Source organism: Muscardinus avellanarius (genome assembly GCF_963383645.1).
Source record: "Muscardinus avellanarius genome assembly, chromosome: 4".
Lineage (NCBI taxonomy): Eukaryota > Metazoa > Chordata > Mammalia > Rodentia > Gliridae > Muscardinus > Muscardinus avellanarius.
This window is the reverse complement of record NC_137789.1, coordinates 46491330-46563418: the sequence shown is the minus strand read 5'-3', so window position 1 is coordinate 46563418 and position 72089 is coordinate 46491330.

Genomic DNA, 72089 nt, shown 5'->3' with positions numbered 1-72089 from the left:
TAAAGTCAGGAATTCTGATGCCTCCTGTGTGGTTCTTATTGCTGATAATTGCTTTGGCTATTCTGGGTCTTTTGTTCCTCCATATGAAATTCATGACTGATTTTTCTAGGTCTATAAAGAATGTTGTTAGTACTTTGATAGAGATTACATTGATTCTGTAGATCATTTTTGGCAGAATGGCCATTTTGATGATATTTATTCTGCCTATCATGAGCAAAGGAGATCTTTCCATCTTCCAAGGTCTTCTTCAATTTTTTAATGTTTTATAATTTTTATTGTAGAGGTCTTTTACATTTGATTAGGTTTATTTCTAAGTATTTTATTAGTTTTGAGGTTATTGTAAATGGAATTGTTTTCTGTACTTCTTGCTTTGTAGGTTTATTGTTGGCATATAGAAAACCTACTGATTTCTTTAGGTTGATTTTATATCCTTCTACTTTGCTGAGTTGGTTAATTAGCTCCAATAGTCTATTGGTTGAATTTCTTGGGTCTTCTAGGTGTAGGATCATGTCATCTGCAAACAAAGATAATTGTAATTCTTCTTTTCCTATTTAAATTTCTTTGCTATCCTTACTCTTGTCTTATTGTTTTGGCAAGAGTCTCAAGGATTATATTGAAAAGGAGTGGTGATAGCGGGCATCCTTGTCTTGTTCCTGATTTTAGAGGGCACTCTTGCAGTTTTTCCCCATTCAGTATGATGTTGGCTTTGCATTTATTTTATATTGCTTTAATGATGTTGAAATACGTTCCTTCTATTCCAATTTTCTGCAGTGTTTTTAACATGAGTGGGTGTTGGATTTTGTCAAATGCTTTTTCAGCATCTATTTATATGATCACGTGATTTCTGTTCTCAGTTATATTTATGTGGTGAATAACATGTATTGATTTTCATATGTTGAACCAGCCTTGCTTTCCTGGAATGAAACCTACTTGGTCACGGTATATACTTCTCTTGATATGGTTTTGTTTAAAAGTTTTTCATCTATGTTCATCAAAGACATCAGTCTGTAATTTTCTTTTCTTCAGGTATCTTTATTTGGTTTTGGTATTAATGTGACACTGACCTCATAGAAGGAGTTTGAAAGAATTTCATCTCTTTCAATTTCTTGGAACAAGTTGTGGAGTCTTGGGTTTAGTTTTTCTCTGTGCTTTGTGCTTAGATGTCAGTGTGGCTGGTGTCACTGTAAATGGGTCCTGTGTTAAGTGCAGGGTTCTGTGTTTTCCATCCCTGGGCTCTGTTTCTGGCACTTGGCCCGAGCCTCTCTACCTGCACTGGCGGAGGGTGTTCAGTGAAATCTCAGAGCAACCCCCTGTTACCTTCTGTAGGTGCTGCGCCCTGGGCACCTTTTCTATGTCTCCATAGGTTATAACCTGACCACAAATCTTATATCACCAGGGTCATCTGCTGAGAAACTCAGTTGTCTTACAGTCCTCTGAGTCTCTGGAGGGCACAGTACACTGTTGCAGGTGCAGGATTCTGGTGAGCACATGGGCTTTTAGATCTTTTTTATTTTAAATTGTACATATTAATAGAGAATATGTGATATACTGGTACATATTATTTAGTCTTTAGAACCATTTAAACATATCTGTCTCTTCAAATATTTATCATATCTTTGTGGTAATTTTTTTTGAAGTCCTTTCTTCTAGCTTTTAAAAATTCCCTGTTCGTGATTGCCTCTTATAGCCAAACTACTATGCAACAGCACAACAGAACTTCTTAGTATCCACTCATCAGCTCTCCCCTCTCCCCTCTGCTCCCAAGCCTCTGCTAACTACCACTCTGCTCTCAGCTTCTGTGAGTGAGAACATGCAATACTTACCTTTCAGTGCCTGGTATAGCTCACTTGACATTATGTCCTTCAGACCATCCACCTTGTCACAAGTGGAAAGATTTCCTTCTCTTTATGGTTGAATAGTATTCCACTGTATCACATTTTCTTCACTCATTCATCAGTTAATGGGGAATTAGGTGAATTCCATCTCTCTGCTATTCTGAATAGTGCCTACAGTGAACATGGGAGTGCAGCCATCTCTTTGATATACCAACTCTATTTCCTCCAGATAGATACACAGTACTCAGATTCATACATCATACCCAATTCCAGTGTTTAAGTTTTACCCAGTCATTTAATAGATCTCACAAAGTTCCAGACACTCACCCTTCTGGATACTAAGAATAAACCAAACAAAAATATTTGCTCTCTAAAAACTAATAGGCCACATAAGAATGTTGGAAGTTACTTCAGTGAACTATGGATCAGAGAAGGCTTGAAGGAGATGGATTATCAGAGCAAAGAAAATTTTGATCCACAGCCTATAGTTTTAAAAGAGCTTGCTTATGGTATGTCCTCATCACTAAATTTTCCCTAATTAATTTGAATGGGAGACAGGAATAGAAATCTCAATTTTCCCTCAAGTTAGACAATATAGAAAATAGTTCTCATTGTTAAACTAGTTATAGGAAATGTTTCCTAAAAAAATAGCTTCCAAATTATGATCATTATCCTTCTGAGACTTCTAACCAGAAGCCAAATTGGAATGAATGGCTTTTTTCTATGACTGAGGAATCCTAGTTAGCATAGGTACTACAGACATAGCCACCCAAATATTAAACACATGAAACAGTGTTAATCCTGCAGGTCCTGAAACACAAATAGAGACCTTAACACACAGAAGCAATTTGTTGTGTGGAATATATTTCTATCACTTTTATTATTTAATGATGTATGTATATATGTATATTTGAGTATAATATATATATATATATATATGTATACTATACATATTAAGAAAATACTTTATTTAAATAGATACTTCACGAAAGAAGAAATTTAAATTGCCAATAAATATATGAAAAATGCACATCATTAGCAATCAGAGAGATGCAAATCAAAACTACCCTCAGATTTTACCTAACTCCAACTAGAATGGCAAACATTCAAAACACAAACAACCACAAATGCTGGCAAGGATGTAGAGAAGTGGGAACTCTAAAACACTGTTGGTTGGATTGCAAATTAGTGCAACCACTTTAGAAAACAGTATGGAGAATCCTCTGAAAAATGGGAACAAATCTACCATTTGATCCAGCAATACCACTTTTGGGTATCTACCCAAAAGAATGGAAACCAAACTACAAAACTAATACATGTGTATCTATACTCATAGCTGCACAATTCACAATTGCCAAACTATGGAACCAGCCAAGATATCTATCAACAGATAAATGGATTATAAAACTATGGGATATGTACACAATGAAATTTTACTCAGCCATAAAGAACAAAATTAAGTCATTTGTGCGAAAATGGATAGAACTGAAGAACATTATGCTACGTGAGATTAGCCAGTCACAAAAAGTAAAAAATCGGATACTTTCCCTAATATGCAGAAGCTAGGGAGAAAAAGGTCGTAGGAGGAACTCTAGACGAGGAAAGAGAAACTATAGATGATCGTAAAGGTAACCTAACTGAGGAGGATGGGAAGAAGGAAGGGAGCACTTCATTAATGTACAGGAAGCACATTCATAAACACTTCAATGTTAATCAGTAAGCCAAATATGAGAAGGAGAGAGATGGTAGGGAATGGGGTCCGAACTGAGGAAAGGCTAAATGAGTGATGTGTGCATGCATGCCATCTACCATCTAGTACTCCATTAAGATGCATGCACCAATAAGAAATTTAAAAAATATTTAAAATATTTTAACTGCTGAGAAATGTTAAGTACCTCACTACTCATGTAGATTCTTGCTTAACCAAACTTTAGATGGACTCCTGAAACTTCTATGCCTGTCTCTCTACTTTTTTACAAAGTTTAAGAAATTTCTCACAAGGCATGGTGACCCATGCCTGTAATTTCAGTACCTCAGAGGCTGAGACAGGAGGCTCACAGGTTTGAGGCCAGCCCTAGGAATTTATCTTATTGAGATCCTCAGCAACTGAGCAAGACCCTATTTCCAATAAAACATAGAATAGAGCTGGGAGTGTGTCTTGAAGGCAGAATGCTCCTGAGTTTAATTTCTAAAGCCACAAAAACAAGAAAAACGTCTCATCTTCTATATTTGATCACAATTCTCTTTCATTTGGTTTCTTTTTTCCTACTATCCCCGAGGTGATACCAGATCACCCCAACATGTCTTCCACAAGAATCCTGTTATTTTGGTTTAACCAGAGTTACTCCTCATTACTAACATGTTTCCTCTTACTAATTTTCTCTCCACTGACCCCTGCCCTTGTCCATGTTGTATTTAGAACTGAGTCTAGTTCTAGGCTGACATTTTGTTTTCCCTATTGCAATAATCCCGAATAAAATCCATTTTTACCACTGTCCTGTCTAGCTCTTGTGTTTTCATAGACAGTGCATTTTGTATTATAGCTAAAGCTCTATACAACACAAATCAACAATTGATTTCAAAGTTATATTTATTCTTGGGCACATTCAGAGTGTTCCTGTGTTTAATTACCAGATCAGTCCCAGTTAATCCCAAAACAAAACAAAAATTCTCTTTAATGCGGTGAAGAAGCACAGATAAATGAGCGGAGAGTTCTATGTTTTGTACTATATCTTAATCCAGGGAGGAACCATCTGTTCAAATGAAGCATCAGTGAGGAAATCCAGACCACTCACTAACCTGACAAAATGTACAAGTACTAGCTGTGCCCTGAGATTAATATAGGAATTCAGGCTTGGTATTTAAAAATGAAAGTAACAATTCAGCATCAACCATTAACAGCACGCACGCACGCGCGCACGCACACACACACACACGCACACGCACACACATGCACACACACACACACACACACACACACAAAGGCCTAATTTTCCTGGGTCTCTAGAACCTGAAAACAAGAAAGCTGCTTGAATATCTTTCCAGAGATAGTCAAGTGTGATGCGAAAAACAGAGCTAAAAACCCAACAAAGAAATTTCCCTCATTACCTGCTCTTCGGAATGACTCTTAGATGATGTATAGTTACACTCTCAGGAATAATCTACAAAATCAGCTCCAGGGGATATGCTATGATCTTTGTTCTGTTAATTATTTTTCAAAGTATAATTTTTTTTGACTGAGTCTTACTGTCTCCTAGAAATTTTATCATTTCCCCATAATAACTTTATCTCAGATTTGTGAACAAAAACGGATGGTGTTTCAATATATAGGTTAACATTGGTGGAGAAAACCTCACTTCTGATTTTCTTTTATTCTCCCTTTATTTTTATTCCTTCTTATTATTTTCATTATTCTTCCTCATAATAAAATGCTTGTGTAGAAAACATTTAAAAATACAAAACATATAAAGATGATAATTAAAATCTCTAAGAATCTTACAACCCCATTATAAAGATGCCTAAATGTTGGCATGCTTTCTCTTTGTGTTTTCATGGTGATTTTTTTATACCATCAGTACTATTTCAGAAACCTTGATAAATGAAAAAGAATGAGTTTGTTATGGTCCGTGGCAGATAATATTTTCGTTTTGTTTTGCATTTGGGTTTTTTTTTTTTTCTTTTCAGGTCTGGGGATGGAACCCAGGGTCATTCAACCTCCAAGCTACACCCCCTGCCCTAGTTTTTATTCTTTATTTTGAAATCAGGTCTCACTGAGTTGCAGTCTGCGAACCGCAATCCTCTGGTCTCAGCCTCCCAGATGCTGGGATTACAAGCGTGTGCCACCACACCCAGCTGTTTTTTGTTTCTTGATAGAGACACTAGCTCACACTTGTATTCTGTATAATACTGCCCATCTCCTTGCAGCCTTGCCAGCAGGGCATGCTTTTAAGCTTTCTTCTGTATGTGAAGTTATTTTAAAAGTTATATTTTTATTATGAGGAATTTAGTTTTTTCATATGGATAGTTGAGCAGTTATATATTATACTGAATATTTTTCTCATAATTTGTATGTTCTTTATAGTTAATGTCATTTATTTTCATAATGACTGTGAATATTTCACATAGGTTTATAATATACTTTAATTGGTGCACTGCAATTATGCCTCATAGTGAGGTTCTAAGTGATACAAAATATGCACACGACACTTGGTGCCTTTCCCTTTGAATTCCCTTCCTCTATACTTAGTAGTGAGATTGGTAGTGATACCTTCATATTTGGACAGAGCATAATTTGAACTATTTCTTTCATCAAGCTTCCTTTTTTCCCTCTCCACCTGTCCCCCACCCCTCTTCCACTCTGCTGGTCTCTCTCCTCATTGATCTGAAGTCCCTTTTGTTTCCTATTTTCGATCTCCCACCTATGAAATTTCTTGTTTAGTGGAGGGAAGCTATTAATGCTTATAAACTTCAATGTGTAGACCATTTTATTTGGGGATTTAAATTTTACTTTTATAAAGATATTATGCATTCAGATGTCAAAGGAATGTTTCCCTTCATTTTATAGATATTCTTTTATAATGTTTTTATTTACAAAATTTAATTCCTTAATTCTTCTGAAACTAATTTTAGTTTCCTGAAATGAAGTTTGTCATTAATTTATTGCTTTAACACAGTTTATTTTTCCTCATCTGCTTATCACTGGCTATTATTATACAATTTTTTTACTATCCCAGAATGTTTAATGCTGGAGGTAGAGTCCTAGTTATTTTGTAAATAACTAAATCTCTAGTGACTAGTATAGTACTCAGTCATGTACTTATTTCTGGATGAGTATTTGTGAGATTTTCAGGGTCTTTTGTTTTATCTTTTCCCCAGATTTATTCAAGTATAATTGAAAAATTATATACAAAATATACATGATGTTTTCATACACATTGTGAAATGATTTCCACAAACAAGCTAATTAACTTACCCATCACTTCACATAGTTATCACACAATTTTATTTTTGGTGTGGTAAGAATACTTACAATCTCCTCTCAGAAAATTTCAAGTATACAGTGCATTATTATGTACCATAGCACTGTACAAAATGTGAGACTATGGAATTTATTTGTCTTATAGCTGAAAGTTTGTGCTCTTTGATAAAAATCTCTCCATCTACTCCCTCCACCCAACTCCTGGAAACCACAATTCCATTCTCTGTTTTATGAGTTCAACATTTTTAGATTCTACACATGAGTGAATTTGCCACAAGAAATGAATTTTAATCATGTGTAGTTATCATAGTCATTTTCAATTTTATGAAAGCAATTGTTCTATGTCATCACTCAGATCATCAGAATTGATAACAATCCCATTTTGTGCATGAAGTTAGCAAGTCAGAATATGAGGATCATACAGCCCAGAGTTGACATTAAAACAGACAGTAGGTTTACCTGGAGACTTCAGTCATTTATAGTTACAGAAAAAAGAGTATCTTGTGCAGAAAAATACAAACCCACTCACCCTTACTTTTCCCCTTAAGTCTCTAGTGAGAGTGATATTTTTTATAGTCCAAGTGTTATCCCCACTAGGGTCTTTCAAAGCAACACTTAAAAAAATATTTTGATGCCTCATAAAAGAAATTTCAAATTTATGTAAAAATTACTTAATTATACCAATTAAAACTTAATTATATGATTAAAGCTTAATTATGCCAATTTTATTATTACTACTGCATGTAAACTCAATACATTTGTGGACTCTTTTTCTCCTTAGAGGAATGAAATGTTACACATCTCTTTCAAAGTAATTTTCCTGACAATAATCTCTTTTTTATGTTATGTATAAAATATCACTAAAACTTGACAAAATGAGGTAAAATGAATATTTCTTGACCAAATTGCTAAAGGATCCTGCCAACATGGCAATATTAATCTACTTCTGTAAGTAATATTAGGCATCTCTTATTAAAAATGAACAGAAATTATATTCACATTCCAGAAGAAAACTAAACAAACTCTGGGTTTTTAAATCTACCAAAAATGACTCTTCCCCAATCTCAAATCTTTCCAGAATCTTTTTTTTTCATTTTCTATTGGTGCATTGTAATCATGAATCTTAATGGGGTACAAGGTGGTAGAGGCATACACGTATACCCTCATTTAACCCTTCCCCAGTCTCCCCCATACCCTCTCCTCTCCCTCCTTCTCATGCTTGGCTTAGTGATTGACTTTGATATGGTTGTGAATGTACGTTGGAATCTTGATTCATTCTCATCAAATGTTAAGGAAAGCTCCCATCCTGTAGGAGGAATGCATGTTGGTCAACTAACTGTATGGAATCACTTAAAAACTAAGTGAAATACAAGTCAAAACGCTCTATGATTTTTTATTCATTGTTTATGAGTTTTGTTTTATTCAATGTAAACATATTTTCCTGGACACCCAAATATAAGCTCTTCTTAATAGAAAAATTAACATTGCTTTATTCTCTAGTAAATTCTTACAGGCTTTCTGAGTAATGCATTAATATTTCTCACCCATGTCTGTGTGTTACCCGAAGACATTTGCTGTCCTTAAAAAGGTCACATATTTCTCAACTGCCACGTTCTCTTGTTCCTTATTTTAAGGTACACAGCATATCTCAAGAAGAAAATGAAAACCACCATTTCCCCTGAAATAGACCTCTTCACATTACCATTTCTTTGGATAATTCATAATGCAGAGAGTGTTTGTTGGTTTTCTTGTTGAGGCACACAGAAACAAAATTGGGTGCAGAGTAAAAATATCTAGGTTCTACCTAAACTTCTGCTATTACTGCCACTGCCATATATATGTAAATATATGTAAAATGTGTGTATTATATATTACACATATTAGATGTATTATGTATCTATGTATATATTGTATGTGTGTTTTTCTTTGTTATTGCCTTGAATAAAACTCATTATGTATATTTGAGGTTTATACTGTGATACTCTGGTATACATTTTTAAATAGAATTGTTACTATAGTAAAACTTAAAATACCTATCATTTCACATGGTTACTTTGTGACAAGAACAGCTAAAATCTATTCATTGAACAAAAATCCCAAACACAATACAATTTTATTCATCCTCTATATGCCAGTCACTGAAGTAAAGGTTTTAGTTACTTCATCTAATTATTTTATGCACCTACTGTGCATAAAAGGGACCTGAAGCTCCCAGAAGGTAAGTAACATATTTCGCTACCTGCTAGGTTCTATGATCTGAAGGCATTCCTATGCTAAAATCAATCCCCAAAGTCATGCCCTTAGATGGTGGGACCTTTGGGAAGCGATTAGATAGACTATGAGGGTGATGATTTTCAGAGAGATGATTGTTGTTATAAAACAGGGCCCCAACAGCACCTCACCCCTTCCACCTCCTGAAGACAGCAAAAGCGTGCTAATGCAGAATGAGAAAGGACCCCTCACCACACACCAAGCCTTCCAATGCCTTGATTTCAAGCTTTCCAGCCTCCAGAACTGTAAGGAATAGGTCTGTTGTTTATAAGTCCCCCAGGTTATGGTATTTTGGTACAGAAGTCCAAATGGACTAAGACACTTAACCAGCTGTAGTACCAGGATTTGAATTCAGATTTCTCTGCTCTAGACTCTTAATATAATACTCAACTGTGGTACCCTGTCTGGACCTCAGTATTCTCATAGATAAAAGAGAGTGTCGGTTTCCATTTAGGTCTAGGGATTTTTTTTTAGTCATCAAATTCTTTTTTTCTAAAGGAACAAAAACATAAGATAAATATTGAATACTCTAGTTAAAGCAGAAGTGGGAGTCCCAAGATGGTCCACATCAACTGCAGTCCCACCTTCTGCTGGAGACTCAGAAGGTAATTCTCTTGATCTTGCAGGACTCCAAGGGACATTATTGGAAATGCCAGATACTTTTGGCCACTATTAAAGTATTTTCCAGCTCTGCAAGTTACTGGTCAAGTGATGAAACATGGGCATTTTTATTAAAGCTGGCAACAGGTTAAGTCACGGACGTAGCACTCTGCTGGGTTACTTTGCCTTTCTCTGATCTCCTCTGTTAAACAGATAAAATGCTTTCATGAATTCACACACATATGAACAGAGTAAGCCATCACTTTAAGTAGCAGCTTCTGGAAACAGAAGAAACATAAATACCAAACCTGACTCTTGAACAGTAAATAATATAAATTTCAATTTTTTATCACTGGAAAATAATTTATGTCTCTCATTTCTTTTATTCACCTAGGTTCATGTTTGTCAGTAGCATCACTTTTCAAAAATATAAGAAATTAGCCAGACACAGTGGCACACATCTGTAATCCCAATACTTGGGAGGTTGAGCCAGGAGGATCACAGGTTTACAGCCAGCCTCAGCAACTTAGTAAGGTCCTTTCATAACTTAATAAGAACATATTTGAAATTAAAAATAAAATAGGACTGATGGTATATTTTGGAAGAAGAAATCCCCTGTGTTCAATTCTCAGTACCACAAAAATTATATATATATATATATATATATATATATATATGTGTGTGTGTGTGTGTGTGTATTATATTTGATGTTATATTATTAATTCATGTACATATAAAATTAAATTTCAGTGGGTGGATGAAGTGCCTTAATGTCGTGCGCAGTGACGACTCTTACACGATCTTCCTCAAGCAGTTTTATTACCCCAGGTTCTTGTACAGTTCCCGTAGATCTTCTCCCCCATTACTCCACCAACCCTCTTAGCTCCCTTAGCTCCCTTAGCTCTCGCCCGCTAGGGCATGCGCGCTTTTTAACCTTCTCCTGGGCGGGCAGGTGGTAGCACTAGGCGCTGCGTTACTAATCATCCGTAAGGCGCCTGATAGGGCTCACTGCGCAGGCTCAGGGCACCGCCAGCCTCGTGAGCCTCGTGACTTGGCTGCAAGCCCAGGCGCCATCTTGAGTCCACGCTGGCAACAAGCCTGGGTGCCACCTCGGTCCTGCCGAGTGGGCCCCGACATATCTCCCTTTTTGTTTTATTAAAATAAGGCTCGGGATCGTGCCTGTCTTAGGTTGCCGACCCTCAAGGACCATTCTTACCCGTCATTGGGAGAACAATAGCATGATTGTTTCCCTGTCTTAGGTTGAAAGGTCCCGGGGACGATCTTACCCGTCACTGACTACCGATCCAGCATATTGAGCCATACATGGGGAGATAAGCCAGCTTCTAGGGCTGCCAGAGCTTGCACCAATATGCGCTGTTGTTGCAGTGCGCGTTGTCGAGTTCGCCTGATATATCCAACCATGAAACATCATGCTACCACCAGCAAGAATGCCCAGAACGCCATGCCACCCCAGTCTTTTAAAAAAAAACCCAATGTTCCGTGTATTAAGTCCATTCATTGTTGTACTGCGGCGATTTCCACGCGGGTAGAATTAATTGCAGCGATGGATGCTCATAGCTCAATCATGGTGTGTTCAAATTCACGGCTCCAAGTTCCTAGAAGCGTCTTGCTTAATTGACGAAACAAATTGCCTGCATGGGAGAAATTCTGATACTGCACATACGTTATATATATATTCCAGATAATTGAGCTTGCTGAGCCATGCCAGCAGCCACATGTGAGGATAGAGCATTCATAGTGGCTGCAGTAACTGCCACGGCCACAGAGGCCACAATTACAGCAATAAGAGCAGAAATTCCAAAGTCTCCAAGGGTGCATAGAAGCATAGCAGAAAGTCAGAAAACAGGTATCAACAAAACAACCTAAACTATCATTAACCAAGGTAAAGGAAGAGGGAAAGTAGAAATAATTCCCCAAAGATCTTAAAGAAAACAACTCATCTCTACGGTACCGAGCAGCAGTTTCTTCCTTAGGAAACTTAACACAGAGCATATCTTCTAACATATATGCAAAAAACAAAAAACTTATTTTTTGACCCATTGTATATTTTTACAACTCTTACGTTAGGAACTAATCGTCTGACCTATCCTTTATTACTATTTACATATTAGGCGCCTTCATTTTCTATCTTAGTTTCTTTCTTCATTTTCTAAGTTTTTTTTTTTTTTTTCCAACTAACCTCAGGTGTCTTCCATCTATGGTGGCGGATTAGGAGAGGGAGGGGGAGGAGCGGAAGGTTTAGGGCGTTTCGTTTTTTCTATGAATTCTAACAGAGCTTCTTCCTTCTTATCTCTTTCTAGTGAAACAGGCCATATCTCCTCCTTAGGGGAGTTAGAGGAGTCGCTTTCAAAGGACTCCTTATCACTCTGAGAGACTGCCTGTTGACCATTCCCTGAAATCTCCTTTTTCGCTTTTAAATTTTCTAAAATGGCTGCTTTCACTTTAGCAACCTTAGACCTTTTCGTCGCAACACCTGCGAACCTTCACAGCGCTGTCCCTCGCTTTTCCGCGAGCCTCGCTTATCCGCGAGCCTTATTTACTCCTATCTTGTCGAATCAGGACCAGCCCGATTCTCTAACTTGCTTACACTAAAAAATATCCTCCTTAATGGAGCCCCCTTTGATCGGGGAAAATTCCTCCTTAATGGAGCCCCCTTTGATCGGGGAAAATAACCCTCCTTAATGGAGCTCCCTTTGATCGGGGAAAATAACCCTCCGTAAACGGAGCCTCCTCCTCCCTTTTCGGAGTCAAAGGAGTACTTACCAGCCAGCTGCCCTGGACTGCCGAGGTTCTGATCAAAGCGAAGGTCCCCGTACGGGCCACCACTTGTCGTGCGCAGTGACGACTCTTACACGATCTTCCTCAAGCAGTTTTATTACCCCAGGTTCTTGTACAGTTCCCGTAGATCTTCTCCCCCATTACTCCACCAACCCTCTTAGCTCCCTTAGCTCCCTTAGCTCTCGCCCGCTAGGGCATGCGCGCTTTTTAACCTTCTCCTGGGCGGGCAGGTGGTAGCACTAGGCGCTGCGTTACTAATCATCCGTAAGGCGCCTGATAGGGCTCACTGCGCAGGCTCAGGGCACCGCCAGCCTCGTGAGCCTCGTGACTTGGCTGCAAGCCCAGGCGCCATCTTGAGTCCACGCTGGCAACAAGCCTGGGTGCCACCTCGGTCCTGCCGAGTGGGCCCCGACACCTTAATTCACCATACTTCAGGTACTGTCTTAGATAACATCTATCACAATTCTGATATTTAGTTCTGTGCTTGCTAGCCTCTGGGTTTTGAAAAAAAGACAACGAGCAAGCTGCCTCGGAAGCAGCTGTGGAAACATGTGGTCTAAAGGAACGTGAAAAAATCAATTGAGAGAACATATCCTGAGCATCTATTATGTGCAAGTCACCATGCTAGGGGTTTGCTAGGAGATGTAAAGACAGATGAACTGTCAGGGGATTTCTCAGTCTGGTAGGAAATACACACATGGCACACTAGCCAAATTAAATGTAAATAAATAATCGAAGTGCATGATGAAAATTATTAGGCATGAGTCTGAGAAAATTATCAGCTTGGAATGGCAAAATCCAGAATGGCATCTGAGCTGTGCCTGAAGGTAATGTGAAAATGTGGGGAGGATCCTGGGGGTTTGGAGGTGATGAGGAATTTTAGCCTGAGTGAGTTTGACCGGTCTTGCTTTTCATTGCAGGTATCTTCTAATTTTAAATCTTGCTTCTGATGAACCTTTCTTTCTTTCTTTCTTTCTTTCTTTCTTTCTTTCTTTCTTTCTTTCTTTTTTTTTTTTTTTGTGGTACTGGGGTTCCTGAAAGCCCTTCTACGTCCGGGCTACACTCCCAGACCTATTTTATATTTTTATTTGGAAACAGGGTCTCTTAAGCCAGCGCAGCTGACTTCGAACCTGCGCGATCCTCCTGTCTCCGCCTTCCAAGCGCGGGGATTGCAAGCGTGCGCCACCACGCCCAGCTCTGATGAACCTTTCAACAGCTTCCAAATATCATTCAATCCTCAAGAGATGTGTAAGTAGCGATATTTCTGGAGTAGCAATAAGGCACTACGACTCAGAATCTTCCTTTTCTCCCATTGCCTCATGTACCAACCCAATCATTCTTTCAAATGCGGACCCCTCCAGATGGTTCAAACCTGCCTTCTCTTCTTTTGGCCATACCACTCCCACTCTGTGTCCACATCCCTTCCCACTTTAATTATTAGAAAGCAATTCACAATAGCCAAAGTGAATCTATCCAGGCTAAGCATCCATCAACAGATGAATGGATTACAAAACTGTGGCTGTATACATGCAATGGAATTTTACTCAGTCATGAAGAACAAAATTGTGGCATTTGCAGAACAGTGGGTAGAACTAGAGAATGTTATGTTAAGTGAGGTTAGGCAGTCTGAGAAAGCAAATAGTCATATATTTTATCTTTTATGTGGAAGCTAGAGAGAAATTGGGTAACAAAAGAGACCTCTGATAAAGGAGGAGAGACTCCAGTAGAATGATAGAGGAGGGGTTTAGGAGAGGGAGGAAGGAGGAAAGAGACGTTATGAAAGTAACAGTTTAAATAATGCTATGCATATGTACAGAATTATCAGTACTAATCTCAGTGGCATGTATGGAGAAGGGGAAGGAGTAGGGTGGGCTCTGGAGAGAAACACACCAAGTGTTGGGCATTCCTATCATGCTATAACTCGTTCTGATGTTCAAGTACAATGAAACAACAAAAGTATATTGAAAAGACATGATGACATCCTAGTCATCCTCACCACTTGCAGATCTTGTTACTTATTTCCTAAACTGTTCCACACCCAGGAAATTTGCAAATTTTATTATTGTCTAGATTAAAACTTCTCAGTGGCTTTCAATTATTTTAGTAAGTAACCCAAACTCTGGATGGCATGGTTTGTCTGTTTTTTTACCCAATTTACAGGTAGCTCTCTGACAGTAGCCTTTATAATTCCACCATTTACACCCTATGTACTGTCTTCTTTGTGGGTCTCTCTCTCGAGTCACGTTTTCTTGACTCTGTTACTTTGAATGAATCTTTGTCTAGACTCTTCCCATTTCCCATCTCCTTTGACTGGCTAACTCAGTTGTCTCTTGGATTGCTGTTTAGATGTTGTTTTTTCCCAGAGACCTTCTCTGACCTCAAAATACACATTAAATTCCTCTCTTAAAGGTTTCCATGGGCCGAGCTTAGTGCCACACACTTGTAATCCCAGCATTCAGGAGCCTGAGACAGGAGGATCAAGGTTCGTGGACAGCCTCAGCTACATTGTGAGGCCCTTTGCAACTCAGTGAGACCCTGTTTCAAAATAAATAATAAAAATATGGCTGAGGGTGTAGATCAGAGGTAAAATCCCCCCGGGTTCCATCCCCAGTACAGAGAAAAAAAAAAAGTTTTCATGGTTCCTTGTAATTAGCCCTATTACAGCCCCATATCACTCTACTTTGTATTTGCTAATTTACATGTTGATAAATCTATAAAATTAATATTGTGTTTTGGAAAGGAGAGACAGACAGAGGGAGGAAAGGAAGGACTGACAATAGTTAGTTAATTCAGTAGAAACAAGACTCATACCTCCTGGTCCAGAGACAATGCTGGAATAATATGGCAGTTTAAGACTGAAAGAATGCAAAACTATAAAGAAACTAGTAGATTAGCCTTCTCTATATTCAAAGATGGAGATTGAAATGAGAATAAGTAATCTCATTACTTTAATTTTATCTCTCTTTAATTTCATATGTTGTAACACAGAAAAATGGATAAACATTTTTGGTCCTAAATATTGCACAAGTTAAAAAAAATCTTCATTTTTGGCATGTGCTATTAGAGTTGATAGAAAAAAATGGATGTTTACACTACAGAAAGAAACTTGAAACTTAAACTAAGACTTCTCTTCAAAAAGATTCACATTCCTCATTGGGCTATGTGGTATTTTGTCTGACAGGATTATATTTTAGGAAGATTTTGAGAAATGTTCTCTCATTGATTTTTTTATTCATTGAAAAGGACTGAATTTAGTAGAGTTTATAATCAGCCATCAAGCAGATATTATTTTTAAAAGTAACCCTCTTATATAACATGTGAAGCATCATTTTGTCTCTTTTTACATGGAATTTGCCTAAATTCTATGACTCTTTCATTGGTATCTTTTAGCATCTTGGATTATAGTTCTACATTAACAAGACTTTCATGCTACTCTAGGCATATTTTATTATGCAATTTTTCTTTACAAAGAAGCTTCAATTTGACTAGAATCTCCACAACCTTTCACTGTCTTATTCGGCATAAGGACATTAAGGGAGAAAAAAAAAAAAAGACAAAAAATGAAACATGTGTTTTAAGGGATTTGAATAAGATATTTTAGTAAGTCAATTTCATGTCACCATCTTGAAAATTTACAGCAGTCAGCAATGTAAACATGTACTTGACAAACACCAGCAGCTTGCAGACTGCAAAGTTCATCTACTCATTCAGTGAGGCAGATGTTTCATTTAATACTCTTCATACTATAGATTAGGATTATTTTTTTTTTCGATTTCTCCCTCTTTCTTTTTTTTTTTTTAAAGAGAAGGGGAAATTTTCCCTGACATGCTACTAATATCATCTCACACTGTGGGCCAGATGGTAAAAAATGCAAGGGCTGCAGCTTGGTTTATGTACTATATTATGGGGGGAAAGGAATTTTGTTTCAGAATGAGTTTCAGCTTGATCATTTGTTTCTGTAATCTAAACATGAGTCAGTGAGTAAAGTAGTACCAAGCAGAACTTCAAAAAGTTTTTGAGAGTAAGTGTTTTAAAATGTAATGCATCTGGAGGACGTGTCTTACAGCATTCTGGCCTACCACGTCTAGAATAAATTGAATGAGACTCTTCGGTAGCTGCTTTAATAAAAGACCTTTAATATAGCCAGTTGAAAGAAAAACTTACATATTATAATTCTGTCATTTTGGGAAGGATGATGATCTTTGGAATGCTTTTCCAATTCTGCTTTTTATATAATTATATAAAATTCAGGATTATGACCAATTCAACTATATCTATTTATATGCAGCATTGTAACTCAAAATTTTAGAGAATAAAAAAAACTAGCCATTAAGTTTCTAGTCATTAAACAATGGTAGTATTTGAAAGGATCTCAGAAATCACTCAGCCCTATGTCCTCATCTGGGTACGAGGCAACAGAAGCCAAGGAGGTATGACAATTTTGGTGTATGTGTCATTATGTTGGACTGGGAAACAAAAGAAACCGAAGACAATCCCTGTCCTATATTTATGTTCTGTTATATCCATACAACTTCATGGCTTTCTGGTATTTTTTAATGAAGCCATGAGCCCAATGAGCTTGAAAATCAACAAGAATCTACCTATCTCAATGATTTATTAATTGTGTCCTATAGCTTGTCATGGATGCTTTAATCACCTGTAGAATAAGAAGCAAACAGGAGCCAGTCAAAGAGATTCAACATGATTTTCCTAACTGAAGGTTTGATGTAATCATTGTGTATAATGGGGTCTATTGTGGTTCTGTTCTTTAAATACAAAGGGATACATCTTTATTTGAGGAATAAGCTTATTTACTGGGCCATGGCTCTGGCTATCTTTACCCATCCATGTCTCAGAGGAGCTCTAGGACCACCTTCCTGATAGGAAGATGATCCACCTTGATAACCATGCACCCTAAGATACCAGTGCCTGTATCATTTTTCTTTCTTTTATCATTCTATTCTGCTTAATGATCTGAACAACTTTTACTCACATGCTACCAGCTTTCCCCAGTTTTTACCCACCTCCCTTATCCTAATTATAAAAAATGTATCATCTGTTACTCAATGTCTCTCTTCCCTCTTTCTTCTAAAGAGAATCTCAGATTTTGCTGGCCTTATTCATATGCATTTTGTGATGCTGAATCATGAGAATGGGGAGAGAGATTTAAAAAAAAAATAGGAGAATAGGAAAAAAGGGTAAGGACTGATGAATCTAGTCTCCAGGCCATCATCTAGTGAAAAGGATCTACATCATTGGAAATTTTAAAGAACTCAGAGTGTCTAAGATGCTGTATTTATGAAAGAGGTAAAGGAGAAAGAAAGAGAATACTATATCAAGGTGAGAGAAATAAGCAAGAGATTCCTAGCTGAAAGGTTAAGAAGGCATTGTTAAATGTAGCGCTGAGGATGAAAGAAAGGTAGCTAGAAAGGTAATTGGTGTGATTTTTGAAGTATATTATATGTGATTTTAATTGAAAATTGGTAAAGATTGAAATCATTTATTTGTGTTGTTGTTTTTAAAGTTTCTTCTGGTTCCTGGATGCTGAGTACATCTTAGTGTAGATATTAGTACGTGAGGAATTCCAAGACTTAGAAGGATTCCACTCATTTTGTCCTCCTGGGCATGTTTATTTTTAGAAAGAGCACTTAGAAACAATAAAAGTCTTTCACAAATTCAAGGTGTTATTGCCATTCTCAATATTAATATTTTGAGAGAAGCAAACACCTTTTGGAGTAACTGTCTTGAGTTTATCTCACTTCACTAATTAGGCATACATGGAACAGTTACAGAAATGTCATCAGCAGTTAGGAAAGTGAGTCCCTCTCAAAACAGATAAAGGCTTTCTGAAAATGTATTTATTTACTAATGTTCTACACATTCAACCAAAGCACGGGGAACATAAAGGCAACAGTTTTCAAAGATAGGCCTATTTGAGAGGACCATGTCATTGTATGAGAGCCAATCACCAAATATGGAAGGGACCATGAGAATAAAGAATTAGGCACAAAGTACAATAATTTATTGAGGATTTACAGAGAGATGTATGTCTTGTGCAATAGTGAGGCAAGTGGACCTCCATACCTCAGTGCAGGAGGAAAGGGTTTATATGTTTACATAGAAAAAGGTGGGCTGTGGCCAATCAGAGTGCACCTGTTCTTCCTCAAAAACAATTAATAGATTCAAATAACTGTAATGGAAAAGCTGCTAATCAAAACATTTTTTAGGAAAAAACAACAGTGGTCAGCACAATACGCTGACGGTGATCTTAATGACATCATTCATCATTTGTCCTGTAGGGTTTGGGACAAATGGCAGTTACCATCAAGATGGCCCTAGTCATGTCAAGCTGGATCCCTACACTGACCCATGATAAAAATTTTAGTAGCGCACAGCAAAATGTAAAAGTTTTATAAAAGCGATTTTATAGGAAAGATAACTTATTTAATTTAAAGGACCGTATTTCTATATTTTTTACTAAAACACAATTTCTTCATTGAAATGGCATTGTTAGTAGGTGATAATATTACCAGTGCAAAATATGTTAACGACCTTCTTCGAAGTGGTCCACAGTCTTTGATGCTTTTTTTGATACATGAACCCCAGAAGCCTAGAAACTACTGATTCAGGACTCTGAGGTTGCAATGTACTAAATGTTCTCTACAGAGACAACAGAGACTTCCTTTTTATGTAACTTCTAGCGATTAGCAAAGCCCTCAATCAACACATTGCATTAGCAGAGATACACAAGATAAAGAAAGCATTGCTAATAGATAATGGTGCATTTCCTCACCAAGAAAATGACTACTGTTGGGCATAGAGAACACTAAAGAATGGTTAAAAGTTTTAGTATAATTTACTAACTAGAAAGCATGGTAGGCATCTTATTTGACTGAATTTCTAAAATGTAGCCTTGTGCTTGGAGAAGTGCAGTTGTTCAGTGAATGTTTAATGAAAGGTGAACAAAGAAAATACTTGAAGGAGATTGCACTGGTGACAAAGTGAAGGAAAAAATGCAACTTGTATATTTTACATAGATACTTTTATTATAAGAATATTTAAAACATAAAAATGCAAGCAGTAATTTAACAAACATCCATGTATTATTACAAAGAATTACCAATGTTAATATTTTGTCTCATTTACTTGAGAATTTTTCTGAGAATAAATCTTAAAATGATATTGAATTTTTTTTATCTCACCCATCACATTATCTTCTTTCTATTGAGAACTAACCATTTTTCTGAAATTAGGATGCATCTTTCCAGGTATGCATAATTCTTAGATATTTTTAAAATATATGTATCTATAAATAATATATGAGATAATTTTGCATACTTTTAAAAATTAACCAAGTAGTATTTCTGTTATTTTTCTTCAACTCAGTTTTTTACACAGGTTACTGTAGAACCTATAAATGTTGAATATTGAACATCTAATTAATTTATTTTAACCTCAATAGTATTTAATAGTAAGCATATATTTCATTATCTTATCCATTGACAAATTACTCTCAAAATGTTTTCAAAATTTAAATTTCAGACACTGATATACATTACTTTCTATTTCTTTTTGTCTTTATCATTTACAGTTGTCAGACTTAAAACATTCTTGCAAATCTAGTGATTATGAATTTTTTCTTTGTTTTTTATATTGTTCCAATAGGTAGATAGATTTTGACAACTCAACTCCGTGCTATCTTTGCTCATTTTTGTCAAGGATATACCAGAAATATCTCCAACATTGCTAGTGAATTAAAGGAGTTATCACATCTCTCAATTGTTTACTTGATTTTAATATATTTTAGATATACATCAAATATTAAATAGGAGGGCTACTTTATACTCTTTTGATACTGTTCTTTTTTAGAAACTGTTAGAAACAAATAGGAAAACTTTATTGTGTGGAAACTGTAGACCACAGATAATAAAAAATTGTTTTCTGTATGACTGGAAAGAAGTTCCTAACATTTCTTTATATAATTTAATTAGCAGATAATGGACCAGATTACTTAAAGGGATATTGAATTATTTTCAGATTTTAATACATAAAGCAATCTTAATGATGGTTTCTAAATTTCTTTGTTTATAGGATAAAATGATTGATAAATATAAACTGTACTATTATTGACATACACTCCAGTTTTCTACCAATGTAAAAATCTAGTAATTATCATTAGAACCACTCTCTGAAATTAAGAAGTACTGTCGATAAATAAGGAATAGAAATGCCATTCATTTCTTAACATTATAAAGGCAAATATATCTACCTATTATCCTTTTCAATAACCTGACACAATGACAATGGAATAGAAGGTTGTCACAGCATAATAATACCTGGCTGAGAAATTAATACTGAGGTGAAGCCGAAGCATTTATCAAAAATAAGTGTCGAAGTGAAGGAGAAATGGTTATTTTTTCAAAGTGAGAGACATTGATCCTGTGATAATGTTCTATTAAAATGACTTTATTTCTGTTATACTGATTGACTGATTTTGGAATAATTCTTTTTTAAAAATAGAATGTGATATCCTATGGTCCAATTCCTTTCTTAGGGATTTATTTACTAACTGGTGCTTATGTTTTAGCACTTAGAAATGCATCTTCAAAACCTTGAATGAGATGAGAACACAACACCGCTGTTCATCTGTTACTCTTCCTCCTCTCCCAGCATCTGAATTTTAATCTTCCTTTACACATGACACTGGGTTACAAGAAGAGTGACACTGTACCTTAAGTACACCTGCCTGTACTTTCCCTTCACTCTTTGATGCCTAGCCCACCTCCACTGAATAATATCTTCAAAAGGATCATGATTTCTAAAGCGCCATACACAGTTGTCTTTCTAGAGTCTAAACAAAGCATAGTACTCTTCAGCTTACCTTATCCCAACTGTAATGTTTAAACATGAAAATTTAGGACAGCCTCACACAGGCCTGCCCAAGGCTCTGTAATTCTTCTTTTCTACCAATTAATAGTTTGCAGCTTTCATACTTGAAAGATTATAGGCATCTATAAGTATTTTCACATAAAAGGCTGCCATATTAATATAGTTTAAAATTACAAAAATAATATGAAAATTATAAAGCATGGCAATTTAGAAAATCACATTGGAAGCAGGACAGGTGTTTTAGTTATCGTTGTATTCCCACAGAGACCATTATAGAGGCTTGTACGTCATATATTTTCAATAAACAGTCATTAAAAAATACTAAAAGAAAGATGTTCACAAAAACCTAAAAGTTCTAGCATTTTATATGTTATCTGATCAAGTTACCCAGGATTCTTCTATTCCCAGACTCTCCCAACATCTAAAGTAAGAAGATCTGAGTAAAAAGAAAGAAATGTTTCTTCAGTTTGGAATCTAGCCTGGGAATATCTCTCAGTAAAACAAAAACGTGTGAGTAGCTAAACTGTGTTTGGATAATCTTTGGAAATGTTCTCAGAGACGCTTCATTTTAAAGTGGCCTTTGTTGATAAGAAACATTCAGGCCCTTCAGAAGAACTTCATGTTAAAAGCAATACTCAGTTTTTCCTTATTTCTGAATAGAATTCCACTGTGTGTATAACCCATAGTTTTTTAATACACTCATCTGCTGATGAACACCTTGGTTGGTTCCATAATTGGGCTATTGTGAACTGTATGGCTGCAAACTATATATATATATATATATATATATATATATATATATATATAATCACTATTCTGATTTCAGTCCCTTTGGAAATATACCACATGTGTGAAATTATCAATGCCAACCTCAACCTCACATATGGGGAAGGGGAGGGAATTAGAAGGAAGCCAGGAGGAGGCTCACCAAGTGCTAAGGGCATGCATGTCACTATCACTCTGATGTCACTACATTATGATGTCAGAATACAATGCACCAATAAAAGTATACTTTTAAAAAGGCAATATTCTGAACGTATGTAATAGTTTGTCATTATATTTGGTTCATTCTCTTTATGCTTTTGTTAAAAGAAAGTTGGTAGCCATTTATTTATTTATTTACTTATTGCAGTACTGGGGCTGGAACCAGGGGCATTCTACCTCTGAGCTACATCCCCAGTTCTATTTTTTAGTCTCTTTTTTATTTTTTGAAACAGAGTCTCACTGATTAGGGAAGGGCCTTGCTAAGTAGCTGAGACTGTCTGCAAAAGGTAATCTTTGGGTCTCTATCTCCTGAATACTGGGATTACAAGTGTGCACCCACCCTCACACCTGACAGGTAACCTTTTAAATAAAGCAAAAAATGGATTTTATTTTAATCAGTATAACAGAATATATTATATAGCCTCAATAAACCTCAAACTCTTTCATATTTTGCACACACATTCATGCAAACAACACACAAAAATATTTCTAGAATTCTGATTCCAAGCCTTTGTTGCTTTCACACAAGTGACATTTTTGTACAAGCCATGCAAAAGAGAGAGACAGTGAGTCCTATGAAAACACAATAAAAGTACATAAAGTATAATTTACAGGAAGAAATTCGTTACATAATAACCTACTGGCCTTTTTATAACATATACCCAGTGGGTGCTCAATAAATATTAATTGATGATAATGATCATTTGAAAAAGTCATTGAACTTGCTTCAAGAAATGAAACTATAATGAATATCTGGTATGTGCATTGTGTTGCACCTGAGGGAGAAATTGGTAAATAGAGGCACAGTGCATTGCTTACAGGTGATTGTCCATTTTCTGGGGCTCATAAGATGGTTTTCTTCCTTTGTGCCATGGCGCTTTATATCTTGAGCCTCACATGCCGCCCACCTCCTGCGTAAAATTTACACAAGCATTGAAAGATTGTGGAATACCCAAGGAAATCATTTTTCAGTCGATTGAGTTCTTAATGGAAAAAGCTCTCTGAATGCTATCTTACAAATTAGAAGATCCCCTGCTTTCTAAATAGTTCAATTGAAACCAGCTTTGTATTTATCCTTCAGGTCATTCAGGCTGAAATGTTGTTAAGTCTTAAGTCCAAAAGTCAGACTTTTAAAGGTAAAATGTCAAGTCCTTTTAGGCTTCAACTGACCTTTTAAACCAGATTAGGGATTTGAAGCATTACACATGGATTTCTACATTTTATATCCCCATATTTAACAAATGATCAAATGTAACTCCCAAGAATACTATTTTTACAAGCTTGACATTTTGGGTCTGAAAGGTGGCTGTCTGACTCTTTTTACATAAATTTATTCGTGGGGGAATTTAGTGAATTCTTTGGTCTTTCCCATCTCCATTTATTTGAGGAGGCTTTATATGTTTTACTGTATGGTGGTCAATACCAATGCTTTAAAATAGTTATGAAAAGATGCAAAAGGACTAAGCCTTTGTTGCGCTTTAAGGTGAAAGTAGAAAGGCTAGATGCTCTGTAATGATGATGGTGATTGGCCCAATAAGTGTCCCAGATTATAAATTCCTTGGGGCCTTACTTATCTTTGGGTTCTCCACATGATTTGGGCCACAACTAGTTAACAGGATCATTATCCTGGAACTATTTGCTATTACTGCCCTTTTATATTGGTTCTCAACATTCCCTGAATATTAGTTATCTGGAGAGATTTTTTTTAAATATTAATAAAGCAAAAACAAAATGATACTCAGGCTGAACTCCAAATGGACTAAATTGTAATCTCTGGGGCTGTTCCCCAGCATCAGTAGTTTTCAAACCATTCCAGGCAATTTCCACATGTGGCCAAGTTTGTGTACCACCCCATACAACTCTAAGGACTATGTAGCAAGAGATATTTGTACAAATTATTAGAAATAATTTAATTAAGAAAACAAAGATGGATGTGAGGTTTATTTGAACACTTAGTACTTAGCTTCCAATACTTGGCAGGAAGAAGGCCTTATGTCTCTTTACTTATAAGTGCTTATTGAGATTTTCCCACATGCAGAACAGCAAAAGAAACACATCGGTCCATTCTCTGAAATAGAGAATTTAGTAAGAGACATAGAAGCTGAACCTATATAGTTTAGGGGAACCTCACATTTTCAGGATTTCAGTGAGATGCATTATTTCTTATTAAAAAAGAGAAAGAAGCTAATGCTGCCTCTCCATCTCTAACACCTCTGCGCAGCTCTTTGCTGACTCTGCATCTTTTTGTGAAGACAAGTTCAGCAACAGCTCCACAATGCAAATGTCTGAATCCCTATGACAGTCTCTCCCCTCCCATGACATGATGGTTGCTATAAGGGAACCCTCACCATTCTTTGGTGCCTAGCCCCACTCCCATTGGATAAGGTCTTCCAAAGGATCATGACTTCAAAACACCATTCATGGGTTGTCTCTCTGGAGTCTAAACAAAGCACAATACTATCCAGCTTCACTCTTACCCCTATTGTACAGGTGAAAAGGTAACATTTAAGCATGAAGATTTAGGATAACCTAAATTTATGGTAAAATATGTGTAGCCAGAGCAATATTTAAAAGCAGGAAATAAGTGCCAGAAAGGATGAAGACTGGACTACTAACAAATATATAAAAAACCAACTGAGGACACAGAGATGGAGTGTGGATTATTCTAAATGTCTATAGTTTCAATTCAGGTCGAGTATGGCAATATCAAAAGAAATAAGTTGGTGGGAACTCACATCATCTGATTTTCCCTTAAAGTCATTTTGAAGGGCTTTGGTTGTGTGCTGACTTCCTGTCTGATTTTAGTGTATTAAGTTCTAAAGTACTGTGGATTTCAGGTAGAAGTATCAGGCTAGAGCTGGGCGTGGTGGCACACACTTGTAATCCCAGTGCTTGGGAGGCTGAGACAGGAGGATTGCACGGGTTCGAAGCCAGCCTCAGCTACTGAGTGAGGCTCTCAGCAACTTAGTGAGACCCTGTTTCCAAATAAAGTATAAAATAGGTCTGTGAGTATAGCCCGGAGGTAGAAAGTCCCTGGGTTCCACCCCCAGTACCACCAAAAAAAAAAAAAAAAAAAAAAAAAAAAAAAAAAGAATCAGGCTAGTCGAAGGTGGCTGAGGCACACCTCAAAAATCATTTGGGGATGGATTATTCATGGTCCATTAAATGGGAAAAATTAAGATCTTAGAACTTAAAAGAGACTACATTTACCCTGTATCTTGAATAATAAATATGCGTCCTAGAATAACATAGAGAACAGCTCCTCTAAGTTTCAGGCATGGCACAAGCAAAAGTAGAAATAAAGAGGAGGGTGAATTCAAGGACCGAAGGATTGTTCATTTGTGGTGGTGTGTCTTAACATAGAGACATTAGCAAACTGAAGGCTGTAGAAAAGAGTTTTATCTTATTGGACAATACAAACCATGCCTGAATTACTCTCTGTACATATTGCAGCATTTTTGGAGAAGAACGAAGAGGCAATCAATTTCAGATGCATAATCTTGTGGATAAAAACAGGGCCAAAAAAAACGTAAAGAAACAGTGAGAATACTAGTTGGTGACATAACAAGAAGCAAAACACAGGTGTCCTGAGTTTTTTCATGAAAATATTGAATCTCAGAAAAATAAAGTTGACTATAATATGACCTCTATTTCTATGCTAGGCCAAAGAAGCATGCTAAAAATAAATGCATATTTGTAAGAAAATAGTTTTTAAATGGTCACTTAAAATGAGCCTTATGATTGGAAAATGTTGCAAAATCTTAGTTTCTAATAGTAATAAAATGACAATAGCAACTCAAGTCCCAGAACTTTGAGAAGTGATTTCAGGCCAGTCGTTTTGGAAGCAGTTCACTCGCAGCATTACCGGTTTCTCCATGGGGAATGCCATCAGTCACTTACACTTTTCCTAGTGGATGGTCTTCTTCTGCACTAACAGTACTTTTCTCATTTGAATTACACTAAAGGCCTTATCATACTCAAAAGAAAAAATACACATACTGCTCTGTTAATTTTCCCTGCCAGTTATCCTTCCTTCCTTTTCAATTTATTTACTCCTGTTGTATTGTTATTGCCAGATTCTTTCCGAGCACTCAAAAAAGTAGACATCTCCTTTAAAAAAAATCACAGTTTCAAAACAAAATATGTTATGGAATTCACCCAGACTGAAAGTATGGATTGTCATTTATGATCTTTTTTAAAATAAATATTCAAAGCCAAAAGACAGTTTAGCCTCCCATGGAACATGAAAATGGAAATTATAGGTTAGACCCAAATGATAACTTTCTAAAAGCTGAAGATAAACCAAATGTCTGAGGGAGTTTGAAGAAGTTTCTTTTGTTAAGTAATTATAAACCCATCTTTACAGAATTATTTGCATGGACTCTTATTGGGTAAAAAATATTAGTTTTCTCAGTACTTGGGAGGTTGGGGCAGGAGAATCGCAGCTTCTAAGCCAGTCTTGACAATCTTGTGAGGCTCCCAGAAATTTAGTGAGACCCTGTTTCAAATTAAAAAAAAATGAAATAGGGCTGGGAGTGTATCCCAGAAATAGAATGCCCTGGGTTCCACACTAAGTATTGGGTTACACACACACACACACATACACACACACACACACAAAAAAAAAAATACTAAAATTTTGAATCTGGGGCTTTTGTAATGAGGGTCTAAATCTATGCAATCAGTTGGTCAAGTTGAGTTTTTAGAGCACTGAGCAAAAAAGCAGGATTTTGTCCTAAACATTTGAGAGACTACAAAACTCTGCTAGAATGCCCCAGCTTTCTCTTGCAGGGAGAACCCCTGCTATATGTACTACCACTCAGAAGACCATTGTTTTTTTAGAGTGCAGCATAAAATGATCACCCACATTTATGGAGCACCTTTTGTGGGCCTACTTCGGCAATAGACATTCTAACAGAATACTCTAAATTATTAAGTTCTTGCACCTGCTCTCAAGTCATTTATAACCTAATTGCTGGTCTTCCTGGTATGAACAGTTTGTTTTCTTGTTAATAAATTTCTACCACATAAAAACACTGCTAGTTTTATTTTGGGAGGGGCCTCTCTCAAATGGAATTAGGCTGATAGATGTTTTCATATTTTCATAAAATTTTACCTCTTTCATTTTCTTTGGTCAATACTAAAAGACTCCATAGATGAAATAAGATGTTGCAGTTTTTATGAAGAATTAATAGAACAATATTATTTGAAAATAATCCAGTCAAAAGATAGGAGATTTTAGTATCATTTGAAATAACATTGAGGGTATCCCTGTAAAAGCATTAGTTACTTACAGACATTTTCTATAATACTCAAAGTACAACTACTGGCATAGAGGTGAATTAACTCTTCCTAGCTCCATATTTCCATTGCATGCAGTCGTAACTAGTAAATACCCATTGCCTTTAGAGAGTGAGTTCAGAAAATGGAAAGAATAGTTATGAAATAAAATCTGTGCATTTGGGGAAGATAGTGTGTCCTTTCTCAGTAAAAGAGCAAACACAATCTTGTTTTTTACATCAAATCATGTTAAGCAGTATAGTGTAGTAGCTGTGTACCACACTGAGACCCAGGGACATAAAAATATATGAGTTGTATTCCATGTCCTTAAGGAACCCAAAATGTATGGGAGAGTCTGGGAAGCAGAATTAAATGAGATATTAGAAGAATAGTAACTGATAACCTAGAATTTGGAGTTGGAAAGGAGGGGTACTAAATCCTGGCATTCCCATTGTTTCCTGAACTTATAGCATTGAGTGAATAACTTAACATCCCTCAAGCTTAGTGGACCCACTTGTGTAATAGTCATTTTAGCTGAGCCCTTTGGCACTTATCAGACACTCCTCGAAGGATCTCCTGTGTATTAGTCATTAAGACACTCTAATTCTGTGGATGAGGCGCCTGAAACATTGGAATTTTAAGTAACTCATGGCAGGAAGCAGTAGAATTGGCAACAGAGCAAAAGTAGCTTATGTATTAGCAGTAGAACCTACATCCTAGGTAAAGATAAAGAAAGATGAGATGAGAGCACCAAAGTGCTTAGCACAGAGCCTGGCACAGAGTAAACACAATAAATTGGACCAATATTTACCAATAGTATCACTACTGTTACTATTGTTAATATCAACATGATTATTTTATCTCATACTGCAGTCTACTTGCATGCACAAGAAAATTATACAATTGAAAACACGAAGCACCCTTTGACTGCATTTTTGTTACTTTTTTGTGTGGTACTGGGGATGGAACTGGCAAAGCTATACCTCCCAGACCTATTTTTCATTCTTTATTTTGAAACAAGGTTTCACTCACTGAATTGCAGAGGGCCTCACTATGTAGCTGAGGTTGGCTGAGAACCTATAATCCTCTTGTCTCAGGCTCCCAAATACTGAGACTACAAACCTGTACCACCATCCCCAGTTTATTTTTGTTATTAAATAGAATAATGTTGATTTTCAGAAATTCTAGAAAATACAAACTAATGAAAGTTTCAAAGGCCTCATCTCTTTTTAAAATATTTTTTTGCCTTTTAATATCTTTCTGTTTGAAGACATTTCCCTCCTATTTGCACTTTCGTTAAAAAAAATGTTAAAAGTGGATCATATTGAGTTGTAAAGTGATCAAGAAAAATAAAAATAAATGAAAAAAAACCTGAATACAAGCTCAGCAAACCTAGAAATGTGAAAGAATTATCTGGTATTCATTAGCTTTCAAGAAGACTGAACACAAACAGAAGATATCCCTGCTCTGTAAAAATATACAGTCAGTTCAGTAAAGGAAGAGGAATAATTCCTTCTCCAAATCCAACAGTAGTGATTTTATGTTATTTAAGCTAAAAAATGCTTGTTTTACTTTAAATTTTAATTTTGTAGTTTGGTGAGCAACAGAAAGTAGAGAAAAGGCAGTAATTTTATTTCCATGCTTAACCATAACCTGAGTGAGCTCAGTCAAGATTTTCAAGTCTCCTGAAAAGCACTTTTTCAGTCTAAAAAAATATAGCAATTCTTCATATATATATATATATATATATATATATATATATATATATACTTACATATACAGTTTCTTTATATATTTTTATAGATTGAAAAGGCACTTTTTGAATCTATAAAATATAGTAATTCCTTCAAATATAGTAGTATGAATTTTAATTAAGTAATAGCATGAGATCCATGGGTGAAAGATGTTTCAGAGAGCTGATAATTATTTTTTATTATTATTATGTCCATCCTGAAAGACCTAAGAGAGTTACTTTCTTCCTGTTAATAATTCTTATTCTTTCTGAGTAATTGTTGGTTCAAACACGCTGGCACCATAGGGAAATGTGCCAGCCAGCTGAGAACACTGCTTGACTCTTACATCTTTCCTTTCTTTAGTCTTTAAGTTTCAGTCTGCACATTCCCTGCTGTTTTGGTCTGTGGTTTAGCAAGAAGAAGAATTAAGAATTCTCTCTCTCTCTCTCTCTCTCTCTCTCTCTCTCTCTCTCTCTCTCTCTCTCTCTCTCCCCCCTTTCCTCCTCCCTCCCTCTCTCTTTATAATTAACACCCTATTTCACTTGCTATTGTGAAGAGGTTTTTAAGAGAGAAATCGCAACATGATCACATATTTATGAAATTTGCAGGAACTGGAATGACTGTCTACATGAATCCCAAGGTTGAAGACACTGAAATGGGTGGGACTTTCCTCAAATCATAGCAAAGCAAAGGGCTGTGTGGCTGTGGGATGTTTAGGTTGGGTGTTTTCCTGTAGTGAAAGGCTAGAAGGTCAATCCCACTAGTGCTGGCTTTTAACTCTCTTTTTAGCAGTGAGATTTCCCCGAAATTTTAGATTTCATGTTACTGAATAAATTTTAAACTAATATTCCTATTTTAAAATATTCATAGGTTTATGAAAACAGACAAGATGGATCAAACAAAAAGTACAGATTTTAAGCAATGCTATATACTGGACTAATCTGAATTTAAGATCTTAAAGAAACATGGTTATAGGTTATATTCATCAATATTTTTCAATGAAATTTAAATACAGATTAATTTCTTTTTTTCCTTTTCTTTTTTTTCTTTCTTTTTTTTTTTTTTTTTTTTTTTTTGGTGGTACTGGGGTTCCTGGAAACCCTTCTACCTCAGGACTACACTCCCAGATCTATTTTATACTTTTTATTTGGAAACAGGGTCTCTTAAGCCAACGAGTCTGGCTTCAAACCTGCACCATCCTCCTGTCTCTGCCTCCCAAGCACAGGGATTACAAGCGTGCACCACCACACCCAGCTAATACAGATTAATCTCACACACACAAGCTTCACCTCCACCATCACATGATTTTATTCAGTAAACACCCAGGCTCCTAAATCTCTCTCCCTTACAGAAACAGCAAAGACAAAATACACCCTTCCTTCAAACCCAGTGCCTCACTATTAAAAATGTTCTGCAGGTCGACAGTGAAATTCTGGTACCACCAAAAACAATTTATAACTTGCAAGTTTCAGTGGAACAGTATATACATTAAAGAAAAAAATTTCTTGTGAAGAAACTGCTGTGAAAAGGACAAAGTGGTTTTAATAGAACAAGGAAAGAACTCTAGAAAAAGGAAATTTTGAATCTCTACTAGGAATTTTATTGAGTATTTTCACAAATGAATTATGCATTCAGAGAATCATAGATACTGGAAATGTCATCATAGACATTTAAGATTATAAACTGATGAGCCAAGTCCATGCCCTACCCAATTTTCTATCACAGTGTTGTCTTCTTGAATGTCTGAAAAAACTGAATGCATATGCTTGACCAAAGAACACAAGATACCTCCGGTAATGGGCCATATGCAACATCATCGTGGCTATATGCCATGGTTCTATTTTTATATTCCGGAACATTTGTTTTCTGATCTCAAGTGAAACCTGAACGTTTCCCTGTGCTTTTTTATTCATGTGGGTATACTCTTCCTCACTTGAATTTTAGTCTACTACTTTGATTCATAGAAGGGAAGAATGCTTATCAAAAAATGGCAATATTTCTTCAGATAGCAAGAAACTATGACTCCAGACAATTCAATCAGGAAATTGACAAGAGAGTCTTCTGACAGGACTACTGTGACTTCCCTTATTTGAAAGGATGTCTCATCATCTATGATAATATGGTAAATTCCCCTCCCAATGTAGAGTTAGCATCTTAGACCAACTCTGCCCTCTATAATCATTGTTGAGACACTAGCTCTCTGCTATTAGGGACAATTTAATAAGAATATTCGAGATTTTAAAAATTTTATCTGATTTCATTTCTTAGCTGAAACTATTGAAGAATAGTTCACATCTACACTTACAAAATAAATAAGTGAGATGATTTTATACACACATACACATGTATACACGCATTCTTAAAAATTTTTGAAAAGGTAAAACAAGGAAAATTCATTACAATTTGGAAAAAAATAGTGCATTAAGTATCACCCTAAGCTCCAAATAAAATGAGACCTATATTACCAAAAGTTTAACTAGTATCTTTTATCCACTAAGTCAACACATTCTTTTAGTTAATTCTTATATTTATGAAAGTAAGTCATTTAAGTAATTCTTTATATAGATATATATTTATTGGTGTATTGTATTCATACATCTTAATGGAATAAAAATCTTGTGGAGATATACATGCATGCATCACCCAATTAGCCCTTATCCAATCCCCATTTTGTTCCCTTCCCTTCCCTCATTCCCATGCTTGCTTTAGTGATTGACTTTGATATGTTTATTTAAGTATATCGCGTGCTTTAAAGAGTTTCCATCTTCCCCTCTCCCATCCCCTCAGATAGGTCACCTTAAATGCAGATACTCCTGAATTGGTTTGCTAGTTTGATTTTCATTCTTTTGGGTAGATACCCGTAAGTGGTATTGCTGGATCTTATGGTAAATTTGTTTTCATTCTTCTGAAGATCTTCCATATTGATTTTCAAAGTGCTTGCATTAATTTGCAATCTCAACAATAATGTGTTAGAGTTTCTACTTCTCCACATCTGATCAATTACGGTTTATCTCTTCCTTGGAAGTCCTTCTTTTATTTTCCACACTGATTCCCATTTGCTGAAATCCTGACCTCCAGAAGGTGAGTGACTTTGACAAGATGATATACTCACACCCAATTTTTTAATAGAGTTCCCTTGGATCTGGGAATCTGCTGAGAGATGGGGTGAGGCAGTGGCAGTTTCAAGTGCTTCCTGACCACACAGTTGCAGAGACCTGCTGGCCCTTTGCTGTGCAGCAGGCCCAGGCACCAGCCTCATAGACCCCGGCACCAGCTGGTACTGGGCCCTGCTGAGTGGTAAGGCTGCTGCCGGGGCTTTTTAAGTAATCTTGAAGTTATAGATTACAATAACTATTTTTTAGAATTCTTAAATCTTCATTTTTAAAATCTCATTTAACTACATATGAGTTCTGAGGCATGGAGTCATTTTCTCATAACTTTCTAGGTTAATATTGGCATTATGCGGTTGTACAGAGAATTTATATGCATCCAAGTATTTAAACTTAACAAAAACGTTAAACAAAATAATCTGAAGACTGGATTCCAGTAGATATTGATATGTAATGGTAGCTCTATCAATAATACACTAGAAGAGCAAAAGTATTCATCAAAAAGACATATAAGTTCACAATATACAAATTTCTAAATTTGACTCTAGGAATCTAAAATAATTTCTCTAGAAGCTAAATCATTCAAAATAAATGTCAATAAGTTCTAGCATTACATCATATGGTAGAGTGACAATAGGTAACAATAATATACCGTGTATTTAAAAGAAAAGCTAAAGGAAGGAACTATGAATGTTTTAACCACAAACAAATGGTGAGCATTTGAGGAGACAAATATCCTTACCCTTTTTTGCACAGTACACAATGTATACATGTATCCAAACATTCCTTAGTACCCTATAAATATATATATATATATATATATATATATATATATATACTTTTACATCAGTTAAAAAGAAATTAAAAGCTAAGCTGGGCGTGGTGGCGCACGCTTGTAAGCCCAGCATTCCGGAGGCTGATACAGGAGAATTGCTGTTCGAGGACAGCCTCAGCTACTTAGTGAGGCCCTCCGCAACTTAGTGAGACCCTGTTTCAAAATAAAAAGAATGAAAAATAGAGCAGTGGGTGTAGCTTGGAGGTTAAATGCCCTTGGGTTCCATCCCCAAACCCACAAAAAAAAAAAAAAAAGAAATTAAAAGCTAGATTTTGGCTATTCCGCATAAGTGGATGAAGGCATGTGAATCAACTTACAAATGCCATGATAAACTCTCCACAGTTTAGAATCAGCTTAATATGTTTCAATCACCCAAGTAAAAGTAAGACAATGTGAATACCAGAAATTATAGAAATGAGGCATGCATTGCAAATTAACATGCATAGCACGGCTTGCAGCAATAGCTTTAGTAAAATTTAAAGAAGAATGGTACTTTTGGGAAGATTAGTTGTGATAAAATGGCTCAACAAACCCAGAAGTTGCAAAGCCTATAGGAACATGGAGGGAGATGTGAAAACAGAAATTCCACGAAGTAGAAACTCTTGTCTCGTCTATCACAAAACCTTCAGTGCTAGCATAGTAGAGCTTTATAACCACTTGTTCAACTCATATATAAAAATATCTCAAATCATATATAAAAATATCTCAATCTCACTTGCTTCAAAATCATGGGGTTTTCCCACAGTGCCGTAAAATGTCAGCTTAGAGGAGATTAGATAAAGAATATACAGGAACCCTTGTCTTAACTTTGCCACTCACCTGTTAATATAGAAATTCTTTTTAAAAAGTTACTTAAAATATTGCTATGAAGATAAGGGGTGGGATAGAATAGTGATGGAGGGTCGTGTGCCCTGGACCCCACTCTGCGGCCTTTGTGATGATGGTAACATCGTTTCCAGGAGAGCCCCCACACCAAGCAAGATGTAAAGGGCACCAGCAGGGGCCCACAAACCACATTTATCCTCTGATGATCGACAGAATATGAGGGGGAAATTCTAATTTTTGTAATTAAGTAGAATAGTTGACTAAACTACTTTTATATATTTGGACATTAATGTAAAGGTAGATCCAGATGGCCGAGAAAACAGAAATACTCAGATGACATTCAAATTCATCATTCTGGTTCCCTGTGGTATAGGGAATGTGTGGAGTGTGGCTTTCCTCAGGGTAGGGAGAGCAGATTTACTTAAGAAAAGAATTAAAGAGAAAAAGAGAGAGAGAGGTCCAAAGGAAGGAGGGAGGATCCGAGAAAGAAAGAAATGATGGAAGAAAAGAGGAAACGAAAGAGAAGGGTAGTAGAGAGAAGTTTTATGAAATAATCCCTAATAAATACTGTACTTCGTAATTTAATCAGGAAAGCCGTCAGTCTAAAAGATTTTAGGATAAAAAACAAGTAACACAAATACTTTAAGTCTAACTTTAGCGTCAAAAATAATGTCCTAGAAATAATCACGTTTTAAATATTTAAAAAGTGTGCATCACCTTACAGTTGTGATTTTGGGGGCTGGGGCATGTTTTACTCTTGGGAATGGAAGATGTGGCTGAAACATGACTGGGGAGGATCCTAGTTTTCCTGGTTTGTTAGACTACAGTACTAAGAGCACTAGACTCTGAGCACTTTAATTTATAATAATTTTGTACACAACATAACTAATACAAGATTTGGACTGTTTCCTGTATTTGCCATAGAAAGTCTTTTTCCACTATGGCAAATGTCCTCTCTTTAAAAACCGAAGGGAAAATATAAACAACAAAGCAAAAAATAAAATGATGTCACTTTTTGGCACATAATATCTTGTATTTGTCATCAAATCAATTGATCCTTCCTTCCTTGATGAATGAAATCCCTTTAGGCCTTGATTACACTGACATTTAGAAAGTCGGTTTCCAAAGTCAATTTACTTCTGCAGATATGAGTTTAGTCTTGGTATTTTATCAGTCCTCCAATTTGTTTAATATGTTTTATTATTGCTTGCATTTTATTTTTACTGTATCGTCAGACTGCTTAAGCACATAAAAACCGCACATAAAAAGTATGTGGTGCATGGATATGTGTTATAAAGTTCTTTTAAGCTTTACACTGATTAGATCCAGGGTTTGAGGTACTTTTGTTGATTACTATTTCCTTGAGAGCTACATTTATTATTGTTGTTCTAAAACCTTACGCTTCATTGATAATAAAGAATCTTCATCTTGAAGGAAAATATATCAGTGTATGAGACAAGCAAGGTTGAATGAACAATGGAGGGCCACCCAAAATAAGAAGAGCTTGGCAGCCACAAATGTAAACTAGACAAAGAGTACAAGGAAAAAAAAAACAAAATTATTCTGTGTGTTCTCTGTAGGACTATGAATATTAAGTGACGATGAAGAAGGTAGAGAAGACAACTGAGCTGCCTTCCCTGAAAAGGGACATTTTCAATTTATCCTTCCACGATGCAATTCCAGACTCCGCTTCTACCTATCGGGCCGATCTTACTGGCTTCAAATTGCAGTATCTGTCACCTGTATAAAGGAGGTGAGCTCTGATGGCATGATGGAGACCAAAGAGAAAGTAGTATCTCCTAAAAACAGCGATTTACCCTGCATTAGTTACAGCTCACTGAATGAGAAATTACTCACCAGACTTCATAGCTTAAAACAATAATCATTTACATTATCACAATATCTGTGAATCATTATCCAATCAGGACTTATCTAGGTGCCTCTGGCTCTGAGACTCTCACAGGTGTGATCCAAGTGTCGCTTACATCTGTACTCTCTTCACAATTTGACTCATGGATGATCCACATCTCACTGGTGTGACTATTGGCAAAATTCATCTTACCATTTTTTGAACTGAGGTCTTCAGTTAAATGCTGACTTTTGAACTTACTGCATGAGCATCTCAAAAAGGGAGCTCTCAACACAACAACTGGCCCATCAAAAAATGAGAGAGAGAGAGAGAGAGAGAGAGAGAGAGAGAGAGAGAGAGAGAGAACAGAGAGAGAGAGAGAACATGCAGGACACAAATCACAATCCTTGGTAGCTTATTCTTAGTGATAGGCTATAACTTTTATAATGTTCCATTCATTAGAAGCAAGTTACCAGATCCAACCCACATAAGAAAAATTATAATGCAAAGGAACATACAAGGAGGTAAATACTAGGAAGCAGGTTAATTGGGATCCACTTTAGAAGTAGCCTACCCTGCCGGGCATGGTGGTGCACACTTGTAATCCTAGTACTTGGGAGTTTGAGACAGGAAGATTGCAGGTTCAAAGATAGTTTCAGCAAGTAGAGACTCTCATCAACCTAGTAAGACCCTGTTTCAAAATAAAAAACTAGGACTGGAGTGTGGCTCGGAGGTATAATGCCCCTGCCTTCAATTCCTAGTAACACACACACACACACACACACACACACACACACACACACACACACCCTACACTCCCACCACAAACAATGCTGTAAGAAAGCACTAGAAGATGGAAAGACCTCTGATATCCATTGACACATAGAATTCATATGGCTAAAATGATCATATGACCAAAAGTGATCTACAGATTCAGTGCGATCCCCATCAAAACTTACCAACTAGTTCTTTGCAGAACTAGAAATTTTAAAAAGTCCTAAAATTCATGTGGAAAATAAAAGATCCAGAATAGCCAAAGCAATTCTAAACAAAAAAGAAATGCTAGATACATTAATAACAAAAATAGCAAGGTATCAACATGCAAAACTGCAACACAATTACTCACCAGTAGGAGGAATCTACGAATTTACTGTTTACCCTCTAAATCAAGTGCCACACCCTTGCTTGGTTTTTGAGGCTTTTGCACTGTGATTTCACTTTCTTAATCACTCTCATTGCCTGGCGTGGTGGCGCACGCTTGTAATGCCCGCGCTTGGGAGGCGGAGACAGGAGGATCGCGCAGGTTCGAAGCCAGCCGCGCTGGCTTAAGAGACGCTGTTTCCAAATAAAAATGTAAAATAGGTCTGGGAGTGTAGCCTGGAAGTAGAAGGGCTTCCAGGAACCCCAGTACCACCAAGCATCATCATCATCATCATCATCATCATGACTCTCATGTTGCCACTCCACATCTACCACAGTCAGGCCAGCAGCAGACTGTCCTTCTTACCTTTCATGTGGACACTTTGCCTCTGAGAACCAAACTCTCTTCCTCTTAAAGCACAATCTGATGTCTAACTCTGGCAGCAATCCTCTTTTTTTATATATATTATCACATTATTTGATTTATATTAGTATTTGATTTATATTAGTTATAAATCAAATTAGTATTTGATTTATATTAGTTATTTGATTTATATTAGTATTTAGTATTTGATGCATATTCTAGTTTAAAATAGTACTGTGCTGTTTTCCAGTGTTGACTGCTCAATTAAATCATAAAGACAGTCCTGAAGAACACAGTCCTTATTTTATGTTTCTTTCTATTCTCCTATAATAATAAAAGATGGTTTTTGAGCAAAATTAGTATTTACTAAATTTTTCACTGGCATATTAGCTACTTGTGGCTTCCACAACAAGTTTTCATGAACTTAGTGATTTGAAGCAGCACAAATTTATCCTCTTAACAATACTGGTCATCAGACACTGGCAATGTTTTGCTGGGCCACCATTAAGGTATTGATAGTGCTGTGTGTCCTCTCCAGAAGCACTGTGGATGAGTCCACTTGATCATCTCCACTTCCAGATTATATTCCTTGGCTTCTCGTCTTCAAAGTCTGCAGCATAGCATCTTACGTCAGCAGCCACATTGCCTTCATCCATGTCTAATGTCCCTCTACCTTGCTCTTATGAAGACACATGCTATTATGTAGGACCAATGATATAACCCACAATAATGTCCATAGTTGCTTAATTTAATCATACTGCTATATCCCATACAAGGTAATATTCGCAGGTTTGAGGAATTAGGGCCCAGATATCTTTGGGGGCCATTATTTGTCCCATTATAAATTATAAAAAAAAGAGAAGGTGTTTGGGGGCAATGAAAACAATCCCTGAATTATCTTCCTGGTTTCATTTTATTGTCGTTGAGACTCATCTTCCCAATATAAGAAAAATTCTTGTCAATGATAACTGAATCACATGTAAAGGAAATTTCAGCTGGTAAAAAGAAGAAAATAAGAGCAATAACTGATTTCACTATTACAGAATCAAAAATATCCAGCAGGAAGTGGTTTTGGCCACTTATTTACCAAAATGGGTCTTGTTATACCCCTCCTCTTACCTCTATATTTTTCCTGACAATTCAGCCCTGGTTCTTTGTAATATTGTCTTTATTACAAACTCCATTTCTGCCATTTGATATAAAAAATCCATACCAAGAAGATAAATGTGTAAGTCAGAACCCCAGAGTATAGCAGTAAGTTACCAAGTTGGGCAAACAATAAAAATGTTTTAGTACACATAGACCATACTTCAATAGAAGCAATTGGCTTTTCAGACTTTGAGTCAGTATCTTAAAATTCTAATATCATAAGCTATTGGAAAATATTCTATGAAATATATATTTCCAAATCTTATAAAATTTAATTCATGTTAGAACCATACTCATGTTATTTTACTTTATTTCTAAGGTAAAATATGCAAGCAATTTTTATTCACTAATATTCATAAATACATACAGTCACTTCATTAGAGATTTTCATTTTCCCCTTCAGATTGAATGTGAAGTATTAGAAGAGCCTTTTGCATGTCAAGGAACAGGAAACAGAGATCTTTTTAAATCTTTAGTTCAGATGTCTCTAAACATCATCCCAGATGTATCTAGTAAAAAGCAATCTCTTTCCCTTCTGTTTTTATTCATACTTCATTGATATTTCATTAGAATATGTAAGCTAATACTTTCTTTTCCCATATTCCAATATAAAAATAATAATAAAATCTACATGAACTTTAACTCTTAGGAAAAAGAACTAAAATTAGAGGTTGTATAAATAAAAAATAATGCCTTCTGCTTTAATGAAGATCTTTTGCCTTCAAGAGTTAAATATGGCCGGCCGTGGTGGCACAAGCTTATAATCCCCTCACTTGGGAGGTGGAGACAGGAGGATCGCGCTGATTCTAAGCCAACCATGCTGGCTTAAGAGACCTTCTTTCCAAAAATTAAAAAAGTATAAAATAGGTCTGAGGGTGGCCCGGAGGTAGAAGGGCTTCCAGAAACCCCAGTACCACACACACAAAAAAAGACTTAAGTATGTATATGATTCTATAAAAATTAATTAAAATGTTTATAGTCCTTCTACATGTCTGCCATGTTGGGACAGGCAATCTCAATGGTCTTCCTTCTCTAAGGTTCACTAAAGTGGCCCAGTAGATTATAATCATAAAGGAACTATGACTATGAGACTAAACTATACTCTAAAATTCTTTCCTGAAGACCAGAAAGCTCTAATTTCCCAATAAGCTTCTTTTAGAGATGCACTCAGGGTGAGGGCAGAATGAGGCAGGGAATAAATCACCACATAAACACCAGAAAATGTTAGTGTTTCATCCAGCTACTCCCATTTCCAACCATAAAGCATCAGAAAACTATCCTTGATCCGCTGTCAAAAAATTTGATAACCTTTCCATAAGTGAAGTAAAGCAATGGCATCTAAAGTTTATAGATCTATGTCTATTTATCTCTATCTTTTCAATATTCATTAGACCATAAGTTCAGAAATCAGATGAACCAACTTGATACAGAACCGTCCTTTAGCAGAGGGGATTTTATGACAGAATTCTACAGTCATCTCAGTCCAATTAGGTAGTTTACTCAAAACATGAGAGGACAATGTAGCTGCAAGGAGATTGCCGGTTATAGAATACACAAGAGGAAAAATTTTGAAATGGTGCTATTTTCCAGATTACAAAGAGGAATATAAATCCTAAGGTCAGATAAACAGAGAGGTTTAAAAGTGTAGTGTGAGATGGACTAATATAGGTCGCACTACAAGCAATTCATGGACATTCTGATAACTTCTAGCCTACAATGTTATAACTATCCTACTTTTACTTTGTTTTATACACTCTAAATTAGATATTATTATTATAACTCGATACTATTACTTTATACAAGATTGAGTGTTTATCTAGAAACATATTTTCTGACATTTTTACTCACTCATTCCTTACTTCCTGCTTGCTTAAGCTCAGGGTATCTAACATACTGTTTTTAATTATTATGAACTCTGTTCTTCAAAATAGTAGACTATTACTACATAGTTATGGCATTTGTTCTGGAAGATACTTCAGAGTTAGCATTTCTTAGAACCAATTTTTATATTGATATATCTCTTGGAGTATATTTAATCTAGTAGCTAACTCAAATTTGAAACCTAGAATTTAAAAATTCTCAGGGTTGAATTGCAGTTTTCAGTTAGAGCCCAGACCAAGAAATACCAACATCGTTTTCAACCTGATGCTTGTGGGAAGATTATTTCTGCTTCTTCCTTACTCAGCCCTTTAAGTGCCCAAGCTGTGTCTTATTGTCAGATCCAACCCCTTGCCTTGCATGGCCTGAGGCCTGATTGCTTCATTATTCTTCTTTTAGTTCAGGTCACTACAACGGAACATCATAGACTGGGTGGCTTAAATAAAAAAAACATTTCTTTCTTAAAGTTCCACAGTCTGGAAAGTCCAAGATCAAGATGTCAGAAGATCTGGTGTCTGGTGAGGTCCCCTTTCCTAGTTTTTGGACAGCTATTGTCTTATTTTATTCTCCTATGTAGGAGCAAAAAGCGAGAAGGAAGCCTTTGTTTCATTTTATTAAGGCATGAATCCCATTCATAAAGGCTTTACTTTCATGACCTGATTAATCCCCAGGGTCCTCACCTCCAATGCCATTGCAATGAAAGTTAGGATTTCAGCATGCGAATTTGGTAGGGAAAATAAATAATATTCAGTTTATAACATTCCCTCCGAGGTTTAAAATGTGAGTCTCTGATTCCTGTGACTCATACCAGCATTAGCATCCCACTTCTCAGCTCTGATCTTCAGATCACTTTCCATAATACTCCTAAGGATTATTTTCTGATTAAAGAGAGATTTATAGCAGGGCATGGTGGCTCATGCCTATAATCGCAGTACTTAGGAAGATGAGACAAGAGAATCACAGGTGTGAGACCAATCTCAGCAACAAGTGAGACTCTAAGCAATCCAATCTAGGGAGACCCTGTTCTTAAAATTTTATGTCTTCTTGAAATTTTTATTATTTTTTTTTACTATTGCTATATTTTCCATGTCTCATAAATTTTGTAACCAGATGTCACAAATGGAAGAAGGTAATTTTGTTATACCCTACTCAATGGAGAATATTCTATGGAGTAGATAGAGGTCACGCCACCTCTTAACCAGGTATTTCCACAGATATTTCAATTTGGTCTGAAGACTTTGGCTTAAGGTACAGATTTTTGGTCCAAACAACTGAAGTCTAGGTTACCTATGACATAAAGAATGATTTATTATGAATAAGGAATAACTCTGGGGAAACTCTGCTGGGATAGGGCTTTGGGAACAAAACACATTGAAATTACATCTATTGGAATTTGCGCTATAGTTTAGTACCCAATTAATTGATACTCTTTAATTATTCAATCGGTATTATTCTTATCTCACCGAGCAACCTTTTATCAGGAATAATCTCTTATCTAAGCACTTAAATTTGTTGTCAATATTCAATAAACATATTTTGATAATCTAATCTAAACAGTAAAGAAAACAGGTAAGATGAATACCTGTGTAATGATTTCAAAAGAAGTTAAAATTAGCTAGTTATGTTCAACAGAGAATAAAGAGGTTGAGAATGGGGTATTAGGCAAGGGGCCACCTGATTACATGAATGTAAAAGGAGGAAAAATTTTAAAAATACCAAAACATATAGAAAAATAGGGTTTTGTGTTAAATGTCATGAGAAAAATAAAATCCCAATTAATTATCCAAGAGTGATTACCTGAATTAATCATTCAAAAATTTACTACAGAAATTAAAATGGTAGGATTGAAGGAAGAAGAACACACGTAATTCACCCTTCTAAAATTTGCTACAAGTCCTCAACCAAAATATTTTGAAAAGAAAAATAATTTGATGTAACATGATTTTTGAGCAAGATTTTTTATCTGGGAAAGAATAAGTAGACTTAGTAAGTGAAGTAAGGATCTTTTGGTTTAATTTTTAGACAGCTAGAAAAAAGGCCTTCATAACACTATCTTTCATAAAGTCTAATGATGGTTTAGGGTGCACTGATGATAATAAAGGAATTGTGGCCAACATTTAATCATAAATCTTAGCCACAGAGATTCAAAATATTTCCTGTTTTAGCAAGAAAAATGCCAAGTTTTCAAATCTGAGAGCAGAGGCTCATCAATTTTAGTAACTAACATCATTAACAATATTCAGTTTAGTTAAACTTTCTAATTTTGCACTTATTTTTCCAGATGGTTGTAGAATATTTATATCACAAAGTTTTTCACTTAATAATAATATGAGTGGTTGTTTTGTTATAATATTCTATGAGAAAGTAACAATTGTAAATGGAAGGCATTTCAAAATGAATGCAAACTTTAAGAACATCTTGAAGGAAAAAAAACTAAGATTTAATGCACTGAGTTTTTCAGAAGGACGTTCTCAATGAGCCCCATGTATAGATAGGATTTGATGTCACCTAAATAATAAAATTCAATTTGCTTTTGTGCTTGAGTACAGCATTGGAGGATTGGAAAACTTCCCAGACTTGCTAGGCTGGATATGAATTCTCACCTCCCCCAAACTTCTGTGTTTAACAAGTGCCTTTCCCAATTATAGCTGTGGTTCTGACAGTAACTAACCATTGCCCTGAGTGACAGGCAGAGAAAGCCAAGAGCCTTGAAGCTTAAAGCGAGAAGAAAATGTGATCTCCAATCACACATTTGACCAAAGAGAACTCCTCACAGGTTTATTCTAATGTTTTCTATATCAGAGGCCAATTGATGTATGCAGTTTTCAAAATGCATTATCAAAACATAGAATATACATTGTAGAGACACAGTTGCTATAAGATAATGGCAAATTTAGTGAACCATTTAGTTTCTTATTATAACAAAATGGCGACAAATATCCTAACAGTAATAAGTAACCTCCCATATTGATAGACTATCTATTATGGTGAAATTTGGTGATTATGAAAAAGAGGTCTTCATCCATTTTATTGATAATTGTTTTTAAATAATGATAATTCAAGGCAGTTAATCTTTTTGTGTGTGTGTGGTACTGGGGTTCCTGGAAACCCTTTTACCTCCAGGCTACACTCCCAGACGTATTATATATATATATATGTGTGTGTGTGTGTGTGTGTGTGTGTGTGTGTTTTTAATTTTTTTTTTTAATAGGGTCTCTTAAGCCAGAGAGGCTGGCTTCGAACCTGTGCAATCCTCCTGTCTCCGCCTCCCAAGCGTGGGGATTACATGAGTGCACCACCACGCCCAGCAAGGCAGTTAATCTTTTAAAACTTTTTTTGGTGCTAATATTGGAGATTGAACCCAGAGCCTCGCCCTTACTTCTATTTTATTTTATTTTTATTTTTATTTATTTTTCTCTTTTGCAGGTCTAGGGATAGCACCCAGGGGCATTCGACCTCTGAGCCACACCCCCTGTTCTATATTGTATTCTTTATTTTGAAACAGGGTCTCAGTAAGTTGCCAAGGGCCTCACTAAGTAGCTGAGGCTGTCCACGAACCGGGATCCTCCAGTCTCAGCCTCCTGAATGCTGGAATTACAAGTGTGTGCCACCCCACTCAGCCTTATTTTCAGTTTAAAATAGAGTCTCACTAAGTTGCTGAGGCTAGCCTTGAACCTGAGATCCTTCTGTCTCAGTCTTCCAAGTACTAGGATTATAGGCCTCCACCACCATGCCCAACTTAAACTTTTTTCCCCTTAAGAAACAGCTGAGAGATAATGCATGATGGCACATGCCTGTAATCCCAGTACATGAGAGGCTGGGGCAAGAGGATTGTAGTTTGAGACCGGCCTCAGCAAGTTAGCAAAGCTCTTAAGAGGCAGAGATAACAGCTCAGAGACAGAATGTCTCTGAATTCATTATCTAGTACCAAAACAAAAATACAAAAAAAAACAGCTGAGGATTTTTAAGTTGAGTGTTAACTCTAAAATTCAGGAACTGTTTTATTTACAAGTGAAAATTTTGGAAAATCTGAACTTATGTATATTTCCAAATGGAAAGATCCACAAAAAATATATTAGAACAAAACGTATACTCAACTCTACTGGATCCTAATTCTTTGCTTTAAACATTAAAAGCTGTGATTTTTTTTCTTTCCATTTCTCACACACACATAAGAACACACATGCACACATACAAATCACCACTAATGAACAACATTTAATTATCTGATCTATGAACTAATTGAGCCATTAATAGATTTTGAAAATATAATTGCAAGTGTCTGCTTTCTGATGTGTGAATCTGACCTTTATAATCATGTCTATATCAAATTCTTTTGTATTCATTATTAGATTTTTAATCACTTGAATATTTGAAGGAACTATAAAAAACCAATCTCAAAGAACCACTTTTCCATTTCCAATCCTTTGTAAGTTTATTTCTGAGATAATTATATCTCTTTGAAGCTTCTTTTTATCATGATTCTCCATTCGCTGACCTATGATGTTAATAAAAATCCAACAGGAGGAGACTCTTCTAAACCAGATTTCCCAAAATGTGCTTGAGAGGCCATTAGTACCACAGATGGAATTCCATGTTCTGAATTCAAATATTTTTTTTAGAAAAGCTGGATTAATAATGTTGAATAGATTCTTTTATTTCATCACTATTACGTCTTTTACTATTATAAATGCTCAGTATAATGTCCAAGAGATGAATGCTTCATAGGATGTTTTCCAAGGATATTGGTAATAGAAAAAACTTTTTTAAAAAACTGAGCATTTTAAGAAAGTAGATTTTTTCTTTTTGAGATACTCATTAGTTTCCAGACATTTTTTTAAGTGATGCCTTATTTATTAGATCTGTCTAGCTACAACTGGGCCTGGGCCTGGATAATATAACCAACCAGTGGAGTAAGGATCACAAATAACTTAGCCACATACTATATGGGGACGTGGAGGGTTTTAAAATCTCCCTTCCTAGTTTAGTATAAGCACTTCACAAAAGAAAATATTTAAAAAGCAAATAAACAACAAAAAGTAGAGAAAAAAGAGAATTGAAATAAATTGTGGTATATTCAAAAAATAAAATGCTATAAAGCAATAAAACTAAACCAAGCACATCTTTATAAAACAAAATGGTTAAATTTATCAAAAATGTATTATTGAGTCAAAAAAGCCATAGACAGAATATTATATATTTATTATTTCATTTACATGAAATAAAAAAAACAGGTAAACCTTTTTATTTTAAGGTTTACCACATTAGGTATTCAAACCACAACCACAAAGCAAAGCAAAGAATTATTAACAGGAAAGCAGGATCCTGCTTACCTACAGAGAAGGGAAGAAAGAGGAAGATGATTGGGATGAACCATCAGATGTGAGGGAAAGATCTGGAGGGCTGAATATTCTGCTTCTTTTCCTGGGTTACAGCTACTGGGTATTTTCAGTTCATTTCTCAGAACTGAAATTTTGTATTATATGCTTTTTTTTCCAAGTGAGAATGAAGGAGTTATTTTGGGTTGTTATAAGGTCAGTGGATTTAAAACTAATGTCCAAACAAATATAATTTTTTGAGAAACTTGTTGGAAAATCTGTGGACTCCCTATCCATGCCCAAGCTATGACAGCAAATGAGACGTAACAGCACCTTCATACATTAGGCAACTGAATTTCAGTGGACTTCATAAAAGATTTTGTATGATGACACTTAGGCAACTATAAACTTTAAACAAAGCAGTGTCTATTCTCCATCAACATTTCCTGTCTGTGTAGTTACTGCTTTTGGAGCACTAATGACCAGTCAGCCTCCATAGAATGAATATCAAATAATCAACATGGCTTCCAATCGAACCCGAGGAAGAGTGGTCCCATGCTGGGAGGTTAAAATCTACTATTATATTTGTGCTCTATGAAAAAAATGTATGAGCCAGGCGTGGTGGTGCACGCTTATTATCCCTGAGCTTGGGAGGCTGAGACAGGAGGATCACAAAAAAAAAAAAGGAAAAAGAAAGAAAAAAGAAAGAAAAAAGAAAAAAATATCTGAAGTTATCAATAACCAAATAAAATAATTAAATAAAAATATAATACTAGCATAGGAGTTTGGTGTTTATTGATACAATACTACCTAAAAGTAAATTATCTTGGCCCCAGAATGCCACCCTCCAACAATGTCAAGGTACCTTAAACTCTCTCCTTTCACTAAAATTACATTTCTTAGTTCATCATTCTTAAATATGTGGGTCACATCTACTTACCATCTTGCATGTAGAAATTCAGAAGCCCCTGAGTAATTTTCACAGAATCAAATGGCATGTCATGTATTGGGTGGAAACCAGGATTAATGACCTTTAATTTGACCTGGGGTAACCTTAACTCCCCATGAGGATAAGGGGAATGGAAATCCTGGATGAAGATAATCAGCTTCCTTAATGCATTTTGGTAACCCATGCTAATGTGCTTTTGCTGTTTATGATGATGGCGATAAAATGTTAAGAAAAATATTTTTAGACTATGTGCTTACAGATGCTGAGAACTTTAGGCAGATCCCTCTGCCTAAATTACCCACTCTGTCCTTATAAGAACTCTGTGAAGTGGGTTTTATATCCTCCTTTAACAGGAGAAAGTTTGTCTGATCTAAAATATTGATGTGAGAAAATTCTAAGATGGTAGGTGTTATGGATTTGTGTGTAGAAGGCTTGGTCCCCAACTCAGCAATGCTTAGATGTGGGATCTTGGAAAGAGATAGGATCACGTGGGCTCTGACCTTATCAGTGGAGTAACCCATTGATAGCTGAATGACTATTGGGAGGTGGTGGAAACTGTAGGCAGGGGGGCATGGTTGGAGGAAGTAGGTCACTGGAGATGTGACTTGGGAGACTATATCTCATTCATCCCTGGTGTTCTCCCTCTTCTCTCTTCTCTCTCTCTTCTCTCTTCTCTCTTCTCTCTTCTCTCTTCTCTCTTCTCTCTTCTCTCTTCTCTCTTCTCTCTTCTCTCTTCTCTCTTCTCTCTCTCTCTCTCTCTCTCTCTCTCTCTCTCTCTCTCTCTCTCTCTCTCTCTCCTATGATGCTCTTCCTTACCCTAGGCTTAAAGAGATGAAGTTGACCAAACATGATCTAAACTTCTGAAGCCATGAGCCAAAACAAACAAGCAAGCAAACAAACAAACCTTTTCTCCTCCAAGTTGTTTTTTGTTGTTGTTTGTTTGGTTGGTTGTTTTTGTTTTCTTGTGGGTCTGGGGATGGAACCCAGAGGCATTTGACCTCCAAGCTACACCCCCTGCCCAATTTTTTATTCTTTATTTTGAAACAGGGTCTCACTGAGTTGCAGAGGGCCTCACTAAGTAGCTGAGGCTGTCGGCGAACTGCGATCCTCCAGTCTCAGCCTCCCGAATGTTGGGATTGCAAGCTTGCGCCACCAGGCCTGGCTTCCAAGTTGTTTATATTAGGTATTATGGTCATAGTGACAGAAAGCTGAGTGACACATTAGGAACACTCATTCGTGTAGCTTATTTGCATAGGGTTGAGGTAGTATTTAAAGGGCTGGCTGATTGCTTCTCAAACTTCCTTCTTGGACTACCTGCAGTAGAATAACTGAGAGAACTAGATAAATGCAAACTCTAAAGTCCTATCCCCAGACTTGCTAAGGCAGAATATCGCAAGGTAATGGCAAAGAATTGCATTTTTAGTAAGTTTCCTGGGTGGGACTTATTCAATCTGAAATTGAGAATTATTAGTCTTCACAAAAGTGGCAATGAAATTAAGTAGTAAAATCCTGAATAGCTGCCCCAAAGAGATGAAGTTTAATATTGCTTCACAGAAAGCATTATTATAACTTTAACTTAATGAAACAGAGGGAGATGGTGGTTGTTTTTTGTTGTTTTGATATCAGACTCAATCTAAAGACTTTCCTCCATTCCAAACCTTTTCCCATTGCTGCATCAGTATTAAGGGGTAAAACTTAAAGAAAATACAGAGACAGAGCTACCTTGCCACTCAGAAACTGAAACTAAATGGTTTCAGAGTGCATTGAAATAGAGTTAATGAAGATATTTAATACTGATAGTTTTTTTTCATTGGCACTTGATCTTTGAGCAAATATTGGCTGATCTTAAAGCCATGAAAACTACCAATCTGTCACCAGTTGGTCTGGGACACAGGCATCCACGGTGTTCGGTAATTTCCTGTAACACACCTGGGTAAAATTTCTACCCCCTCCTACCTAATGATGAAGTGTAACAGGTAATTCCAGACCGACACTGTTCTTTGAATCTGCTGTCTCTGGTAGGCTGAAGTTAAATAAAAATTCAATTGTATACAGTTCTAGAGTGGGTTGTCATAATCCACAACCCTTTGTTCACTTTCACAGATCCTGCAGTTAGAGCTGACTTGGAAAGTTTGTGGTGAAGATCAATAAGCTTGTGATATTCCAACTCACAACCATTTTCCAGGTGGAGATTCAAGCAGACAGATGAGGTCAACAGAACCCTGCCAGGTGGTGCCCTCAGCAGTATTATTTCTTCCTCTACTAATCTTTTATGGAGATGTCACTTCAGGCTACAATTTAATATGAGGATGCATCAAATGGACTGGTTTTGCTTAAATTTAGTGAGGAATTTTGTGGCTTGATCGGTTCATACATATTTTTTAAATCCAAATTATATTTATAGTACACTTGATTCCTTCCCACCCCAAATGTAATAAAACAGCTGTGCTATAAACCATAAAAATATCATGCTATTCTAGAACTAGATAGTGGTGATGTTTGCACAACATTGTGAATGTACTTAATGCACTGAATTATGCTTTAAAGTGGTTAAATTGGTAAATTTTATTTTGAGTGCATTTTACCATATTAAAATATATAAAATAAAAATAAACACTTTGCCACATTCAGATATGTTAAAGGCAAATCAGAACCTACTGATGATGGTTTTACCTCTGTGTGGTAGAAAGGTTACTTAGTAATTCAACATAACATTATTAAAGTAATATGTACAAGGACAATGTGTCTGTGCATATTTATTTTTATTTATAAGGTAAACAGCCATTAAACTCATACTACAGATGAGGCACCATATTAAGCACTACTCCAAAGGCAAAGACAACTTAAAAAGATCCCTGCCATCTATCAACAAGATAGTGAAAATATATATATATATATATACTTGACTGCTTTCTATGTACCAGGCATTACCCACATGGGAGGGAAATAAAACATAGGCCTGTGTTTGAGGTGAGTTCAGAGTCCAGTGTGGGGAGATGAACATGAAACAGACTCCTACCATGTGACACATGTTTACACAAAGCAAGATCAAAGGCACTTGAGACTCAGGCAGGAGGGGGAATGCCATGAGGAGGCTCCTTCCAACGCATTGTGACCTATTTTGAGACATAAATTTAGTATGAAAATATCCATAGCTTTAGGTGAACCTGGACTTCACTCATATAGGACTGATTTGTACAGTCCCAGGGAAACATGCAAGCACACTGCTGGGACTTGTTCACCAGATCACAACCTCAGTGTTCTAACTGCATTATATCCAGGAATAAGAGCTCAGGAACAAGACCAGTTTAGGATCTGTGCACATCCAGTCACTAAAGGACTAGCTCTCTGAACCTCAGATGAGTCATTTTACTTTTCTGAACTCTAAAAGGAAAATGATAAGTGTTGCAAGGATAATGTCTATCTCTGTCTCTGATGTGGCTTCTTTAGCTTCCACATTGCCTGATACTTTAGATAGGAGAACTTGGAAAAGTGTTTGATGAAGCTAAATGTCTCTTTAAGATTAATAATAAAAAAAATATCGGTACTACTGCATCTGGAAACTTGAGTGCCAAGGGATAAGTGGTATCTAATAATTAATAAAAAGTGGTTGTGAAGCATTTTGCAAATAAAAAATGCCAGATAATTTATAAATATTTAAATAGTTATTAAATTTAATATGAATATTACATAGATGCCATCCTGATTTCCTATGCCACTTTATTGCCTCAGAGTACTTCACTGATATTAATTATGTTACTGTTGATATTATTGCTGTTAATTGCATGGTTTCTTGGGGGTCTAGCCCAGGTAAGGAGGAAAGGGGAAGTAGGGGCGAATAATTAGTTGTACAATTTAATTACTAGAAGGCATTATTCTTTTCAAATGCAATCTATTTGAGGTTTATGTCAATTAATCGCCTCATGTGTAGGGTTCTGTTTTCTCTTAAACCATGTTTTGACTTCTTCTGGTCTTATTGCTTATTTTTATTATTAATTGGTCTTATTGTTTCTTCTGGTCTTATTGCTTATATTACAAACCACATATCAATTTATTTATCTTTGCATTTCCCAAAATTTTTTTTAGTCCACTGCCTATTTGACTATTTAAAAAAAAAAAGGCACTTGCTAAGCCTTGAAGGGGAAAAAAGCTGGCACAATGAATGCTCACATGTCTCACTGTTTCCCACCTTGAAGTCAGGCAATCCCCAGACCCTTGCAAGAAGACAAAATGTTCCCATTCGAGGGATGAAGAGAAATTAAGACAGGCTAACCAGAGCACTGAATTTAACTCCCTAGTAAATGTGGGACACAGCTCAATTTGATGTTAAAGTGTCTGTCATTTCTCATTACTTAGCATCACCTCCCTAGAAACCTTCATCAATTAAAGTGGCAGAGTTGTTTGGGACAGGAGTTTGGAAGGGACTATTACACTTAAAAGAAAAATCATTTTTAATTGAGGATTTTAAAATGCTCTGAACATTTAACTAAGGGGAAGAGAAAAATAAAAGAGTATTAGAAAGTAGCAGTGCTGAAGAAAGATGAGAAAACAATAAATAGACCCCCCAAAACAATAAAATGTTTAAATAGAAAACAGGCTATGAAGAGTTCTTTGGAGAAAGGAAGACAGAGCAGAACTCACGTCCTACCTCAAGGTAGTAACTCATGTGGGGCAGAGGGAGGATCAGGAATAGAATTTACCTAATACCCTGTGGGCTTAGTTGTGGAGGTGTGGTGGAGTCTATAAGCAAAACCACAAAGCAAGCACATGAGAAAGTAATTGGCTTTGCTGATAAGAGGCCAAGAAGAGAGCTGACTGCAGGTGGGCCCAGTGATAAGCAGAATGTATGATGCTGGGAAGACTTGATTGGAATAGTTTAATAAAAGCATGTGACTGTTGCCAATTAGAAGCTAAAAGTAAAATATGATTCTGCTGCTAATTTTGCATCCAAGTCGAATTATACTGTGATTAGGCTAATAGAATAGCATTGGAAATCTGTAGGCACTGCACTGGAGACTCGCTATCTAGCAAGCAGCTGAACAGAAGCAGTAAAGCATCGCTATCTCTACCTTACCTGGCCCTTGAGATGCTCATGCAGAAACAAGCTTGTGCAGAGGTGCCTGAGAAGGGGGATAGAGGTTGCCCAAGGTGCTCAGGAAAAGGATGCTACTAACTTCAAGACCCAGCCCCCAGTCTAGCAGACAGACTCTTGGAGGAACAGCTCAGAAGTAAGGCCCCTCTGTGGGATAAAGCCCTATTGTTTTCATCCAGGAAGGCCCTGCTGGGAATTTTGCTAAGGAGGGTCGCTTTCCACTCCAACTCTAGAAATCAAGAAAGGAGGAGAGAGTTTAACATTGTAGAGATATAGTGACACTGGAGAGTGTATACATAAGTGATCCAACCCGACCAAAGAATCAGGACATTTTCTTCTGTTTCTTTGGCACGTTATAGTTTTCGTTTTCTCCTGACTCCTGCCACCTTTCTATTCTGCACTGTCCACACTGGGACTTGGATTAAAGGCTGATTTACATCTGTTGTGTGTCCTAATTTCCCAAGAGTGTATGAATGAATTCACAACAAAGGCACTCTCCTTTTATTTCCATGAAATGTGATGCACAGTGTCATTCAGCAGCTAGTGACATGTGGGCTGGCAATAATAAGGTCTTGCCTTTTGAAATAATCTGTGAACAATCCATGTTTAACTGTTCTTTCTATTCAAATGAATTCAGATTTCAGAATAATATTGCAGAACATCCCAGTTTTTAAAGCACCCTGCAGCCTAAGGTGGCAGCCTGGCAAAAAGAAACACTATCGCGTTTTAGAAACAATTCAGCTGGCACTTAAAGTAAACCCAACGTGATGCAAACGGTCCCTACTGAGGAGCCTCAGGCCCCTCAGGTTCACATGAGCTCATGAGGTTTCCCAGGCTCATTCCCCAGCCCTACTAACACCTCCTTCATTTCCACTCTGTAAAGAATTCAAATTCAAGTAAGCAGGTTAACTTTGCTGTACTTTCTCTGACCAAGTAATACTTGCTCAATTTGGAAACACCAAAGAGAAGACTTCTCAACTATTAAAATGATTGATTTTTTTAAACTTCCACATCTCAGGAAAGCAATTTTTTTATGTCAGAGGGTCTGATTAGTGGCTTCAGCTCCAGCTTATTCAGTAGCATGTATATCATAGAGCACCATACTCAAGCCTTTGAGGCAAAGTGTTGAAAAGGAACTAAATCTCTGAGCCACTCTGGCAGTCTGATGTTAATTTTTTTCTTTATTGACTCCGTAGTACAAGGGAGAAGAAAGTTGATTTTGTTAGTTAAAGAGGTCAAGTTACAAGGAAAATGCTTATTAAATGAATGAGAGACTGAAGGACAACAATCAATGTTCAAATATTGCAAATATTGCAAATTCAAATGAGTTGTCTTCTAATTCTCCCTTTGCCCGTCTATAGAAGTAACAATTATACCTGTTAGCATGAGGGGTATAGATGAGCATTTTCCAGAAAATTTCCTAATATATGTGGTGGGCAAAACCATGGCCTCCAGAAAACATTCATGTCTTACTCTTTGAATATATTATCTTACATGGTAAAAAGGACTTTGCAAGTATGATTAATTTAAGGGTTTTGAAGTTAAGAGATCATCGTAGATTATCTGGATGGGCCCAATTAATTTCACAAGTCCTTATAAAAGAAAGAACAAAACAGGGGAATAGAAGTAAAAGAGGAATTTGAAGTTGGAAACAGGGTCTCCTAAGCCAGTGAGGCTGGCTTCGAATCTGCACCATCCTCCTGTCTCCGCCTCCCAAGCGTGGAGATTACAAGCGTGTGCCACCACACCCAGCAACACACTCATTTTTAACACAATGAGAACCATTTTAGACTTTTGACCTCAAGGACTATATAGGAATGATATACATGTGTTTTAAGCCACTAAGTTTCTTGCAGTCTTGCTACTACTTGTTAGAGTCTCAATAGAAAACTATTATGCTTCATATATAAAAGTTCCAGATATCCATCACAGGGATAGATGAATTGACCACCACTCTAAGATCAGGCCAGTCAAATACAATAGGGATCACAGAATGCAGGTAAAAATTAATATGCACAGCGCTTACTCTTCTTTTAAAATGAACCATTTACTGGTACTAACATATTTGACTCTAAATTTCACACCAGTTTTACAGATGAAGAAAATGAGGTATGGTGGACTTAAAAGACTCCCCCATGTTCACACTGCCACAGGTGGCAGAGCCGGTTGTCTGGCTCTAGAGATGACTCAATGGTTCATATGTTAACTTCTTCATAAGACAAATGATGCATGGTGCTGACATTCTTTATTAGATGTGGTCAATCATCACAATCTCTTTGTATTCAGTTTTAACCTCCAGAATTTAGTAAAATTCATTGGTTAAGTTAATCAAATTGTCATTGACTGTCTATATCATCCTGAAAATATTTCATGGTCATTATTTTATTACTCAGGCACCTCTTGTGAAGGCTCTGGAATCTCTTCCTATTAATCTTGAAAATATGGATCTCTTTCATCTGACATTTTGAGATTTGGCAAGCCTATTTCTATGGTTTCTTTTCTTGCAAGCAAAAGAAAGTTAATCTAATTAATAAGGAGAGCTTAATATTGTACCATCAGAACTTTCTAGAATACAGCAGACTGTTCACCTGACTTTTTACAGAAAGCAATATACAACCCCAAAAAATTATGATCCGAAATAGGTATAGGTATTGATCCAGAATTCAGAAAAACAAAAATAGACCCAGGATTCTGACAGAAAAAATGATTAGAAGAATGGCCCACTAAAATAAAAACAATATGCTCTTTCTTACAAACACAAATTAACAAAAATTCCTGTTTCAGTCAGCACTCTTATTACTGTGACCCAAATATCTGGTATGAAAAACTTAGGAAAATGAAGATTATTTGCTTAAGGTCTAGAGATTTTAATATATATATATATTTATTTAGCTTTTTTCCCTCTTATCTTGTTCATTAAGGTCTTAATTTTTCTGCAAATTTGTCCTTCAAAGGCTGAGCTGCCATCCATGGGCTGAGAGACCCTCTCTCCTGCTTTCCTTCCCTTCCTTGATCTACATACTGTGATATGCAAGGGGAAGAGCAGAACGTGGCAGAGAACACTCCTTAAAAAGAAGCAGGCATTTTGTTAAAATGCACAAAGGGCAATTGTGAACTTTTGTTTGGGGACTGCGATTTAATTTCTCACTGCTGCACTGATGGATATAAAGGTGAAAAGTATTTTACCGACGTGTTTTTCCTTTAAAATAACTTCAGCATTTAATGGTAATGTGAAAACATGATACACATTTTCAACTTCATTTCTATTTCCGTTACTGACAAAAATAGGAAACTCGTTGATGCCTGAAAATATCTCTTTGTGATTCAGGTAATATCATGTAAGATAAATCAGTATGAATTTCAAACTCTTGAAAGCATTAAAAACAAAGGCCCCTCTATTCCAATGGGAATGTAGAAAATATGAATAAATCATAATGTTCTCATCTTAAGGTATTACTAGAGGTCAAGTGGACTTCAAGCTATGTAGCAATTTCTTATCTGGGCATTTTAATAGAATTTCATTTATCTTAAGAAAGATAAAAATTTGTGCATCTTGTATTATTTTAAGATGAGGGGGTACTCATTTGAATTAATATCAAGATGCATCCCACGCAGAATTTTAAAAAATCATCAATCTGCCATCTTATCCACATTATTTTGTACCTTCAGGCTCTTGATGTAGTTTTTATGAACAGGATTCAAATAAATTGGCTCTTTTTCCTTGGTGGTTTCTTTAATTACTTTGTTATTATCCAAGGAACTGGTTTAATTTAAATGAACACTGTGTTCCTGCTACTACTATCCCGAGAAAACACAGACTCAGAACATGCTGTTTTGTAGTTAAAGTGAATGGCTCTGCACGGGGATGCCATGCCAGAATCAGTGGTTCAATGGCCTCTTCTTATTTTGTATAAGGAGAAATTCCAACCTATTCTGTGAAACCATTGACTTCCTCTAAATGGCAAGTCACCTCGCTAGATACACAGAAAAAAATAGTAACTATGTCAGTGAAGATGCTTTAAGGAAATCCAGGAGCGTTGCATTCAAGCCAAGCAGCTCAGCAAGTTTATACAATGCTTTCCCTTTCTAAACATCTTCATAGGAGATACATTTTAAAACCAATTAGGGGTCAAATTATGATGACTGACCCAATCCTCTACCCCAACCTTTCAGATTTTGACATTACATCAAAATCTAATTAAACACTTATTTGTAACTGAGATGTTTACTAAAGTACAAAATTCCCTCTTCCCTTGGTAGTTCCCATCCAACAAAAGTATATTATGAATTTCAAAGAAACCTGAAGTGTGTGTGTGTGTATATATATATATATATATGTATATGCAAACATTAGGATGCCATAAAGTATTTTACAGACACCATGAATATAAAAAATTGTATTTCATTTCCTGAACTAGTTACAGTTTTCAACCTCAGCTTCATGTCTTTAACTAGAACCATATGTGAGAAAAGCAAGTTTAATCTTTAGGAACACTCTGTTTAGGGCTATTGGCTGAACCCTTACAGAAAACATAGCATTTCTCTTGTTGAAAGTAGAAGAGAGAACAGACTTGTATTTCTATGAGGAAATGAGCAAATAATGGTGCGTTATTTTTTTTAACCTGTGAGCCAACAGCAACTTCTTATGCTTCATATGTTGCTTCTATTTACACCTTCACTTGAGAATTCACATTTCTGTCATACAATGCAGTCTCCATTGTTAAGTGTACAAAGAAAGCTGGGTGTGGCAGTGCTTGTGATCCCAGTATTTGGGAGGCTGAGACAGGAGGATCACCAGTTTTCAGACAGCCTCAGCCATTTAGTGAGGCCCTCCACAACTTAGTGAGACCCTGTTTCAAAATAAAGAATAAAAATAGGACTGGTGGTGTGATTTGGAGGTAGAATGCCCCTGAGTTCAATCCTTAGTATTGCCGCCCCACAAAAAAAAATACAAAGAAGTATAGTGAAACAGATTCCCTTGCCAGAGTTGACAACAAAATATCTGGCACTAGGAGAGTTGGTGCATCCCTTTGGAAGAGTGTCATAGGATATACTTGGCTATTGGAGTGGAGAAACTGTCACTATTTGCAAGGAAATGAGTATGTTCCAAGGTCAAACTAGAATTATACTTAAGTGCCTGCTTTCTGGCATGAATACACCCACATTTAAATTATTTCTGTGTGAACCTAGATTCCCTAAGCCTCAGTTTCCTTATTTCTAAAACAGAGATAAAAATATAGTGTCTACCTCTTTGGGTGGTATTGAGAGGAATTATTGTGAACCAAACATTTGAAATGCTTAGCTTGGATCGTGGCATATAGATGCTCTGTATCATCATCGCTATTAAAGCAGGCTTAGAAAATCCCCTTGATCCCTGAGGCGGACTGTCTGCTCTTACCCCTTGCACTCCCCCAGATAGCATTCTTCAAATTGTAGTTTTTGGACTACCTGCATCGGACTCTTTTAGATTACTTATAAAAAAAAATACAAATTCTTTGGCCCCACCTCAGAGACCAGAATTTACCACATTTCTAGAATTTAACTCATTTCTAGGTTTGAAAACCACTGCCCTAAATGAGGCCACCTCTCAGCCCATCCTCCAAAGCACCTGACCCCAACACAAAGCACTTTTGATTCAGACAGCTACAGTCATTAGTGGGTACCTGCTGAGTCCCTTTTTATATGGTACTTAGTCAGGTACTAAGTTAATGAAGAAACAGTGTTAATGGCACAACTTCTCCCAAAGTGCTCTGCCTGGAACCCCCTGTGCTTTCCTCTCCCACTGGTCTTTCACACAGTCATTTTATGTACCCACCACTTCTCTTTCCTTCTCTCTGTCTAGAAAATCCTGCAAATCCTTCAAATCTAGCTCAGAGCTTCCTTCCTTGGTAAAAAAAAAAAAAAAAAAAAAAAAAAAAAAAAAAAACAGCCTGACCACATCCTTCCCCCCCACACACACTTTTTTGTATCCCTGCATCAAATGACATCTGTAAAATCCTTCTGGACATTAATCATTGCTGGATCTTGCCTGTCCTGTTTTCTCAAGTGTACCTTCTTACTCAATTATGTCTCATATTGGTTTCTCTTCTTTAACGCTCTCATGGGTAGTCTGTTTCTTTGAGGCAAAAGCCCTAGAGTAGTCTCCTCAGGCTCCTCAATTGCTCTCAGGAACTCAGCACAGAGCTTTGGAGTTTGTTTTCTGAAAACATCTGTTGAATAGGTTGTGTGGACCACACTTCAACTTTCTTCGCAAGGAGGAAGAAATCGAAGTCTTAATCCCAACAACGCTAATCAGAAGAGACAGGTGTTATATGCCTTCTACTATCACAATATGGGAAAAATAATGACTGTATCATCTACTAAATATCTTTGCTTAAAAATTTGAGCCTACGCCGGGCGTGGTAGCACACACTTGTAATCCCCACGCTTGGGAGGCGGAGACAGGAGGATCACACAGCTTCGAAGCCAGCTGTGCTGGCTTAAGAGACCCTGTTTCCAAAAAAAAAAAAAAAAAAAAGTATAAAATAGGTCTGGGAGTGTATCCCAGAGGTAGAAGGGCTTCCAGGAATCCTAGTACCACAAAAAAAAAAAAAATGAGTCTGAATCTACAAAGAACCTCTAGATATAACAGCTTATAGAATATGTTCATAGCAGCACAATTTGTAAAAGCCAAAATATGGAACCAACCCAGATCACCATCAACAGATGAATGGATAGCAAAACTGTGGGAAATACACACAATGGAATTCTATTCAGCCATAAAGAAGAACAAAATTATATCATTTGCAAGAAGATGGAAAGCCCTGGAGAGCATCATGTTAAGTGAGATCAGCCAAGCACAGAAGGAGAAGATACACATGTTTCCTCTAATATGCCCAAACTAGAAAACACAAAGGATACCAATGGGACTCCAGATATTAGAAGGGAAATACTAGCTAAGTTTTAATGGAAAGATAGGAGAGGAGAAAGGCTGATCTTGATTAATGAGGGTCTATACCTGAACATGTGTAAAATTATGAATAAGACATGGTTAACCTGGACAACCATTGGTGGGAGGGGGGAAGAGAAAACGGGGGCGGGGGGGAGAGGGCACCAAATATAGTGTAAATGTATACTATTTATGTTCAATAAAAAAATTGTTAAAAAATAAATTAATTAATTAATTAATTAAAAAAAGAAATGTATAATAAAAAGTGATAGAAAGAAAAAAAAGAAAATATGGGGGCTGGGAGTACCAAGTTAAATGCCACCATACAACACTCACATTCAGAGAGCAGGATATGCACTGGACAGATGATGGATTGATGGCTGAGGGGAAAAAAGGGGGGGAGGGCCTGTTAACAAATATGAAGGTTTTGGAAACATAAGTTTGCAATATGTAAATTTTTACCATAATCAGAGACATTTGAACGTGGGTTAGGCATTTCAATAAAATGAATACTTGCTATTAAGTTTTAGGTGTAAGAATGACATGGTAAGTATATTGTTTAAATGCCTTTATCTGCAGATACACATACTAAAATACAGGTTAAATAGACGTCTAAATATCTTAAGAGAAACATGGGAAGGGGCAAGTGAAATCATTGGCAGAATGTTGGTAATTATGAAAGTTGAAGGCCAGGTAGATGGGAATTGATTGTATTAGTCTCTGCTGTTGTATGTTTGAATAAAAAACTTGAAAAATACTTAAAAAAAATTAGCTTTTTCTAACAAGTGCTTTATGCTCATCTTTTCAAAGGGAACGAGAATATAAATACTTGTTTTAAATACGAAAGTTCCACTTTCAAAGCAGAGAGGATGTTTTTAAAGCTACCACTTGAAATGTTTTAAATTTATTATTTATGTATATATTTATATGCTGACTTGTTCCACAAAGGACTTGAGAAGGAAGTTTTTGGAACGGATATAATTGCTACAGAAAACATTGTTTATGCATTCATTCATTTAGGTCACTTGGAGAAGGCTGCGGCACCAGAGGTCTCTGGTTGCACGTACAAAGAGAAGGAGATAATAATCTAAGGGACCCCCTCACCTGGATGATTCTCCCATGTCAATCAGGCGAAAGCTTGATTGAACAGATGGGCCTTAAGCTGTGCCCTGAAGGCCAGCCGACTGTGTCAGAGCAGAGGGCAAAACAAACCAAGTCATACGCCCTCCCCAGAAGATTTTTTTTTTCTTTTTGGCAAAAGCAAGTAAGCGAAGTACAAGCATTAAAGCCCTGGTTGACTGATTAAAAATTTATATCATTCCTACTTCCAAAGAGGATTTGAAGTGGTGTCACGGAAATATATTCCCAGGGCCTCCAGCCCCAAATCTGGGAGTGGGGATGTGTGTGGGGAGGGATGGTAAGATGTATGGCTACGGGAATGCTTAGATTAATTATGTAAGTACAGCTGGAATGCCACAATCTTTCTGTGCACTCTGACGCACCAGAAAATGCCTCAAATGTTGAGAGTTAAGACAAGGTTGAGTTGTTTCCTAAAGGGACCAGAATTTAAACTTCATTAATTTCCCATAAATCCTGGGAGACAGCTCTGAGCGGCTACTATATCTGAATGAACCATTTGAAATGGCCACAATTTGGTCATTTTTTACTTTAAAAATTGGCAATTTCATATAGTTCGGCTTAATAACTCAATTGTTAGATATATAATGAAGTGGCAGTAGAAAGTGGAAAGAAAGAAAGAAAGAAAGAAAGGATATGGAAAAAGGAGTGATAGAAAATACTGACTGACTGACAATACCGGTAAAGAGGACTAAACCAAAGCTTTTCCTTGTTTTTTTATTCTGTTTATTTTGAGATTGTGTACCCGAAACAATTATATAATTAGAAATCAGAAAAGAAGCCAGAACTGGAGTGAGGGGGATAAGAAATTAATCATGGACATGTTAGGTTTGAGATGACAGGGAATAGTTTGGTAGAAATGCTAGTTTGGTAGTTGGAGAGATTTTTTTTTTTAAAGCAATAATTTGAAAATGAGATCAGAGCTAGAAATAAGCTAACGGTCAAGGATGTAGATGTCTAAATATCCGGGAGTAGATGAAGAGTCAAATAAGGAAAGATAGCACCCAGAACTACAACTTAATGGGCAGGGAAAGAAACTTAGAGAAAACGATAAAGAAAGAGAACTCAAAAGAACTAGGGAATACCATATATTATGATGGTCTCTGAAATAATAGTTTTTAATACAGAATTTCTAAAGGTAATCTAAGCTGTTTGGATAATTCCATGCAAGGTCCATGGCCCATGTAATGATTCTTTCCCTTTTTCCTAAACAGTTAGTTTGCATTTACTTATTAATATGAGAAAAACAGTATGTCCCATCTATTTCAGACATGGCATTGCAGATTTTTAGAACCATTCTTATTTTGCTGTGTGTGCGTGTGTGTGTACTTTAATTGTGTGTGTCTTTGATGTATTAGAGTCTCAAATATTTTCCCTCTTTTCAATTTTCACATTACATGTTAATTTAAAAAAAAAGGCTTTATATTTTCTTATGAGTGTCTTAAACCCGAATGCATGTAGCATGATGACAAACTGAATTTCCAAGAACAGGTCCCTCCGCCATGGCTTCTACTGTTTGTGTTACCTGGTTGGTTTGGAGCTGTGTGGCTCTGGGCAGAGCCATCCCTGACAGTCCTTTCCATCACTCAAGTATAGGAAGGGTCTGATCTCAACAAAACTTCCCTGATTGCCCTTGGTTTCAAAGAGGGTCTCGGTATGTTAAAGAGAATAGGGTTACTGTGTTGGTGTTGTTATTTTCCCATACTAGGAACTCCTGGAGTTCTGGGGGTGGGGAGCATATTCTGAAGATTCCCTAGGGTTTCATCATGATTTGGAAGGCTGCCATTGTTTAGGTTGTTGCTAATCATTTGAAGTTTTCCCTAGTTAGACTCTCTTTGCCAGGACACCGGAGGAAGAGAGAGAGCAGAGAGGGAAGAGTTTGCTTTCATTTAACTTGACCTCCAAATGTGGAAAGGCCCAGCGCGTCTTCCTGAACAACTCAAGCTGCTGTTTCCTTCCATCTGACCTCCCAGCGAGAAAGGCTTCTCGTGGAACACCTGGTCTCAGTTCCAGCAATTCTGGGCCCTGTCCCAATCTTGGCACATGTCTCAGCTGCACGTGTCCGGGTCTCTGTTCTCCTTTAAATATAACCATTCAAAACTGGAAAGAGTGGCTAGGATAAGAAGGAGCTAATATGCCCTGCAGGGTCTGTGGTCTTTGGGATGCCTGGAGATAGTGTTTGCTAATTAGTTCTGCCCCACTCTCAGTGCGGATAACCCAGGGAGCATCACGATTGGATTGACAAAGCTAATGGATGATCTGCTGTGAAGGCTTGATCACTGAGGAGCCAGCCACGGCTCCAGCTGGAGGCTGAGTCCCAGCTACAGCCTTTCTGCACTTCGTCTCACACTTCTTGTGCCTGCTCAGTAATCCCTCTTGCAGAAGCTCTGAGCTTTTCTGCTCCATGAAATATAAGCAATCCTCTTCTTTTCCCCCTTATGCTAAGTCCCCCTGGCCTACAGCTGGCTAAATTTGGAGTAGCATTAAATCTGTGAGTTTTCCAAGATTGTGTAAGAAAAAGACCTTAAGACAGTCCCCACCCCCCATAAGCACACACTTGCCAGATAGAGAACAGAGAGTTAAACATTGTTTAGCTTCAGGTCCTGCCTCTGATATTTCTTCCCTATTTCAGTGTTTGACAGAGTGAGATATTATGTTTCCAAGATCAACAGCGACCTAAGAGCCTGAGAAGAGGCATAGCTTAGAAAGTTCATCTCTATGCATTCTGGATCTTGTTGGATTCTTCCTCTTTGGGCCGCCCAAGACTGTGGTCATGACTGATGAGCATATCACACAAAAGCTACACAGGTCCTGGACAACTCTGAGGGTAGCAAGTCTCTGTCAAGATGACAGAAGAGAAAAAAAAAGCAATATAGGTCCAAGAGGAACATTTTTCTTAAGCATTTTCTACTCATTTGGTCAGCCAACATATATTAAATACCATTTGCCAGGTACTGGTTTAATTTTTGAGGATACAGTAGTAAATAAAATACAGCCCTTTTCCTGAAGGAGCTTTTACAGTCTAATGGGAAAAGCAGGCCTGTGTCTTATGCTTTCTCCCATCTCCTGTCCATTATTCCAGATGCACCATTTACGGGAAGTTGAAGCAGGATGAGGAGTGGCTCTGGTTTCTTAACATACAAAGGAAAATAGATTCTCTGCTTAGTTTTGCTCACAGACTGTCTGGAACATTAGTCCCTGGGATAATTCATCCTGCCATGATTGTGGCTACTCCTGTGACTTGCATTTCCAGCCTATTATCTATAGCTTCTGTGTGATTGGATAGTAAGTTCAAGCATAGCAAAATGACTCTAGGAAGAGACTGTCACCATATTGTTGGTCAGAAGAAAAATAGATCTAAAAAATTGTTGATGCTCTTTAGATATCTGAAAACTCAACTCATATTGATAAAGACAAAAATCATTTATTAGCTAATAAAACTGAAAACAAAAACAAAGGTAGCATAGTTCATCCAGGGATGGCCTAAGGGAATCCAAATAATGTTAGTCATCAGAACTCAGGGACTCTATGTCTCTTTGTCTTACATTCCTTTGTGTTAGCACCATTCTCTGAGGCAAAATGGCACCAAGAGCTCATGACTAAAATCTCCTAGTGACAAGTCCAGCTAAAAGAGCCTGCCCTCACCCCCCACAGGAAAAGTTTGAGCAAGAGTACCAATCCTTTCTCTTATTGTACAAAATTAATCATACTCCCAAAAAATAACCAATCACTCTGCCCAGGGAATTGGATATGTTAATTTTATTGGATCACATATCCAGTGTGGGGTGAATTTTATTTTTAAAATTACTTAAAGCCACACGGAGTGAGCAACATGAGTGAAGTGGTCTCCCAGAGGAGAGAGGTTTTCTGGTGCAGAAGAAGGACAAATGTGAGCTGGCTTCTGTTAAAAGGCTTACAAATGTTAACTGTAAGAATTTCAATTCTCCAAAGTGGAGAAAACAAAAATATGTGAAGTATTCCTCTAATTGGGTAAAACTCATGAAAAGAGAAAGTCAATATTGTAAAATCCACAGTAGACTTTTAGGAACACAGAACTGAAGGAAAGAAACCTAAGTTAAAGATTCCCTGGAGGATCAAGGTATCTTAGGCAGGTCACTGGGGCAGGCTCAAAGCAGGGAGCCATCAGCTGAAGTGACCAACACTGGGTCACAGCACGACACTGACTTAGACTGTGATAAGGGGCTGAAGCAGCAAAGAGTAACGTTAGACTTCCTGAACGTCCGTGTGACATTGTCAAGATCAGAGGGTCCAGATGACAGACATCTATAGGAACAGTAGCATTTCCAAGGCTAATTTGATGATGCCAATCCTGCAATAAAGAAAATATAACTCACCAAATATATTTCTTATATAATTATGAGCCCAGGTTTCCTTGGTCATATACTTCCCAATGGGAATCAGATGTGTAGGTCTTCATAATTATTGGGACATAAATATATAAGACTGGGTGCAAGTTTGTGACATTTTCCTAGGAAAAATTATCATTTTTTCCCTCAAGGACAATATAACAAGAAGCAAACATGGATACCAAGAGGTCATGGCTAGCTGGCATTCCAAAAAAGGCAGATGGCATTTTAAAAAAGTGACAATAAGTCCCCTGTACATTACCTTCCTGGCAGTGGAGGCAGCCATCTGCCCCACAGTCCTCAGCAGCCAAGACCTTTTCCTTTAGCGGACTTTACAGTACCCCTTGCTTTTTGGCATTGAAGACAACTCTGAAGTGCATCTAAATTTTCAACCACCCATCCTCTCCTCTGAGGAATATAAGATCCCTATAAGAAAGGTTGAGTTCATTCTCAAAAGTCCTGATAGCTGGAAGTCTTGGGTAAGCTCCCATTCTATACAGCAGAAGAGTCCACATGCAAACTGAAATCGTCCCCTAATCTTGGGTATTTGTTATCATTCAAGGCAGATCTATAAACTAAGTAATTTTAGATCAATTAGGGTGACATATGGCACTGGGAAGTCATTAAGAAAATATATCCTGAATTAAAGAAAAATAATGATTTTCTCTCTTTTACACACACACACACACACACACACACACACACACACACACACACTTTATTGATTTCTACCAAAATCTTTATGTCCTATAGAGCAAAGTATTTAGAACTATAGTTTCCACTCTGATTTTGACTGTCATCTCTTAGATACAACATCTGAGAAAATACACCATCCATTCAGCTCAAACGAGTACTCCAGTCCTCCATCCCCTACATATATACAGCTAATAGTGACCTTGAGTCTGCTCAAGCAGATTGGCTCCTGAATAACCCGAGTAGTTAATTTCTGAAGATCTGACAAGGTCTCAAGTCTGTGTTTCTCTTTAAGTTTCACTACCGTGCTTCACCTTGCAGAATGGCTGTTCCCCCACACAGACCTCATGAAAAACAAACAAACAGAAAGTGCAATTCAGATCTGTATACCAACAAAATTAGTTTCCCCTGTGTATAATTCAGGGGAATCATATTTTTCTGGAAGTTAGTTCAAAGAGTAAGTACCCTGTGTCACTCTCCCCAGCCATCAAGCTCCTTTGTGATTTGTGATTTGCTGGAGTAGGAGTGAAGGTGAGGGCTCTTAGTCGACCAGGCCCAAGGCCACTCCAGGGCCTTGTCATTTGACTTGGGGAATAGTCAGTTATGTTAGCACAGTTGGAGAATTTCTTTCTTGAATTTAATTGGCTCAGCGGCAAGCAATAAAATTTCAGGAGCATTTCTCCCATTGGTAAGGTTATTTTAGAACTTGTCAATTGACTGGATCACATCTTTCTCTTTCTTTCTTTCTTTCTTTCTTTCTTTCTTTCTTTCATTCTTTCTTTTTTCTCTTTTGGTTCTAGGGAATAAACCCAGGATCATTCTACCTCTGAGATATACCCCAGCCTTATTTTATTTTGAAACAGTCTCACTAAGTTGCAGAAGGTCTCATTAAGTTACTGAGGCTGGCCATAAACCTGTGCTTCTCCTGTATCAGCCTCCCAAGTACTAGGAGCAAAAGTGTTTGTCACCACACCCAGCTTATTTTATTTTGAGACAGAATGTTGCTAAGCTGCTGAAGATCTCTCTAGGTTGCTGAGGTTGGCTCAAATCTGTGATATTCCTGTCTTACTTCCCAAGTACTGGGATTACAGGTGTGTTCCACCACACCTGGTTTCTTTTTTTCTTTATAAAGAAGTTACACAATCGGTCTTCTTTAAACACTCCCCCTTCTTTTTAATTGAAAAAAATGAGTATCATTTTATTGCCTTCAGTAAAGCAAATGCCTCATTTCATCTACAACTGGTAAATTGGCAAGTGTTTTGTAGAATGGGAAGACAGCAGAAAAGAGTGGCCTAGCAATTTCTATCTAATTATGTACATAGCTTCCCTTTGCCACCTCTGTTTAGTATTTGTATGCCAATAAATCAAGGTAAAATTTCCAATTTTCTTAAGTAGCAACCACCTCCAAGTAAAAAAATGGGCTTACAAAGTATGACAAGGGATATAGATTAGTCCCATCTTATAGTTACTGAGAGACTTACCAATGATAATACAGCTTCTGACACAGAGTAGGGGTTCGGTAAATGTGTGTTGAATAGTGGAGTTGGCCAGCAGTCGCCTGACCTTTCTAAGCAGATGCAAAGCACCTGCTAGGAGAATAGTCTTTTCACCCCAGCAGGCCAGCAGCACTTGATGAAACCCATTTGCAGAGGGTGGCCTAGGAATCATCTGGGGAGAATCAGAGGCTTAAAACCTCATAAAGGCAGGAGTTTATTTCTGCTGAAGAGGTTCTAATTTTATTCCACACTGGCATGGCCCGAGGAGTTATGTACTGCACAAAAAGAAGGTAGAATGAACATTTCTTCATCCTTGCCAATAGAGGGACCATGAAAGGTACCTTCTGTTGTGTACGAGCACAGGGAGACCTGTGTTCAGCTCTTTTCTATTAAACACTGAAGTGGCCAGTACATTTTGTACAGGTAATAGAGAGTATGACAAGTTCCATTTTGGATCCAGGATAGACTACGATGCCCCCCCAGCAATCTTTACTTCCCATTCTTTATATAACCAACAAAAAGTAAAGACTAGACCTCTTATTTTTAAAAATGCACCTAATTTAAAACCTATCGAGTAACATTTTAGAAAAAAATGCAATTAACCATTTGTTATCATTGGGAAAAATGAATGTTTGAATGAGGCATAAAACTTCAATGAACAAACCTTTTTATTTCATATAAGCAATAACCAGATTCTCATTAACTACTGATGTTTCTGGGTCTTAAATTGTATGCTACAAAAATAGATATGGTTCTCCTTATAACCATAATCTCTCTTTTAGTCTTACTATAGAAACCTGAAGAAAATTTGGAGTAAACAGATGGAAAACATAGGACCAGTTTTATTGGAATTGATGAGTAGACATAATTTCTTGCACAAATTATCTTAAAGGAATCAAGTCATGGTCACAGACTTTCAGACTAGGTTCTAAGGTAAAATGCCTCTCTTTCTTAGTCATTTGTTCCAATAGACTGCACCTTATCAGGAAAGTGATTTTACATCCCCTTGCCTAACCATATAGTAATAATAATAATAATAATAATAATAATAATAATAATAAATAATGCTATTAACTAGAGCCCATTGAAAGCTCTTTAATCTATTTATGTGCAAGGTTAAGATTATTGGGGGATATAGATCAGCAAGGAGGGAATAGGAGGTAGATATTACAACATAAAATTTTAAAGATTGAAACCATAGGTTTACATTTCAGACCCACACTATATCAGATCAGCGATGTTCAGCTATAGTGGGAGTGAGGAAAATCACTTAGCTTAAAATCAGATGTGGGCCACTCAGGAAGGATAGAAATACTTTCATCTAAACATGACTGCATAAATGACACTAGGCAACCTTCTGTGATGATCCCACTACCCTCTAGTGTTATTCTTGTCAGAAAATGACTGATAAAGGGCATGCTTGGAAAAACATACCTTTGTTCTAAAGAGAAAACTGCGGACAAGAAATGTTAGATCTGTAGAGAGAAGGGACAGAGCAAAGAATATCTGGGGGCCTTCCCTGGCACTACAGAAGATTTATTCTTCACTGAGACTGCTGTTGTATCATTTTACCTTTCCAGAAAATGGAGATGAACGGCACACTTACACCTTACCAAGGGAAGCTCCACACATTAATGTAAAATATTTTGAAAATGTCCCAGAAAATCTATTATAGAAATACAAGATGTTACTAATGATTTTTGTTTAGTAGGGTATGCCAGAGGGGAATCGTCTCCCACAGAAATGGAATTGTAGCTTCTAGCCCCCCTTGCTGGACAGCCAATGTAAAAACAGCAGTTTCTCAGCCTCCAGCTGCACAGCAGATGTTAGTAGGAGAGAAGGTTGGAGCAATGCAACTGGTCTGGCTCAAATTTCAGAATCCTTGTTCACAGCCTCACTTCAAGAAATCTCACTGGGTTCTTATTTTAGCTGGGGGTTTGAGATGGAAAGTCAGTTCCATCTCCCCTCCAAGCAGAGAAAAGAGACATAATTAAGCATGTTGGAAAAACAATATATTACAAATTTTTAAAAATGCCATGGTATTTTTATAACTTGTCTGTGACATTTTCTAATCATATTTGGGGAAACCACCTCTACTGAGGTGGCAGCTCTAATACAATAAAGACAAAGAGATGCAAAGCAATCACATCTCACCAAAAACAACAAGAGCGTTCAAGTCAGCAGAATGCAATTACTGGGCTGGACATGAGTAGCTAGGTGGGACTTTGAGCTTCAGTAACACACATGATATTAGAAGTGCCATATGATCTTTAATAATGATACAGACACACTCAGAAAGAGAGACCAATATGGGTGCTTTGAACAAGGGCTTTCCTCTCCTCTCTGCCAGCTTCTTGCATGTCTAAAAGAGGTTAGTGAACCGAACCTTTGAAGGACATTTTGAAGGCAGCAGACGCAGCTTGAATGTTGGGTTGTTGTTTTTTAATGGACTTGTCAGCAGCCATTCTCATTTGCAATAGAATTCCTTTTCTCCCTTACCCTTTCTTGGGTTTGTGTTTTCCCAGTGCTGTGCCAATGCTGAATAATTTACAAGGGCAGAAAAAGAAAACTGTCACTATCACAGTCCCAGGGCTCTCCACTCACTCATCTGTCACATGGTCAAATGTCACTGGTGCCATTATTTGTGAAGGGTGAGATTAGTGCCACGTAGCTACTTGCCTCCTTTCTTTATCCATTGTTAATGGTACTGAACTCCAATGTGTTTTTAAAAAGAGCTGGTTGCCATTTTCTGCAACAACTGTCCCACCTCAGGAAATCCAAATAACTGGCCCCCTCATTCCATCTCACCCTTTCATCTGTCTTCATCTGTTTCTTCTTATCTGGCATTTCCACCCACCGCATGAAAATACAAATCTAGTTTAGAACTGTGTTCAGAAGAAATACCACTCTTCAAAGTGATCCGGTTGTGGTGGTTCTGTTCCTGATTAGGAAAGAGAGGGTGGGGGGAAGGCCATCCTAGCTGCAATAATAAGGAGTCACAGGGAATCACAGGAGTCAACAAAAGATCCCCTGCACGCAGATGGCACATTGCAGAAGGAAAACCAGAGGCAAGGCTCTCGGAGGAATTACCAAAGTACAGAGATGGGAGGATCAACACATTTTTTTCCTTACCAAGGGGATAAAAATAATGGGAGAAAAAAATTGTAAAATTTTAATAAATACCTAATTTTAATGTAGTGAGAAAAGTAAATGCTGTATCGTTAGATGCTGACATTAACCTGTGAAAAATTATTGTTGTGTTCTAAAACTCCCATCCCCGATTGAAGGCCCAACTCTGTAAAGAAAGATACAAATTATTTTCAGTGTCTCAGGCATGCGTATAATAGTAGAATAGAAATAATAGCTTTTATCAATGAACTACTTAATAAGCACTCTTAGTGCATCATGACTCCTATTCCTTATTAAGATTGCTGCTAACCAGGCATGGCGGTCCAGTCCTGTAGTCCAGTACTTGGGAGGCTGAGACAGGAGGGCCACAGATTCAAGACCAGCCTCAGAGAGGCCTTCAGCAACTCAATGAGATCCTGTTTCAAGCTAAAAAATGAAATAGAGCTGGGAGTATAGCTCAGAGGTAGAATGCCCCTGGGTTCAATCTCCAACACTGGAAAAAAAATAATGGTGATGACAGTAATTGCTGCTATAATTATCAGCCCCATCTTACAGGTAAGAGAACTAAGGCTCAAAATGTTTAAGTGAGCTTCTGTAGTAAGTGGTGGTAGACACGAGACTGGCATAGAGTAGGACACTAAATTTTCACTTGAAGATGTGCATCCACACAATACTGACACACTGGGGGAAGACTGAAAAATTTAATTTACTCCTATGAGGTTGGGTCAGGTTAACAACCTTTCAAAGACTACACCATTTGTTTCTGCCTCTCCTCGTTTGAGTGCCAATTGACTGAATTAAATGCTTAAGAATTAACTTGCTCCTGGCCTGTTGAGTGAGCTAATTTGAAGTGACTACAATTTATTTGCTTCCTGCTCTTGTTCATGACATATGATTGGATCGAGGCTCTGGTTAATTAACAGGTAAGCTAGAGCCACAAGTTATCCTGTCCCAAGGTGTCTCCTTATCCTTCCCGGTTCCTTTGTGTTTCCTTTTGGTTTGCTATGGAGGAAACCCTGATATCTTATCTCATGTGATCCATTAGAAGGGCAGATAATAACACTGAGCAGCTCTGATTTCATTAGCTGCTTTGGAAGGGCAGAGAGGAATTGAGGAGATCTGCTATCTTATTCACTGCTAGCAGATAAGTGCTCTCAAAGAGCTACAAAGGAAAAATCCCCAAGGATCCCGCAATAAAGATGCTTGGGTCATCCAAGCTGAAACTCAGAGGCTGTTTTTGTGAACACATACAATGACCTGGAGAATCTGGCTTCACCCTGAATATACAGATCACTGTTTTTTCAAATGCCATGTGAAAACTTGAAATTCCAAGGTAAAGCTCTGCCACCTTCTATCTCTTGGTCACTGACATAGAGATTGACAGTGATGTGGTCATCAGCAGAGATGTTATCAGGCCTGGGAAGTAAATGAATGCTGCCTGTGGAGAGGCTGAAGTGAACAGGCTCAGCACAGAGACAGGGCCACCCTTGGAATTAGTCATTTCTCCAGCTGATCCTTACTTATGCTGGCGGTGAAACACACTCCCCACATCTTATGGGAAGTTTTCACTGTGCAGACACAATTTGTGAAGGATCTAGATCCGTGGGAATTCTACAGATACTGCACACACTGTGGTTCCTTTACATTGAACCAATCTTTCTCCGATAATTAGAGTACAGAAAACCCCAACCAAACAGCAATAACAATAAAAAAAACAACCTCAAACAAACTTGGAAAAAGTGACTGTGCAAAGTCATTGCAAGAAACCACTAATGATTATCCTTCCAGATATCAATAAGCATGGGTGTTCTGTGGGGGATTTGAGCTCCTCACAAAACTAGCAAGTGGGGAAGAGAGAGTTTACAAATCACACTGGGATCTGCAACCCCTTAAACAACAAAGAAAAGCAGCACTGAATTTCTTGTGTAGGTTCACTAAAGAATGGTCCTTTGCAATATTGTCATACAGTAGAATACTGCTGCCATTAAACCTTTCCAGAAAACTTGAGAAAGCAGTAGGAGCTCTTGAGAATACAAACCCAAGAGCACTGAATAGCCAGGAGGTCATGTTTTAACTTCTGAAATTTCTCTTCTTCCGTGCTTTCTGATACTGTTTCTCTAGACTTTCTCTTTTCTTTAGCCTTTTTTCCCCCTCTCTCCAGGAATTAAAATTCCTATTCTATAAGCCAATAAACACACACTGATTGTTTTTCTTAAAAAAAAAAGTTGTTTAGGGAGATATATTAAAGAATATACATTGCATATTATTTCAGATGATTTATAGTTAGGAAAGCTGTTGACCCTGAAGTAGATAATTTTTTATCGCACCATGAATATTATCAATGAGAACAGGATATACTGATTTATTCATTTATTATTAAACAAAAAATTATTGCTTTAGATATTACATGCAAGGACTGGTGATCAACAGAAGACCAATTATTGGCCTCAAGAAACAGTCT